Genomic DNA, 72089 nt, shown 5'->3' on the forward strand with positions numbered 1-72089 from the left:
GAGCAGTGTAATTCTTATTGGATAGTTTTTTTTCAAAAGCTAGCCAAATCAAATCCTATTTTATTTGTCACATACACATGGTTAGCAGATGTTAATGCAAGTGTAGCGAAATGCTTGTACTTCTAGTTCCGACAATGCAGTAATAACCAACAAGTAATCTAACTAACAATTCCAAAAACTACTACTATAGACACAAGTGTAAGGGGATAAAGAATATGTACATACGATATATGAATGAGTGATGGTACAGAGCGGCATAGGCAAGATACAGTAGATGGTATTGAGTGTAGTATATACATATGAGATGAGTATGTAAACAAAGTGGCATAGTTAAAGTGGCTAGTGATACATGTATTACATAAGGATGCAGTAGATTATATAGAGTACAGTATATACGTATACATATGAGATGAATAATGTAGGGTATGTAAACATTATATTAGGTAGCATTGTTTAATGTGGCTAGTGATATCTTTTACATAATTTCCCATCAATTCCCATTATTAAAGTGGCTGGAGTTGAGTCAGTGTGTTGGCAGCAGCCACTCAATGTTAGTGGTGGCTGTTTAACAGTCTGATGGCCTCGAGATAGAAGCTGTTTTTCAGTCTCTCGGTCCCAGCTTTGATGCACCTGTACTGACCTCGCCTTCTGGATGATAGCGGGGTGAACAGGCAGTGGCTCGGGTGGTTGTTGTCCTTGATGATCTTTATGGCCTTCCTGTGACATCGGGTGGTGTAGGTGTCCTCGAGGGCAGGTAGTTTGCCCCCGGTGATGCGTTGTACAGACCTCACTACCCTCTGGAGAGCCTTACGGTTGTGGGCGGAGCAGTTGCCGTACCAGGCGGTGATACAGCCCGACAGGATGCTCTCGATTGTGCATCTGTAGAAGTTTGTGAGTGCTTTTGGTGACAAGCCGAATTTCTTCAGCCTCCTGAGGTTGAAGAGGCGCTGCTGCTCCTTCTTCACGATGCTGTCTGTGTGGGTGGACCAATTCAGTTTGTCTGTGATGTGTACGCCGAGGAACTTAAAACTTACTACCCTCTCTACTACTGTTCCATCGATGTGGATAGGGGGGTGTTCCCTCTGCTGTTTTCTGAAGTCCACAATCATCTCTTTAGTTTTGTTGACGTTGAGTGTGAGGTTATTTTCCTGACACCACACTCCGAGGGCCCTCACCTCCTCCCTGTAGGCCGTATCGTCGTTGTTGGTAATCAAGCCTACCACTGTTGCGTCGTCCGCAAACTTGATGATTGAGTTGGATGCGTGCGTGGCCACGCAGTCGTGGGTGAACAGGGAGTACAGGGGAGGGCTCAGAACGCACCCTTGTGGGGCCCCAGTGTTGAGGTTCAGCGGGGTGGAGATGTTGTTGCCTAACCATGCTCCCTTCCTCCTGCAGTACATGTTTCGAAAAGAAAACAGCATCAGTAAATATCCCATATATCCCATATGAGTGATGACTGCTTACCTCCAAAGCTTGGAAGAGCACTTTGGGACCTACTTGACTGTGATTCTGGCTCAGTTAACATGCCGTTAAGGGAAATCTAACAGCTGATTGAGCTGCAGACAACACATTCACGGGTCACTAAGGATGCGTCATGCGGTCCAAACACTTAAAATACACACCCTATCCCCTCAGCCTTCAAATTAAGTGGAAACTTCTGATGACGTTTCATGACGTCGGACATGAATACACTTGCAGGGCGAGAGAGTAAGGAATTTTTAAATGGACCACCCGAAAATCTCCCCCTTCTAATCTCCCCCTTCTAATTTCCTCCTTCTAATTTCCTTCATTTTGTGGCTAGAGTCAAATACTTTCTGTGACACACAGAGTCAAATACTTTCTATAGAACAAACTTCACATAGGCAACCGAAACTAATAATGAATGTATGTGTGTTATATTAAACATAGAGGGAATAAAATTATGGCAAGCAATAAACATTTCAGAACAACTATGGCTGAATTATTATCCTTACATTTTCAAAAACACTAGTCGAATAAGACATGGGGGAGATGACGAATTTTGACAAAGAGATGTATTTATAGACGAATACAAAATCAGTAACGGATTTAGGTACCGGCGACAAGGGCAGCCCTGCCGGGTGCAGGCGCTGAAGGGGGGGGTTCGCCTAGGGCGCTATACCAGCTAGAACCGCCACATGCACTTGAAACAAATAGCCAAACCGAAAACTGTAGATAGAAATGCTTTTTGCTACTAAGATCAGTGACATGTAGGCTAAACTAACAACGGGGTGAAGATCAGAAATGTCAACGAGCAAGCAAGTCGCAGCAATGAAGAACGCAAAATTCTGGCAGGGGGGAGATTTTCCGCACAACACCGGAAATTCGTCACTAGTTCATCCAGCAATGATTGATGTTTTCAGCCACCGGTAGCTTGTGGGTGCTTTATATGCGCTACAGTCAATTACGAGCGCATATCTACTTATATTACATCTATAAGTATTAATATACGTCTACTGTATGATAGCTAGCACATGTATTAGCTAACTAACGTTAGCCTGCCTAGCTGGAACTTCTGAAGAATGACATTTTTTTTATTTCTACAATTTCCAAAAAAATAGCCCCCAAAAAGCATATTTACTTTTTACGATACGTGTTTGTGCCGTAATGTGCATTAGTAGCACAATTTTCAAATTATTTGCATTCATTTTTACTTTCCCATTGTATATTGACTTCTCCATTGGTGTTGTTTAGAAAGTTTTCGCGGATTTTTCTTAGCGGATGTACAATCGTCGCGAATTGAATTATGGGGAGCTCAGGCCCCGGAGTGACCATCATTGTACATTCGCAAATCCGACTAAAAACGAGGGCTGAGGGGCTTCCGTTGCCAACATCCCTTGCTTGGCTGATCATTTGGACCGCCAGCCAAGATGGCAACGGGGATTCCCCCAGGGGCATAAGGCGAGGGTAAGTGGACGAGGGTGTGTCTTTTAACCGTGACTCGGTTCATGACTCGGAAGGGAATAAATACCCTGTCGTCTCCCTCTGAGCATTAATGCAGCGTTCAGAACAACTAGGAACTGGGAAATCTCCGACTCCAGTGCGTTCAAGACAACTGGGAATTCGGAAAAAACGAGCTCCAACTAGGAGAAATCAATTTGAACGGTCATCCAACTCGGAATTCCAACTATATTGTGCAAAATCTTTAGGTGCCCCTTTCTTAATAGAAATAAAAAGAAATGAAGATACAAAGCATTTTGCCATGAAATGTCTGATAGTTCTAAATTCCAAAAGGGTTTCCCTCTTATGTGTGATCTTTCTTTTGCTAGAAAAAAATATTATATTTTGTGTTTATTTGTACACTTGGGACTTTTGAGTTCAATACCATTAATCAATAGACTAGGTTCTATTATATGTGTATCTTGAGACATATGACTTTTCACATATATATTATACACATATGACTTTTCATTAGCTGGGAAATAGCTGAGGGCATATCATTAACCACAGAGTGATATTCTTTGTATGTAACAGGAAAGGCTTTGACTCTTAAAAACATAACATTTGGCCACCACTATCAAACATGTCACCTAAAAAGATGATATTTAAAAAATAAATATGAAAAAGTAATTGAAAAATAATTTCCATGCCATAAAGGCTTGCTGATTACATTTTGATAACATTAGTGGCAGTTTGGTTATGTTGTAATTTCAAGACAACCAAATTGTGAACCCCCAATTTTCTTACAAATATAGTGAGGAATAATGAACCAAAGATTCTGGAGATTCTATGCATTTTACAAACACTTAATCTTAAAGATATTATTCACATCGACAAAATCACATAACTCCAAACCTCCTTTTTCCCTAGTTGCCCTAATAATTTCTGTCATAGATTAACAAAATATGATTGAACTATATGTCTGTACAACAAATGAAGGATTGTAACTCTGAGATAATCTGAGAGTAAAGGCACTTGCGAGAATAGAACAAACTCTGAACAAAACGAGGTACCACATATAGACCAAAAGTTAACCATGTAACAAAATGGTCATTATCAATGTGAATCTTGCCTGTCTGCGCCTTTTCGGGCACCCTGGGTTGGTTGGATCTATTGCTGAGGTCGCCAAATTATCACGTTCTTCCCAACGATTATAGGCGTATCCAGCCCTTTTCCCTTCCTTACGTAGCCTAGTGGTTAGAGCGTTGGACTAGTAACCGGAAGGTTGCGAGTTCAAACCCCCGAGCTGACAAGGTACAAATCTGTCGTTCTGCCCCTGAACAGGCAGTTAACCCACTGTTCCCAGGCCGTCATTGAAAATAAGAATATGTTCTTAACTGACTTGCCTGGTTAAATAAAGGTAAAAAATAAAATTGACCAGTGGCCATAGTTTGTGCCTTAGCTGCCTCTCAAGATCTCAGGACTTCTGCGTCACGGAATGCTCTCCATATCTTGTTTCTGAATGTGCTCATGGTGTATTGCATGATAACTGGTCGGGTTGTCTTGTCGTTTTGGGGGTATCCGACTCTGTGCACCGTGTCCACCAGGAATCCATGTTTTCCCTGTCTTTGGAGCGATCTTGGCCAAAACATTGAACAAGTCTTTCCTCACATCTTCATTGCGGGTCTCAGGAAGGCTGTAGAGCCGTGAATTCCACCTCCTACTGTACCTTTCAGCCTCCTCACTGACCTTACTAGAATCCCTCTTTGGCATCATCACTCGCAAAGCCAACGTTAACTAAACAAATAGCTAACGTTAGCTAAACAAATAGTTTTTTTTTATAGTACAGGCAGTAATTTAGCTATCTAGTTAGCTATCTATCTAACCAGACTGGCTAGCCAACATGCACAGAGAAAGTTTGCTTTTGGGTCTCAACCAGCACTTAAATCTTATTGATTTTGGTTCAAAAGTCACATTGTTAAATTCCTTTCATAATGTAAATATGTTTGTGGTTCAATAAATCAATGAAACACGTGGTACTCCATAACTGTCTGAGTTCACAGGGATGCTGCTGCTCTCGTCGCCATTTTGTGCGCCCTCCTGCTTCTAGAGCTTCACCTTTCCGACCAGTAGATCACTGAAATCATGATTTGACTTCGTATTTTTCTGAGTTCCCATTTGTCTTGAAAGCACCCTCAAAACTCATGGTACCCTTCACCAGCTCATATCTGTGTGAAGCTGGATTCAGTGCTCTCATCTGCATTAACACCAGATATCAATCCAGGTTGGATGTGACAGCAGAGATGAGGTGCACACTCTTGACCACGCCCCCTGACTTTGAGAATCTCCGAGGCCACATACATCAAGCACACCCATCCCATTAGTGGTGGTGAGAAAATATACATTATGTCAGACTCATTTACAATTGACTGTTATAGCCCCACATTAAAATGATGTTTGAATACTGTTTGAATGTTTTTCAATTGACTGTCATAGCCCCAAATATAATTATCTTTTTACATTCCACATGGTTGGGGTTGAGAAAATGTTCAGATATCAAAATGGGGTCTTGGGACAAAAAAGTTTGGGAACCCCTGCTATAAACTCAGGAGGTACTTCTATGCACGCAATGGCGCGAGTTCACACAACATTAGGCCTACCGGACTGAGAAGCCAGAAAAATAAAAACATTTACAGATGCTATCACAGGTGCAGTGAAATGCTTGTGTTTCTGACTCCAACAGTGCAGTAATAATAGCCTACCTAGCAATACAATTTTTTTTTAAATAAATAAATAGGCTATCATGCACACATGAAGCACTCCAAACCAAAGACAATAAAGAAATGGACAGAAAACTGGTAAATATAATTAAATAAAACTTATCTCCTTTCACACACGTGTAGCACAGTTTGTGAGCTATTCAAATAACGTGTCCACTTAAATAAATAAAGCCGTAGGCTAAATGAATGTAATACTGTGAACTATGGGAAATGACTGGACATTGCAAGGATTAACGGGATATTGGATAAACATTAATAAACAAAGGGAAAACAATTCACACCATGGAATAATTCATTCGCACGGATTGGCGGGAGATAGTGAGCGCATTTGTGGAGAAAGAGGCACATACTGTTTCTTCGCCACAATGCCCTTTCTAGTATTACAATTCACTAATGCCTTGAAAGTACCAATAAAACTAGTTTGGCAGTTTGGCCCTGTCTGAGACATCCTTTGAGGCCAAAGCATCAGTAGAGGGCGCAAAAGCGTTGGTCTCGCATTGAGCAGTATGTGGGGTGGATTTGTGACGCTGTCATGAAAGGAGAAATGGAAGAGGCTGTCCTAGACAGACCATGAAGCTTTATACTAAAATCCTTTATACACAGAGTTCCGTTGACACAGCACAGAACACGTGTTTCTGTGTCAGCATCGTGTCTTTGCACTTCAAGAGCGACAGACAGGATCATAAACATTCAATTGGAGAAGAAAGAAAAAAGGGAGAGACACAGACACCAAGCAAAAAGCCGTGTCCCCACAGGAGCGAGCAATGTCAAGTTTAAAGAAAAGATATTCGAATTCGTCAGCCGAACGGGATGTGGAAGACAAGGAGGTTACGGAGAAGATGCTCTCTCCAGTCGGAGGAGAGAATGGAAACTCAAGCCGGATGGGAAGCCCGGATAAGGTACCCGGGGAAGAGAAGGTTGTCCTAGAAAGAACCATTACCCTGGTGAATGGCGTAGCTATCATAGTGGGTACCATTATCGGCTCGGGTATCTTTGTGACCCCGACTGGAGTGGTGAAGGAAGCCGGGTCCGTCGGACTGTCCCTTGTCGTTTGGGCAGTGTGTGGGGTGTTCTCAACCATAGGTGCACTGTGTTATGCTGAGCTGGGCACCACTATTTCCAAATCAGGTGGTGACTATGCTTACATCCTTGAAGTGTATGGTTCCCTGCCGGCTTTCCTGAAACTGTGGATCGAGTTGCTCATCATCCGCCCGTCATCGCAGTACATTGTCGCGTACGTCTTCGCTACCTACCTTCTCAAGCCAATCTTCCCTGACTGCCCTGTACCCGAGAATGGGGCGAAGCTAATCGCCTGTCTTTGCATCTGTAAGTAGCCATTCTGATTCAATTTACTATTCTCAAACTCAGTGCTACTATATCAGGTGGTAGTTACACACGTTGCATCCTCATTTACGCATGGCGCACGTCAGGATTTCGTAGTATGCAAATGTATCTTCCAACAGACACTGTTTTATAAAAATATGTTTAATGAAACTTCATTTTGTAATTTCCTGGACTATGTTGATATATGGTGCCAAAATCTTGAAAACACGTAGCCTAGGCTTACTCACTGCGACACTGTTCTCTTGGCAGTGCGCTCGCCACTCACCCAAACGGAAACTGTAGGCTAGGTCTACTGTAGTTGAAAGAAACTGTTGAAAAAATAGCGCGTTATTTCATCATCCTTGGTTGGTAGAGGCCGGCTTTTTGGCAGCATTACCCAGGCGCCATATGGTCTGATCACACTCACATGGACATTTTATTTCTCTCCAGATAATTAATAATTCAAATTTAAATAAGGAAAATAATGTAAATACAATACAAATATAAAACATAATCTACAATAAATTATTGTTTCCCCATAATATGCTAATAACATTAATTCAGTTACACATCTTGCGCACATTATTCTCATAGACCCTTATTGTCCGGGGTATAAACGACAGTAATAATAAAATAAAAGGAAGGCGTGTGATGTGACTTACTATGTTCAATATCAATATGATGAAGGGATGTATTAAGTTTTGACACTGTCCTTTATTACTTTGTTGATATCATATGCTTTGGCCTATACATTCAGTAAGAGTTGTTCTATAAATGTTTTTGTGAGTCAGGTGGCACTGTGAAGTTCAACACGTAGATGTTAGCTAGTCTGTAACAGACATGCCTGTTGTGTTGTGCTGAACGATTATTATTTTTCGTTTTTTAAACAATAAATTGACCTAAATCGGTACAATTATTTGAAATTTGTTCAGTTTTTTTTCTGTGAGCTCAATGCACACATTGCACAGTTTTTCTAGAGATAAATCAGACCCAGCCTGAACTGTATAATGTTGTAGTTTCCAACAGGCCAATATTCTACATAGTTTAGCGCATAAAACGCATTTGTAGTCTGTGTTTATTTTATGCCTGCTACGGAAGAGGCAGAAGAATGCACGACCATGAGGGGATATAGAGGGCAGCCGTTGCTTCGCAAGTTACAGTATCTCTACCAGAAAATACATGATCTAAGTGATTAATAGTTGGTATTCAGCCGTCATAAAAGCATGCCTTATTTACTTTGGAGTACTACAAAATAGTGATTTTTGTCAAACCGCATATGCAGCAGCTCTATAGGGATGAGATGATGACTTGGAATGAAATAAGAAAGTCATCAAATAAAACAAATGTCACAATATACACAACTGAAATATTTGATTAAAGTAATGTGAATAAATGATGGTTAATAAGTGATAAGCAGTGGTGAGCAGTCACTACCATCATGGGACTTTGTTGTGTTGTTGCATTCTGTGTTACAGCATTCAACACATAATAGAAACCGAATTAGAAAACCTTTTTTTTTAAATGAATCGAAACCGAACAGACCTCAAAAAGTACTTATCGCTCAGCACTACTGTTGTGCAGTGTTGGATAGTAGTTAGCCAGTTGGGATTATGGGTGGATTAGTTTGAGCTCTGCATTAATTAGCCAACAAATCAAAAACATTCTCACATTGTGGAGATTGCTAGTTATCTCAAGCAGACTTTCCAATTCCATCTCTCTGTTACAGACTTTTGCCCCTTTTGGACCCATCTCTCTTGTAGCATACATTTCTCTGTTGGGGGTATGAATCAGTGGAGGCTGCTGAGGGGAGGACGGCTCATAATGAAAGCTGGAATGGAGTGAATGGAATGGAATGGAGTGAATGGTATCGAACGCATGAAAACCATGTGGTTGATACCACTCCGTTGACTCCATTCCAGCCATTATTATGAGCCTTTCTCCCCTCAGTAGCCTCCACTGGTATGAATGCCTGATTAAGGTGCAGGAATGTGTGTGTGAACGTCATATGGTATAGTGCCTGCGCTAGTCTCTAATCCCTTTTCTGAGCGTGTAATCCCCAACAGTGACCACATGATAGAGACTGAGATAGAGGGGCAGCCAAGCCAGGGCACATATATAGATTAGAGATAGGGTTGAAGCCAAGATGTTGTTGGTCTAGACTCTATAGAGTTGACATGGTCAGTCAGGATAGCTAAGCTTCTATTATCCACAATACTGTTCCATGCAGTTTTGCTAATCCATTGAGTTGTGCTAGGCTAGGATGTTTGTCTGACCGTCTGTGTTATTGTTCCAGTGATTGATTTGTTGTTTAATAGTTATTCGGTCGCCGTGCTTTAGTTTAATGTATAATTCCACAGTGGTGAGGTTTAACACAGTGGCCCCCTGGCTGGTTGTGGGTTGAAACCTCAGGTTCAGTCCATGTCATTTGTTTAGGAGGCTGAGACTGAAGCCTTTTTGCCTTGGTAGTCCCTTTACTCTGATCCCAGTGGCAGCAGGTCTGCTCTCTCATTCTCACTCTCAGTGTGAGTGTGTTTTCGTGTGTGTGTGTGTGTGTGTGTCATTCCTCCCAATCTATACTGTACTCCCACACAGGCCCTCTTTGTTCTGTTTGGTTCCCCATTGTTGCCCAGGCTGATTTTATTTATGGTTCTTTGAACTGTTCGTTAGTTAATCTTTTTTAATGGGGAGTCAGAGGGACAAGGGGAGGGCCTTGATTTTATTCCAACAAGAATCTGTTTACTGGGTCTCTGAACTATTCCACCCTCTGTGCCACATGACACACCTCACAGCGGTCCAGCGCACTAATCATTTACATTTGAGTTATTTAGCAGATGCTCTTATACAGAGCGACTTACAGGAGCAATTAGGGTCAAGTGCCTTGCTCTAAGGCACCTCAACATATTTTTCATCTAGTCGGCACTGGGGGTTCGAACCAGTGACCTTTTGGTTTACTGGCCCAACACTCTTAAACGCTAGGCTACCTGCCGCCCGATCACATATATAATGTGGGCTGGGTGCTGGGATTTCCCAACCCTAGCCTCAGGGTCCCACTGTGCGTGCTGAGTGGATGCTACGCGAACAATTAGTACCTTCAGAAGGATTTATTGAGCTTACTGAGCTTATAAAAGGTGGGAGAATTTGTAAAGATTTTTTTTAGGTCATTCATGAAGACAGTAATAAAAAGGCATAACTCTCACACACGGTCTCTTTCTCTGTCTTTCCCCAGTACTATTGACTGCTATAAACTGCTACAGTGTGAAGGCAGCCACGCGGGTCCAGGATGCCTTTGCAGCTGCCAAGCTCTTTGCCTTGGGCCTCATCATTATTATTGGTTTTGTGAAGATTGGCAAAGGTAAGATACAGCCACACAAAATCACTAACACACTCATCATAATGCACTTTACAGGAGGAGGTACACAGTGAAAACTAAACAGACAAGCCATAAAGTGCCATGCGACGGGAAAGGAAGTGGTCATTTGTAGCTCAGTTGGTAGAGCATGGCACTTGTAATGAAAGGGTAATGGGTCCGATTCCTGCTTCAGATAAAAGTGTCTGCTAAATGGAGTATATTGTTATATATTATAAGTCAGGCCCAATAACGATGTGTCAGGTGATCGAGTGCAGGAAGTTGGCGTGGCCTTCATTGCCAATAAGGTATTTCCCCATAGATGGAGGGTGTCCCTAAGAGAGTGAAGTAACTATCTGTCTTAGCCCAGCGCCCAGTTTTTCTCAAGTTATCTATCCGGATTTCAGCTATCAGATTGGATGTATAGAAATAGAATGTAAAGAACATGAGTCCCCATTCAAGTCAATGATTAATCCGTTCTATTCATTCTATTGTTATGCATTTAATCCTATCTGATAGGTAACTGTGCGCTTGCGAATAGAAGTCTTCTTCCTCTTGACTAGCAGGATCAAGCATTATCATGATTGATTTTATTTCAGTTTCATATGATCTTATAAAACACTATCTTGAAGAATCATGTGCACAAAAAAACGAAACAAAATTGACAATACAATTGACATGCATGCAAAATAATCATAGCAAGTACAGCTACCACTTTGTAAGTTACAAAATGATAGCTGTACTTGCTATGATTATTTTATTACTTGCTATGTAAAAAAAAATTATGAGCAGTATCAAATACGCCCTATCATTTCTAGATGCACAAAGGCAGCTTCATATCTCAGCAGCTTGAGTCAGTCTTTGAGAGCACAGGAAGCTGCTGCTATCATAGAACCAGGAAAAACACCTCATGTTGCACAATGTAAGAACAGAATGGATAAAAGAAATGGAAAACAAATAATCAATATTATACCCATCCTGTTCCCAACTCAAGGGTTCCAACTGGGGTCCTAAGGAAAGATTATGATCATCAACATTAAGTGATATAAGTCCAACAGACATCACCATTCAATCCACTAGTGTTTTGGTCCAATTAAGATGTTCAGCCCAAATGAGAGGCATAAAAAACAACGTTATCATGTTCCAACAGTAAAACACTACTCCATTGTCCTGCGGGAGGAAGGAGAGCTGAGGGCCAGTCAGTACTGATTGAGAGATCAGTGTGGACTGATTCAGTGCCCAGACTGGGCTTATATGGGCCACCTTAAAGGAAAACAAACAAGTCTTCCAGTCAGACTGATTTAATATTATGTAAAAGTAATTATGTTAGAATAAAAGGTACTGTTGAAGTGCAAGGAATTGCACTTTTTAAAACCTTTGTCCTGGAGATGCCTGAGATTTTGTAACCTGATGTTTTACTGTAGCAAGTTAGCAAATGAGAATTCCTTTACAGAAGTGTGTGGTTAGTGCATGGGAGCAAATGAGTGATTCAAGCTTAACTAAACAGCTTACAGAGAGGTGCCACCGTATTTACCAGAGGCATGCCCCCCCCCTCCTTCAGTGTACCAAGACTGCAATGTCTAAGGTGCATACATTTGCAATGCTGCTCAGGGAACCGTTTCTGAGACTGCTAACCTTTCCCAGGTAACCCTGTGCCCTTAGGGGCCAGATACCCTCTGTTGGGTGACTATGTGTAGTCATGGCCAGCTGTGCAACCATGGCTGGTCCTGTTCTTCCCTGTTGGCCTCCTTGTTATCACATCTTTTTCCCCTCTCCTGGTTGTATATTTGGATGCACATGAGTTAAGGGTGAAGTGTATGAGAGAGAATTTCTTTGCAGGCCAGAGCACTGGGCAAAAACTGGTTTAATCAACGTTGTTTCCATGTAATTTCAACCAAAGAAATCATTGTGATGACGTTAAATCAACGATGAAAACTCATTGGATTTGTAAAAACTCATCAATGTAAGGGCATTTTTCTTTTTTTTTTTTCACCCAACTTTGAACCTAAATCCAATGGCATTGTGAAATGTTTTGTTGATTTTGCATTGAATTCACATTAGTTGACATCTCAACCGAATGTAAATCAAAACTAGATGTTGAACTGACATCTTTGTCCAGTGGGGAAGCTCTTGCTTAAAGCACCAGACTAGATTGAATCAATCGTAACATTGGTGGTGGACTTTTAGCTATTTTTGTCAGACACTATAATACGGCTAGGTAGAGTTAATACTATCAATCATTCAGAGTTAAATATGGTTTCCCGGCTCTCTATCTTCTGTCTTCAACAGCAGCCACACTCCCCCTCCATCTGCATGGTCCTGTCTGACTCTGCCAGTGGTCACAGACAGATGAATGGCAGGCTTTAAGGGGGAAAATATATTTAAATAAAGAAGAGCTATGGGGGTCAATATGTTAGTGCTGGTTGGGAGTGGAAGTTGGTGAGGGGCTTATGTCAGATGGGCATTTTCTCACAATGGATTTGTAAACAAATGTCTTGTAGGCCCCAATGGTCATTGGTTACTGTCTGCTTTTCACAAAAAACAGCAACTTTAAACACTTATTTGTTTCTTGTTCATTCTTACACGGACTGATCTTTCTAATAGAGGACATTTTTGATTAAGGCTTTACTTGCAATGATCATGGTAGTGGTTGTCTTTACTTGAATGAACTTGTTGTAAGTCCCTATGTGTCAGAGCATCTGCTAAATTACTTAAGTGTGTCTATATCTGTATTTCTTTGTCTGTCAGGATGTGTGTGTGTGTTATAGTTCTATTGCCCCGTGATAAACTCAGTGTTGTGAAATAGCTTGTATCAAATTACCATGGTCCTCCTGCTGCCAGCTCATGGCTGTGGTATGGAGGAGGATCTTCCAGAGCTGGACTGCTCTGGTCTGGTCTTGTCTTATCTGGGTGGGACGCCACTGGGTTGGAGAGATACATCTAATGACAGAGGTCGAATGAACGTTCCTCTTGTCCTTTTTCTCTTTTCCTGACTGAGAGACATGCTCACTTCGGTGCATTTTAAACCACTTGTTGTCTATACTGGGCAGTCACCTAGGGTAAATGGATTAAGTATAAGATTCTGGGTCATTCCTTCATTTGGCAATAGGGTCAAGCAGGTTAATGGCAACATGATTGTTAAAAACTAATCTGATTAGGCTACTGCAATAGTCCAGTTCCTTTTCAATCAAAAGTGTTTTTGTTTGTCTTTTGGAGCCAGTCGGGAGGCTCTGTAGGGACATTCCTTGTCTGGGTGTCTTTAATGTGTGTTTTTCATGTGTACATCTCTGTCTCAGTACATCTCCCCTTGGCTGATTATGAAATAGGCAGCCCTGCAAAAAATTTGCCATCACATTTCTTTCTGCTGGCTCAGTTGAAGGAACGGTAGTCAGTATTGTAACAGGATCTCTTAATGGTTTTATTTACAACCTGACCTAGCTGCTCATTGTGCTGCTGTGACCAACTTTAACCCTCCCCAAATACAACACACATACGCCCACTTCCTGGTGGGAAGGAGCGATGGGCCAGTAACCGAAAGATTGCAGGATCGAATCCCCGAGTTGACAAGGTAAAAATAGGTTGTTCTGTCCCTGAGCAAGGCAGTTAACCAACCCACTGTTCACCACGCGCCGAGGGGTTGGGTTAAATGCAGAAGACACATTTCAGTTGAATGCATTCAGTTGTACGATTGACTAGGTATTAAATCAAAATCAAATTCCCACATAGTCTCCCTCTGGCTAATCACGTAACTGCCAATCGTACCTGTCAAGCCACTCCGACATTGCTCGTCCTAATATTTATATATTTCTTAATTCCATTATTTGACTTTTAGATTTGTGTGTACTGTTGTGAATTGTTAGATACTACTGCACTGTTAGGAACACAAGCATTTCGCTACACCCGCAATAACATCTGCTAAATAAATTCAGTAAAAAAAATAAACTTCCCTGTTTCAGGACACTGTCTTTCAAAGATAAAACATCCAAATAACTTCACAGATCTTCATTGTAAAGGGTTTAAATACTGTTTTCCATGCTTGTTCAATGAACCATAAACAATTCATGAACATGCACCTGTGGAACGGTCATTAAGACTCTAACAGCTTACAGAAGGTAGGCAATTAAGGTCACAGTTATGAAAACTTAGGAAACAAAAGAGGCCTTTCTTCTGACTGAAAAACACTAAACGAACGATGCCTGGGTCCCTGCTCATCTGCGTGAACGTGCCTTAGGTATGCTGCAAGGAGGCATGAGGACTGCAGATGTGGCCAGGGCAATAAATTGCAATGTCCGTACTGTGAGACGCCTGAGACAGCGCTACAGGGAGACGGAACGGACAGCTGATTGTCCTTGCAGTGGCAGACCACGTGTAGCAACACCTGCACATGATCGGTACATCCGAACATCACACCTGTGGGACTATTACAGGATGGCAACAACAACTGCCCGAGTTACACCAGGAACGCACAATCCCTCCATCAGTGTTCAGACTGTCCGCAATAGGCTGAGAGAGGCTGGACTGAGGGCTTGTAGGCCTGTTGTAAGGCAGGTCCTCCCTCACCAGACATCACTGGCAACAACATCGCCTATGGGCACAAACCTACTATTGCTAGACCAGACTGGACTGGCAAAAAGTGCTCTTCACTGACGAGTCGCGGTTTTGTCTCACGGATTCGCGTTTATCATCGAAGGAATGAGCGTTACACCGAGGCGGTGTGTCACAGCATCATCGGACTGAGCTTGTTGTCATTGCAGGCAATCTCAATGCGGAGCGTTACAGGGTAGACATCCTCCTCCCTCAACGTGGTACCCTTCCTGCAGGCTCATCCTGACATGACCCTCCAGCATGACAATGCCACCAGCCATACTGTTCGTTCTATGCGTAATTTGTTATGCACTTGAGTGAGGACCCAAAAGCGGTTTAACAAAAACAGAGTCCTTTAATGTAAAAACACAGGGAAGACATAGATCCTCTTCAGATGTATATAATGGCAAAATAGACAACCCGCAGAGAGGGCGACAAATGAAACAAAAAGTCCTTCTGATAATTACAGAAGAGTCCCCCTTCTTAGCAGCAGAGGAGAATAGCTGGGTTAGCGGCGACAGACTGCTGGTCTCTCTGGGTAGGCGCGGGTCGTACAGGACAGAGGTACCTGATCACACGTAGCATCAGATGAACAGGCAGATTCCGACAGGACGGGGCAAGGGTGAAGCAAACGAGACGATAGTTTGGTTCTGGCATGAGAAACTCAAACGAGAATCTGACAAAGAAAGAAGCAGGAACAGAGAGAGAAATAGAGACCTAATCAGAGGGAAAAAAGGGAACAGGTGGGAAAAGGGTGAACGAGGTAGTTAGAGAAGATGAGGAACAGCTGGGGGGAGGAGAGAAAGAGAAGGTAACCTAATACGACCAGCAGAGGGAGACGGAGTGAAGAGAAAGAACAGGAACAAGACATAATATGACAATACATGACAAATTTCCTGCAAGACAGGAATGTCAGTGTTCTGCCATGGCCAGCGAAGAGCCCGGATCTCAATCCCATTGAGCACGTCTGGGACCTGTTGAATCGGAGTGTGAGGGCTAGGGCCTCCCCCCCCCAGAAATGTCTGGGAACTTGCAGGTGCCTTGGTGGAAGAGTGGGGTAACATCTCACACCAAAAACTGGCAAATCTGGTGCAGTCCTTGAGGAGGAGATGCACTGCAGTACTTAATGCAGCTGGTGGCCACACCAGATACTGACTGTTACTTTTGATTTTGACCCTCCCTTTTTCAGGGACATATTATTCCATTTCTGTTATTCACATGTCTGTGGAACTTGTTCAGTTTATGTCTCAGTTTTTGAATTTTGCTATGTTCATACAAATATTTACACATGTCAAGTTTGCTGAAAATAAACGCAGTTGACAGTGAAGTGACGTTTCTTTTTTTTGCTGAGTTTGTGTATGTGACCAATAAAAAGTTGCTGTTATCTATCCACTGATATTGTATTAAGAAGTTTTAAACTACTAGGCCACTGTTTTATCTTGACCAAATAATACAGCTGGCTCCAAACTAGGAGAACCTAGTGCTGTGGGCCAAGCCAGTATCTATCTTGACAAAGAAAACAAAAAGGATTCCAAGGTTAGCCTTATCTGAGTTGGGTTTGTAGATGTACCTTTTCTAGTGATAAAGATGGGTGTAAATAGTGAAAAACCATTTGGCAGTACGTCCAAACGGAATCACAACCGCAGACCACACGTAACCACACCAGCCCCCAAGACCACATCCAGCTTCTTCACCTTTGGGATCGTCCGAGACTGTGGGTTTGCACAACCAAATAATTTCTACATAAATTGTCAGAAACCAGGGACCTGACCTGACTGCAGTTCTGCATCATAAACGACTTCAGTGGGAAAATGCTCATCTTCGATGGCCGCTGGCACCCTGGAGAACCGTGCTCTTCACGTATGAATCGCGGTTTCAACTGTACCAGGCAGTTGGCATGTATTGCGTCGTGTGGCGAGTGGTTTGCTGATGTCAACGTTGTGAACAGAGTGCCCCATGGTGGGGGTATGGGCAGGCAGGCATAAGCTACGGACAACAAACTCAATTGTGAAGTTTGGTGCCATCCTTGACGATGCCTACTTCCTGCAGTGGAGAGATGAACACCATGGGCATAAGGATTGTACCAAACTTCGCTAACCTGCAACTCGGGACACCTGCATTTCACTATGGAACAAGACGAGGGAGGTCTGGACTTCCTGGATGTACACGTCCACCAAACAGATGGAGACATTGACCACAGTACCCCTCACCCTGAGGACCAACCTGAATAGTCTACCACACTCTCTTTCATTTGCACCACCAGCTGAATAGCGTTTTCTTCCTAATTGTCTTCCCCATGCCCTTTATGAACTTGTCCATTCCCTTGTTCTGATTATTCTGCTGAAGGCCATTGAAGGCCGAAGAGTTTATTTTAACCTTGCTTAAATAAAACAATGAATTCTTAATGCTGAGCGAGCGTTGAGCATTTTCCTTTTCAATTATGATTACATACTTTGTTTGCACCTTGACTCATGCTGGTAAGAAGTGGAGGGCGCGCAACCAATATATTTGTGTCATAAGAGTTTCAGTGAACTAGCTGATATTACAGAACTTTGGGAAGACCCTTACCATGTTGGAACGTCATGCAGGCTTTAGGCTTAGAGTTGGGGGACAATAAAGGTGGAAGGTTATGGTCCTACATGAAGAGGGACATGGGGGTTCTCACGGCCCAGTGTTTGTCCTGTTTAATCATGGGCCCCTGTCTGAAACAACACTCTGGGAATTGTTTGTTCAGAGAATGTCTGGCTCTTTGGGCCAGCTGGTACTGTTGGAATGTCCATCCCTGGTGTGTTCCCTCAGGCATACGCTTCACATTTGGCTTGCTTTTATTTTTTTTATTTTTTAACAGGTAGCCCCTGAGTTGTGGAATCAGTGAAATCCCCATTACTGTTGATGGTAGGGGATTAAAGTAGAGGTCGACCGATATTGGAGGACAAAAAAAGCCGATACCGATTAATCAGACGATTTTTATATTTATATTTGTAATAATGAGAATTACAACAATACCGAATGAACACTTTATTTAACTTAACATAATACGTAAAAATCAATTTATTGTCAAATAAATAATGAAACATGTTCAATTTGGTTTAAATAATACAAAAACACAGTGTTGGAGAAGAAAGTAAAAGTGCAATATGTGCCATGTAAAAAAGCTAACGTTTAAGTTCCTTGCTCAGAACATGAGAACACATGAAAGCTGGTGGTTCCTTTTAACATGAGTCTTCAATATTCCCAGTTAAGAAGTTTTAGGTTGAAGTTATTATAGGAATTAAAGGACTATTTCTCTCTATACCATTTGTATTTCATACATCTTTGACTATTGGATGTTCTCATTGGCACTATAGTATTGCCAGCCTAATCTCGGAAATTGATAGGCTTGAAGTCATGTGCTTCAAGCATTGCGAAGAGCTGCTGGCAAATGCAGGAAAGTGCTGTCTGAATGAATGCTTACGAGCCTGCTTGCTGCCTACCACCGCTCAGTCAGACTGCTCTATCATATATTAAATCATAGACGTAATTATAATATAATAACACACAGAAATACGAGCCTTTGATCATGAATATGGTCAAATCCGGAAACGATCATTTTGAAAACAAAACGTTTATTCTTTCAGTGAAATACGGAATCGTTCCGTATTTTATCGAACGGGCGGCAACCCTAAGTCTAAATATTGCTGTTACATTGCACAACCTTCAATGTTATGTCATAATTATTTAAGATTCTGGCAAATTAATAATGGTCTTTGTTAGGAAGAAATGGTCTTCACACAGTTCGCAATGAGCCAGGCGGCCCAAACTGCTGCATATACCCTGACTCTGCTTGCACTGAACGCAAGAGAAGTGACACAATTTCCCTAGTTAATATTGCCTGCTAACATTAATTTATTTTAACTAAATATGCAGGTTTAAAAATATATACTTGTGTATTGATTTTAAGAAAGGCATTGGTGTTTATGTTTAGGTACATATTGGTGTAACGATTGTGCTTTTTCCGCGAATGCTCTTGTTAAATCATCACCCGTTTGGCGAAGTAGGCTGTGATTCGATGATAAATTAATAGGCACCACATTGATTATATGCAACGCAGGACAAGCTAGTTAAATTAGTGATATCATCAACCATGTGTAGTTTAACTAGTGATTATGTTAAGATTGATTGTTTTTTATATACGTTTAATGCTAGCTAGCAACTTACTTTGGCTCCTTGCTGCACTCATGTGTCTCCTCGTGGAATGCAATGTAATCGGCCATAATCGGCATCCAAAAATGCAGATTACGATTGTTATGAAAACTTGAAATCGGCCCTAACTAATCGGCCATGCTGATCGGTCAACCTCTAGATTAAAGTTTAAACCACGGATGCTCACAGCCTTTTGAACAAGCTCTAAATTATATTTGTGATATTTTGCCTGGGTACATTTGTACTCTGCACTATTTCAACGGTTTCAAGTTGATCAAGGTGCATTTGTTATCTAGTGTTGTATCATTCCAGAACCCTGCTCTGACACAATACATAGGGATACTGATTCTGTCCACTTTGTGTTCAATGAGTCAGTCAACTGGACTTACCTTTCCAACTCCCTTTCTCTCCTTCTTCCAGGTGACACAGTCAACCTCTTACCAGAAAATTCTTTCAAGAATTCAAACTACGACTTTGGGAACATTGGTCTGGCCCTGTACAGTGGTCTGTTTGCGTATGGGGGCTGGTAAGTACAGAGAACTAGAACTTGACTGACATCCAGAACTATTGAACACTAGGCCAGCATTTTGTCCTCCATTCTAATCCCATTGTAAACCCCCTCTTAGGAGGACTGACTAATTAAGAACTCTACTAAGTGAATTGAAAAGTCTGTTCAGACTAATCCTCCCCATGCCTGGTGTTCACTCCCTCTTTCTCCGTCCCTCTCCCGCTTTCTCCTCACTAGCTAGGCCTCCATCCAATTGGCAACATTTGCATGCAAATATTCTAAAATCTGCATAAATGAAATGTGCAAATTTTCCACAAGTGGTGTGTTTCCACCAAACTTGAATCTAATGTTCAACGTGTTTCCATTTGTATTTTCAACTCTACTGATAGTTTTAAATACAAAATGCACCTACTCTGGTCTTGGCACACAGCTCCAGTCTACATGATGAATTTATTTTTATTTAACTTGGCAAGTCAGTTAAGAACAAATTATTATTTACAATGACGGCCTAGGAACAGCGGGTTAACTGCCTTGTTCAGGTGCGGAACAACAGATTTTTACCTTGTCAGCTCTGGGATTCTAGCAACCTTTTGTGTACTGGCCCAATGCTCTAACCACTAGGCTACCTGCCGCCCCTGTAGCCTGATGATGGATTTGAGCGAGAATGTTTTTATTTATCAAAATGGCAGTCAAGCATTGATCATCATGTCACCAGAATAAGACCCTTGATATGTTATTGGAAAGGAGCATCAAGCTCATATCTTGCACTTTCACCACCCTGTAAAGGTCATAACTTGCTTATTCCGCATCCTATTTTAAATTGCATGGTTTCCCAAGTCTTAGTGGGAGGAACACACACCAGTATGGTTTCAAGTTGACTTCGATATGGTGGTGTTTACATCAATATTTGCGCATAAAGGCATTTCCACCGCCATTCCTCGCATAATTAATTTTACTGACACAAAAGATCCCACTATGTCAAATGAACAAATTATCTGCCGGCATTTACCAAATTGTACCAAAACTTCCTGTTTCCATCACAGCTGTCATATTTTCTTTAAATATGATGACTTTACTTGCATAAAAACTGTGGATGAAAACTTGGTTACAGTCTCACTCTTTCCTCTCCCGTCTGGTCCTTCTGTAGCTCAGTTGGTAGAGCATGGCGCTTGTAACGCCAGGGTAGTGGGTTCGATTCCCGGGACCACCCATACGTAGAATGTATGCACACATGACTGTAAGTCGCTTTGGATAAAAGCGTCTGCTAAATGGCATGTATTATTATTTTTACCACTGTGTGTTGTGTTTTGTTCATCTATGGTATATGAAAGCTATGATTACAATAGATTTGCACGAAGTGTTCTGCTCTGATTGTCTCTCTTTGTATCTAAACAATGTCTTCTTTATCTTGCAGGAATTACTTGAACTTTGTTACAGAAGAAATGATTGAACCTTACAAGTGAGTGTCCAAACTAGTCCATGGCTACGGTCCAAACACTTAAAAGACACACCCTCGTCCACTTACCCTCGCCTTATGCCTTTGGGGGAATCCCCGTTGCCATCTTGGCTGGTCAGCCAAGCAAGGGAAGTTTGCAACGTAAGACCCAGCCCTCGTTTTTAGTCGGCTTTGCGAGTGTACAATTATTTTCACTCCGGGGCCTGAAACTCCCCATAATTCAAACCACAACGATTGTACATCTGCTAAGAAAAGTCTGTGAAAACTTAAAAACAACAATGGAGAAGTCAACTTGCAAGTGTAAGTAAAAACGAATGCAAATAAGTTAGACATTTTGCTACTCTGTAAAAAGTACATATGTTTTGGAAATTGTAGAAATAAAAAATGTTCCTTCTTCAGAAGTTCCAGCTAGGCAGGCTAATGTTAGTTAGCTAATTAATTTGATAGCTATCATACAGTAGGCGTATATAAATAATAATATATTTAATATATGTAGACATACACTCATAATTGACTAGCGCATATAAAGCACCCGCAAGCTACCAGTGGCTGAAAACACAATCAGTGCAGGATGATTGTGTGGTCCACTTAAAAATAATTCCTTCCTCCCTCGCCCCTTGCCCTGCAAGTGTAAACTCGTCAGACGTCATGATACATCATCAGAAGTGTCAACTTCATTTGAGGGCTGAGGGGATAGGGTGTGTCTTTTAAGTGTTTGGACCGCAGCCCATGTTCCTTGTAACATACTATAGGTCAAGAATGACTACCTATGCATTTTGAAAATAATTACTGGTACATGCATGTTTTATGTTAACACGATTCCTGTGTCAGTCCGTTTCAAAGTTATAATTACTTCAGATTTTCTACCGACGTAGGTAAACAAAGGAACTATTATGTCAGAGGTGGCGTGTTAAACTCTATAACTCACTGCCCCCCCCCACACCCATAGGAACCTGCCTCGTGCTATCATCATCTCCTTGCCCATCGTCACTGTGGTGTACGTACTGACTAACCTGGCCTACTTCACCACTCTGAGTCCAGAAGAGATGCTGAGCTCTGAGGCTGTGGCGGTGGTAAGTTCTCACCCATACTGAACCAGCCTGTACTAGACTCTCGTGACAGACTTATGGTGTTGAGATTAGCCTGTACATACAGTACAGAACTGTCTCTCTCCACTGGTACACACTCAATATCAGGTTACGTACATCACTGTATGTCTTAGTACACACAGCCCAGTGACAGGTAGACAGACTTTGTTTGCTGATATTGTTTGTGTTTCTGTCCTTCAGGACTTTGGAAACTACCACCTGGGTCCCATGGCTTGGATCATCCCTGTGTTTGTGGGACTGTCCTGTTTCGGCTCTGTTAATGGCTCTCTCTTTACATCATCCAGGTATCTCACAAACACACACACACTTACACCAGTGGAGTCTGGTCGGAGGAGCTGTAGGAGGATGGGCTCAGTGTAATGTCTGGAATGGAATTAATGGAACGGTATAAAACGTATAAAGCCATGTTTGACTCTATTCCAGACATTACGATGAGCCCGTCCTCCTATAGCTCCTCCCACCATAGTCCTCTGACTTACACTTATTAATTCACACACAAACTCCAAAGCTATATACAAGTATGCTCTTTTGGTTTGTGTGTATGTATAAATACTATAACCCCTGTTCTCTTTGTCAGGTTGTTCTTTGTGGGCTCAAGAGAAGGCCACCTCCCCAGTCTGCTGTCCATGATCCACCCCGACCTGCTGACCCCTCTGCCGTCACTCATCTTCACAGTACGTAACCTCTCTCTGACCAGGTGCTTCACAAAACTGCTCCACCATCGAGGGCTCTTATCATTCAATATGCAAAGTAAAATATAATATTGGAACTTGTAGTCAAACATTGAGCCTGAGGATTGAGGCTCAGTATTATGGTCATTATTAGCAATTTTTCATGCCTGTCTACAATAGTCACTGCTGTGTGCTACGTTCACATCTCTCTCTCATACTTCCCTCACAGTGCCTCATGACGCTGCTGTATGCCTTCTCCAACGACATCTTCTCTGTCATCAACTTCTTCAGTTTCTTCAACTGGCTCTGTATTGCCATGGCGATAATCGGCATGATGTGGCTGCGCTACAAGAAACCTGAGCTGGAACGACCAATTAAGGTGAGAATATGTGTAATGTCTCTAACCTGTTTTCAACTGATCAGGCACCAGAGAGAGAGAGCTCTTTGTTTGCGGCTGATGCACGTTCATTTTTAATTTAGTCATGTAGAAACTGTCACACTGGAATTTTCCACTCCTAATACCAGGTTCAGCAGTTTACTTGTCTAACATCGGCTCACTTGCGCTGAGGTGGGAGGGGTGGCAATATTTGAAGTAGGTCCTTAAAAACACGTGCAAAAGTGACAATTTCATGCAGCACTAATTGGAAGTTTTAAGACCCACAAAATGCAGGTCTTAACGGTAACTCAGTTGATAATGGCATGGATGGTGAGAGCGGAACAGAGGCCTATCCAGACATGACACACAGTGCCCATGGAAGAGAGATGTGCATTTTGTGCCTGTGAATCTTGTATTTAGAAACATAAAAAACTGTCGGTTTCCTCTCATTTTGTTTAATATGATTAAAAAACAAGAATGCCTACCCTCCCCTTAATCAAGGCTGGTTTAGCAGCATCGCATAGGTCTTTTAGGTCTAATGCTGGCCATTAACCAGGTAGCCTATGCATAAAGGGCTTTTAAATGGTCTACTGAGAGTGCTTTGAAATATTTATTTATTTATTTTCCTCGTGTTTTCATTATTCATAAGCGCGCCACTTGTTCGATTACCAAAGACACGCCCGCTCCTCCAAACTATTCAATCTTCCTATAATGCTAATATATCAATTGCAATTCCATTTTTTTTATCTGCCTTGAACATAGGCAACGGTACAATTGACAGGAGCCTAGTATTTTGTATAGATATGCGAATGATATGCGCAAAGACATTTACGCCTTTGTGTGCACAGTGCCATGGAACGAGATAAGCGATTTGTGATATCATGCATCTGACCCGATCCTATTTCAAAATATTGTTGTTGGTTTACATTTATTTTATTTTATTTAAACTAATTTATTAGAAAGATTCACCGTCCATGGGTTTTTGGTGAGTATATACTTGGCTCGAATACAATGCAATTTCGTCTGCTATTTCTGGAGAAGTGCAAATATGGTAACTTCGTGCTGAATCTTTATCCAGCTTCTTTGAAATTGCCTTACCTTATCTCTAAGTTGCCCCTGTATCCCACGGCGAGCAATTATGGTGCCTGTAACTGTATTTAGACACAGCTTATTTAAAACCGGTTTTTCATTTTTTATAGAATTTGAATAGAATTATTCATATCTTATCAATAGACTAGTGAATTTAATCTGATTATTGACTATGTTTTGCCTGTCCATGTCTGCAATTTACAGTAGGTCTAGTCCCTATATACACACAATGCCTTCGGGGGTACGCCAAATTTTTTAAAATCGCATTTGCAAACAGTCCATTTATATTTTCCAACGGGGCTATACATTTGGGTGAGTTTTTTTTCTCGCCTTAATAGCCTCGTTTCACTATCCAAAATAAAATTAAACCATCTAGTGTTCAGCGAAATAACAACACAATGTCAAATACAGGTAACCTAGTCAAATAATTAACATCCAATCACATTAACCGTTACTCTCTCGCGGGAATTCCAGTGACGGTCTGAATGTAGCAAAACGTAGCTGCTGCTCATTCCGTTTGCTCGAAAATAGATTAATGGTTCAAAAAAGTAAGGCCCGCGCCCATAGAGACACATACCAGCTCTACTGGTAGTTCTGCTACTACCAGCAGTACTACACCTGCACCTGTCAACGACACAAGTTGTTCTGCTTCTACGAGCACATCCTTTGCCAGCATCAGTAATTCTACATTTGTTGTTAGCCCAGCTAGCATGGACACTGACAGTTGTGAATCTGATGCAGCCGAAGAGCTACTGCCCCCTTACCCGGGAAAGCACCGAACAACAGACAGGGACGTTGTACCTTTGAAGAGGTGCAAATATGATGAACTACATTGATTTGGGGTTCACTTATATTGGGAGTAGTGCCTTTCCACAGCCACAGTGTATTATATGTGCAAAAATACTATCTCACAACTCGATGAATCCTTCACTCTTGTGCAGACATTTTGAAATATGCCAATTTGAAAAATAAGCCAGAATTAAGACAACTTTCGAGTAGTAAGACGTATAAAAGCAACAGATACCATTAATAAAAAGGGTCTAGAAGCTTCTTATATGGTGAGCTAACGAGTGGCTAGGACAGGCAAGCCCCATGCTATTGTGTAGGACTTTATTCTTCCTGCTGCCCCAGATATGGCTGGGACAATGCTGGGGGGAAAGGCACAAAAAACTGTACAGACAATGCCTTCATCAAACAACACGGTTTCACAATGCATCAGTGACACGTCAGGAGATGTTTTGAAACCATTACTGCTTCGCATACAAGCCAGTGAGTTCTCTGCATTACAGCTGGATGAGTCAACAGACGTGAAGGGCCTGGCTCAGCTCCTGGTATATGTCCGTACATTTATGGGGGGTCAATTAAGGAAGACATCCTCTTCTGCAAACCACTGGAAACCCGGACAACAGGAGAGGATATTTTTAAAGTACTTTGAGATGTGTTGGTATCTGTACTGATGGCGCAAAAGCCATGACAGGGAGACATAGTGGAGTGGTAATGTGCGTGCAAGCAGTTGCTCCCGACGCCACTTGGGTACACTGCAGCATCCACCGAGAGGCTCTTGCTGCCAAGGGAATGCCTGACAGCTTGAAAGACGTTTTGGACACTACAGTGAAAATGGCTAAATTTGTTAAAGCATGCAATGATATAGGCAGTGACCATGTAACACTTTTACAACATACCGAAGTGCGGTGGTTATCAAGGGGCAAATTATTGACACGTTTTTTTTAATTAAGAGACGAGCTTCAAGTTTTCTTTACTGATCATAATTTTCATTTGTCTGACCGCTTGTATGATGACAGGTTTCTCACACGACTGACCTGTCTGGGTGATATTTTTTCTCACCTGAATGATCTGAGTCTAGGATGACAGGGACTCTCCGCAACTATATTCAATGTGCGGGACAAAATTGAGGCTGTGATTAAGAAGTCTGCATTAACAAGGACAACACACAGGTCTTTCCATCATTGTATGATTTTTTTGTGTGGAAATGAACTCAAGCTTACGGACAATGTCAAATGTGATACAGCGAAGCACCTGTGTGAGTTGGGTGCGCAATTACGCAGGTACTTCCCGAGTAAGGCCACTGCACCAGAGCGGCGGAAGATGGTAGTGCAGGAAGTACGCCATCAGGAGGAGGCTGCAAGGTGGACCAAGGCAGTTTCTCTTGCCAAACAGGGACAGTGGACTCGATGGGACAGTGTGGAGAAGAGGAAGATCAGCTGGAAGGATCTGTGGGCCATGGAAGCGAGGCGGTTGAGCTTTTCCATCAGAGCAACATATGACGTCCTTCCAACACCAGTTAATCTTCACCAATGGTATGGTGAAGATCCGGACTGTGCCCTCTGTTCCATGCCAGCCAACCTCAGGCACATTCTCACAGGGTGTAAAACAAGCCTCACCCAAGGACGCTACACTTGGCGTCACAACCAAGTCCTTAAAAACCTTGCGTCCGCCCTGGAGGACAAGCGAGCTGCCACCAACTCCCTACCACCCACAGCAGCATCACACTCCTTACGGACAAAGTTTGTCCGCGAAGGGGCTAAACCACCGAAGAGCGGCTCTACACCATTAGAGCGAGACCAGCTGCGCTTGGCCCGCGACTGAAAAATGCTAGCTGACATTGGCCGGCAACTTGTGTTTCCTCCGGAGATCGCAACCACCACCCTGACCTGACATGGTGCTCTGGTCCCGTTCACTCAATAAGGTCTTCATCATTGAGCTCACAGTACCCTGGGAAAACTCAGTAGATGAGGCTTATGAGCGAAAACATCTGCGCTATGCTGATCTAGCTGCCGAAGCACGGCATCATGGCTGGAACACAGAAGTCCGACCAGTGGAGGTGGGCTGCAGAGGTTTTGTGGCAACATCTACAACCAGACTGCTTAGAGACCTGGGAATTAAGGGCCAGAGCCAGTGTTCGGCAATCAAAGCTGTATCAGAGGCGGCAGAAGGCAGCAGTCAGTGGCTCTGGATGAAGAGGAAAGATCCCAGCTGGGCCCCGAAGTGAGAGGGCCAGGAGGTATGCGGTCAACAATGCTTGACTCAGGGAGGAGGACGCCCCTGCCATGCATAGTCCCATGGGATGTTGGCTATCAACAACAAGGCAACTCCTATGACTAATTGGGAATGGGACGCAAGCGTAGGATTGATCACCCTGTCGCTGGCCGCCTTTGGGGAGGGTGTATAGTGTGAAAGGCCGAAACACCCTAGGAACCAAAGGTACACTACTGACGATGCGCTCCCCAAATTTCACCATGCTCACTGTTCATTAACTCTTGGAAGTGCTTGCACAAAGGATAGTAACATCTCATCCTGTGTTCTTGGAATCCGAAACGGATGACACAAACAAATGGATTTGTTATCCCTTTCATGCCCTGCCTCCAGTCCACTTACCTTTATCTGAACAAGAGAGCCTCTGCCAGATTCCTGGATTGGGCTGCGCTCCGAGTATCCTGCCTTGGCAAATCGTGCTGTTAAGACACCGATGCCCTTTGCAACCACGTAGCTATGTGATAGTGGATTATCGGCCTTCAATAGCATGAAAACTAAATACAGGCACAGACTGTGTGTGGAAAAAGACTGATACTCTCACCAATACAACCCAAAATTGCAGAGTTATGTGCATCCTTTCAAGCACACCCTTCTCGTTAACTTGTGGTGAGTTATTCACAATGTTTGATGAACGAATAAGGTTTTATATGTAAGGTGGTTAAATAAAGAGCAAAACTATTGATTATTATTACATTATTTGTTCCCTGGTCCTATAAGAGCTCTTTGTCACTTCCCACAAGCTGGGTTGTGAAACAAACTCACACTCATTCTTATGTTTAATAAATGTATCGTATAGTGTGTGTGTGGCAGGCTTACAATGATGGCAAAAACAACATTTCAGAGTGCGCTGACCCTGGTGCTAGAGGGGGTACGCAGCTGGAGGTTGAATGTTTGTAGGGGTACGGGACTATAATACGTTTGGGAACCACTGCTCTAGCCTATGTTTAACTATGTATTTCCAAATTCCAAATTAGAAAAATGTAGACTGCAAAAATGTTCAACATATTTAGCAAATATGGGGCAGGCTATTTAACGGACTATGCTATAGCAGAATAATATTCGTAAATACACTACTTGAAGCAGCCACATATTTAGCCATGGAGCACGCTTCGATTGGCCAGTGAGGGGCCAAGCGTCGACACACCCACAACTTGTTTATTCATCAAAACCTACAGCGCTACTGCCAACAGTAAGATTTACCATTGCAAGGGAAGGGGGATGCCTATTCAGTTGCACATCTGAATTCATTCAACCAAAATGTGTCTTCCGCATTTAACCCAATCCCTCTGAATCAGAGCAGTGCGGGGGGCTGCCTTAATCGATGTCCATGTCATCGTCGCCCAATAGAGCCCAGAGAGAGAGAGAGGGAGGACGATAGAAAAAGAAGAAAGAAAAGAAGGAGCTTGAACTGGTTACTTGGCGGCGTAGACCGCAGTGTGACCTGCTATTGGCATGAGCTGCTGGCTATAGAAGGTAGAGCAGCATGTGCACTGAGACAGTCACCCTAGGACTGTTGGACACACAGAGACCCTTTGTGTGACTGTGGGTCCTCTGCCTGCCCCCAAAATGGACCTATAATGGCCTGAACCCATCTGTCTGGTTGACATGGCGATGTGTTAATGAGGGGAGTGGCCGAGAGAGGCAGTGAAGTGAAAGAGGCCAGCGCTGCACAGTTCAGATCTCTATCTATCACAGATAAATCTGTCCTGTGTGTTTGTGTTGGGACTGGGTTTGGGACAGATGACCTTACAGTGGCTCTGTGCCACAATAAAGGAGGGGTTGGAGGGGTTCTTCAACATTGACCATTCAACTCTCTGCCTTTGAATATCTCGCTCTCGTATACCCGCTTGCTGGTACTCATTTAGTTAGTGTGGATCAACATCAGACTGCATTTGGCAGCCTCTGAAAAGGTGAGTTATTGGTCCGATGGTCCAGATTCAGCTGGATGTTAGTCAGTGTTCTGATCAGAGTTTGACGAAAGTGCACAAACACTCCCCTTTCCTCTCCACTCAGCATTTCACATCTAACCCTCAGAGTTTTAACCTTAAGCATTTACCTCAGTAAGACTGATGAGAGAGGCCCATTTGCTATGTATTATCTTCTACTTTTAAAATATTGTATTTTAAATATTCTATTTAGTAGATGAATATGCTTTGTGAATTACTGTCATACAATTTCACAATATTTTCCTATTTTAATTCCCTCAAGATGGGTTTAGTTTGAATCCAGTCATTCTCTGTGTGTTTTGTTAACGGTAGTGTCAGTGTGTTTGTCTGTCCTGGTTTATTTATTCAGTGTCACATTTAAATGTTTCCCCCAGGTGAATATCCTGCTGCCTATCAGCTTCGTCCTGGCTTGTATGTTCCTCATCGTGGTGTCCATCTGGAAAACACCTGTGGAGTGTGCCATTGGCTTTGGCATCATTGCCACTGGAGTGCCAGTCTACTACATTGGCGTTTGGTGGCAAAACAAGCCCAAATGGCTCCTTCAGTTTATCTGTAAGTTTCCGTTATGAATTGCTTCAATGCTCTCTCTGGACCTATCTGCATGATTGTAGTCTGTTTCTGATTGTACAGTGATTGTGACTTACGGTGTGTTTCTCTCTCCAGTCTCTTCCACGGCGCTTTGCCAGAAGCTGATTGGGGTGGTACCACAGGAATCCTGAAGAGGAGCTAAAGCGACGAAGCCCCTCGACATACAACCCCAGTGACCACTTATCTACCCCCTCACCCCTGGAGGCACCTGCTCTCAGTCTACACCCTCACTCAGCCCCCATCAAAGTTTTTTAGGTCTAATCATTCCTTCTGATCTCCTAGTGTTCTAGTGCAGGAGAGCCATGCTGCTAGACTGCTGTGCCCACCACGGTCCCCCTCTACCCTGCACATACTGTAGCTGTTGGGATACCTTCAGACAGGTTTTCACTGCAAACGTTGTTTCAGTCTTCAAGATTTTGTTGATTTAGAATGTCTTTGTACCGAACCACGGCTCACAAGTGTTGTATTTATGAGGATTATGTTACTTCTGTTTACAGAAAAATGCCATCTCGTTCAAACTATTCTTTCACTGAAGGTTTGGCATCCCTGTGTTCATATAGTTGCAATCTGTGCTTTCAGTCAATTGTGATGTGTGGCCTGGCTTGGTGCTAATTCCTGGTAGGCCAAAGCTAGAATTGTTGTTCAGATTCACTGACTCACTGTTTCACAGTAGTTCTACCATTACCCAGTTAGTGAGTCAACTGCTTCCCAGAAGGGCATCGTGTCTGTTTGTTGCCATGGCTTCTATTTCAGCAGCTTACAGGCTGTTGAACGCAGACATTATGTGTTGTAGTCTGGGTATTTGTTTTTCTGTATGCTTTTGTTTTCAGCTTTTTTTGGGGAAAGGTTTAATGTATCTGTAAAGGATAGCGAAATATCAATTTGATTATACTAGTGCCTCTGATAAAGCCAAGGCTATTCAGTTCCCTGACTACAGACACACTTGAACTCATCTGACCCCTGAGAAGCTGAAAACTGAGGGTAGACAGGGAAATGGACGTGTAACTGATTGGAGCGTAAGTGTTATAATTCTTATATGATAGCACCCCTCCCCATCTACGGCAGATCAGACTGGCTCACTGCACCTTGTGCACCATGTTGTAAATCCCTGCTTTGGCTGTTATTTTTTAAATCTTTGTAGATATGAATTTCTACTTTCATGAGGTAGATGCAGTGGAGCTTTTTTTTAATGCTGTCAATGAACTTTGTTGTATATCCAAGGACGTCTTAGTTTCCCGTGAGATTTCTGGTTCACAAATAGACCATGCATGGGACATAATTATTATAATTATAGTTATTTTTACAACTATTCCGAGTATACAAATTACAGAGACCCTTTTGCTTGTCTGTAGATTTGTCATTAAATCACCAGTAGCCTTCCGACTGTACCATGTCTTACCTCAGTGGACCTACAGTATCACAGGAATATAATATAGCTGGTTGTAAATCTTACAAATATAACATCATGTTTTTTTTTATGCTGATGTAATACAAACTTGTGAACATAATAGTTGCCTGCTTGAGCTCAATCCAGACTACATACATTACGAGCAAGGATTTAATTTGTTCTTAGATCACAATGATCTTGTGGGTATCATCAGATGCACATGGGTATTGTTGCTATTAACTACTGTTATGTCGAAGAGTTTTAAAACAGGACAGGTTGTAACCAAGGCCCCCAATAGGAACACTGTCACAGTGACTACTTTTTACCTGTGACAAGGCTGGCTAATAACCTCATGATTTTGGGTTAGAATGGGCTATTGTGGGTGTGTATGTGAGTGTGTATATGTCTTAGAATAGGGTCACAGCTGTAAAGATGATTTCATTGCTTTAGTGTGTCTGTTTCTGTGCTTGCATGTGTCTACTGTACGTTGTCACTACTGTCAGCAACTATCAACTTCATAAAAGGATTTCTACATTTAAGTGTGATGATGAGATTTGTGCGGTAAAGGTTTAATGAGGTATGGACCATGGTTGTTGGAAATGTGTGGTTTCCCCGTCAAAAAGTGGGTAGGCGGGCAGGGCAAAGGTTAAAACCACAGTCTTTGGATACAGATGCCTCAGAGGGTGGGACAGGGGAGACACAGGACTGGAGGTGGATGGTTGACAAGATTATTAATTCATTGTTATTTTTTTGCTGAAAAAAAATGTTCAGCGTACTATATTAACAAAAATCATCCCGCAGAAGCTTGTCCAGACCTGTTTATTTGAATGTGTTCCTCCACATTGTGGCACTGGAAAGCTTTGTAAAGCCAATGACATGTGTTGTGCTATAGACCACATGGTCACTGTGGTAACCATATAGCTCATGAGTCTGACTTACCATTGGTTTCCTGGAGGATGTGTCATTGTATGTAGAACAGCAGAATAGCTTGCTAACACTCCAGCCATCAGAAGATGTCAACTAATTTAAATAGTACTGTAGAAGGTTTTATTTATTTATTGTAGGATCTGTTAGTCCCCACATTTTTTTACAGGGCATTTGTTAAAGTGCTTTATGAATAAATCTTGTTTTTTTTCCATACATGTATGTATTGTCAAATTTGTCTCCTTTATCCTGTGTTCTTATCATGTTAATAAAATATGTTTCAATGCAATCCTCTTTGTAACTGATTTTTAAATACACTACAGGACGTACTTCACATTGACTACTTGTCTGGACAAACCCACTGGGCACAAACATCCATTCAACATCTAGTTTTGTAGAGTTGTCAACTAACGTGACTTCAACTTCAAATCAACAAAAATATAAACCATGTCATTGGATTTAAGTTTAAAGTTGGGTAAAAAACGTTGATTCAATGTCGTCACATTGCATTTTTTTGTTAAAGTGACATGGAAACAGCATTGTTTAAAATCATATTTAAAATTGTATTTGTCACATGCGCCAAATACAACAGGTGAAACACTTACAGTGGGGCAAAAACGTATTTAGTCAGCCACCAAGTGTGCAAGTTCTCCCACTTAAAAAGATGAGAGAGGCCAGAAAATCACATTGTAGGATTTTTAATGAATTTATTTGCAAATTATGGTGGAAAATAAGTATTTGGTCACCTACAAACAAGCAAGATTTCTGGCTCTCACAGACCTTCTATAAGAGGCTCCTCTGTCCTCCACTCATTACCTGTATTAATGGCACCTGTTTGAACTTGTTATCAGTATAAAAGACACCTCTCCACAACCTCAAATAGTCACACTCCAAACTCCACTATGGCCAGGACCAAAGAGCTGTCAAAGGACACCAGAAACAAAATTGTAGACCTGCACCAGGCTGGGAAGACTGAATCTGCAATAGGTAAGCAGCTTGGTTTGAAGAAATCAACTGTGGGAGCAATTATTAGGAAATGGAAGACATACAAGACCGCTGATAATCTCCCTCGATCTGGGGCTCCACGCAAGATCTCACCCCGTGGGGTCAAAATGATCACAAGAACGGTGAGCAAAAATCCCAGAACTACACGGGGGGACCAAGTGAATGACTTGCAGAGAGCTGGGACCAAAGTAACAAACACTCAAATCCTGCAGTGCCAGACGTGTCCCCCTGCTTAAGCCAGTACATGTCCAGGCCCGTCTGAAGTTTGCTAGAGCATTTGGATGATCCAGAAGAAGATTGGGAGAATGTAATATGGTCAGATGAAACCAAAATATAACTTTTTGGTAAAAACTCAACTCGTCGTGTTTGGAGGACAAAGAATGCTGAGTTGCATCCAAAGAACACCATACCTACTGTGAAGCATGGGGGTGGAAACATCATGCTTTGGGGCTGTTTTTCTGCAATGGGACCAGGATGACTGATCCATGTAAAGGAAAGAATGAATGGGGTCATGTATCGTGAGATTTTGAGTGAAAACCTCCTTCGATCACTAAGGTCATTGAAGATGAAACGTGGCTGAGTCTTTCAACATGACAATGATCCCAAACACACCGCCCGGGCAACGAAGGAGTGGCTTCGTAAGAAGCATTTCAAGGTCCTGGAGTGGCCTAGCCAGTGTCCAGATCTCAACCCCATAGAAAATATTTGGAGGGAGTTAAAAGTCTGTGTTGCCCAGCAGCAGCCCCAAAACATCACTGCTCTAGAGGAGATCTGCACGGAGGAATGGGCCAAAATACCAGCAACAGTGTGTGAAAGCCTTGTGAAGACTTACAGAAAACGTTTGACTTCTGTCATTGCCAACAAAGGGTATATAACAAAGTATTGAGAAACTTTTGTTATTGACCAAATACTTATTTTCCACCATAATTTGCAAATAAAATCATAAAAAATCCTACAATGTGATTTTCTGGATTTTTTTTCTCATTTTGTCTGTCATAGTTGAAGTGGTACCTATGATGAAAATTACAGTTCTCTCTCATCTTTAAGTGGGAGAACTTGCACAATTGGTGGCTGACTAAATACTTTTTTTGCCCCACTGTACTTACAAGTCCTTAACCAACAATGCAGTTTTAAGAAAATAGAGTTAAGAAAATATTTACTAAACAAACTAAATAAAAAATGTAAAGTAACACAAAATAACAATGAGGCTATATACAGGGGGTACCAGTACCGAGTCTGTGTGGGGGTACAGGTTATTCGAAGTAATTTGTACATGTAGGTAAGGGTAAAGTTACTATGCATAGATAAACAGCGAGTAGCAGCAGGGTAAAAACAAGGGGTATGGGTGTCAATGCAAATAGTCTGGGTAGCCATGTGATTAATTGTTCAGCAGTCTTATGGCTTGGGGGTCGAAGCTTTAAGGAGCCTTTTGAACCTAGACTTGGTGCTCCAGTACCACTTGCCGTGCAGTAGCAGAGAGAACAGTCTATGACTTGGGTGACTGGAGTCGTTTACATTTTTTGGGGGCCTTCCTCTGACACCATCTAGTATATAGGTCCTTGATGGCAGGAAGCTTGGCACTTTGATGTACTACCCTGTGTAGCACCTTACGGGTCGGATGCCGAGCAGTTGCCATACCATGCGGTGATGCAACTGTTCTGGATGCTCCCGATGGTGCAGCTGTAGAACTTTTTGAGGATCTGGGGACCCGTGCCAAATATTTTCAGTCTCTCTTCACAACTTTCTTGGTGTGTTTGGACCATGATAGTTTGTTGGTGATGTGGACACCAAGGAACTTGAAACTCTCGACCCGCTCCACTACAGCCCCGTTGATGTGAATCTGGGCGTGTTCGTCCCTCCTTTTCCTGTAGTCCACGATCATCTACTTTGTCTTGCTCACGTTGAGGGAGAGGTTGTTGTCCTGGCACCACACGGCGAGGACTCTGACCTCCTCCCTATAGGCTGTCTCATCATCGTCGGTGATCAGGCCTACCACCGTTGTGTCATCAGCAAAAAAGCAGAGTCAGGCGCAGAACACAGTTCTGAGTAATGATTCCAAAATTTACTCCAAAATAGGTAAGATTCCAACAAGGAACAAACACAATAATCCATAGCACGAACAACGAGAACCAACATGACAAACAATAACACACAAAACAGAGAGGGAAATCAGAGGGTTAAATAAGGAACATAATCAATGGAATGGAAATCAGGTGTATATGATTAAGACAAAACAAAACGAAAATGAAACATGGATCGGTGGTGTCTAGAAAGCCAGTGACGCGACCGCCAAACGCCGGGATTTCTGTGTTCGGCCAAGTATGGTTCTCAATCAGAGCTGTCAATCGCTGTCAATCGTTGACCCTGATTGAGAATCATACTTAGGTAGCCTGGTTTCACTTTTGAGTTGTGGGTGTTTTTTTTCTGTGTTTGTGTTTGAGCCACACAGGACTGTTTCGTTTGTTTCACGTTGTTATTTTGTATTTTGTAGTGTTCAGTTTTTCTTATTAAATTATGGACACTTACCACGCTGCAAATTGGTCCGATCTATCTTACTCCTCATCAGAGGAAGACGACGAACATTACACCTAAGTTTAATAGAAAGGATATTTTTTCCATTCAGTAGCGATTGCGCATATGAAGTGGCTATGTTGAGCATTAAAGTGACCATTTTAAACAGGTTCTATTATACTAGATTTAGTGTTATTTGGCAAGATATTGTGTAGTTTAAGGTAATTTGCCAGCCTATTCATTATGAAAATATAAAATATCAATAACTCACCACCGTGCTTTTCCATCTCCTCTCTCTTTCATTCCTTTCTCAAGAGTGCAGAGAGAGGGGCTGTCAACAGTTTAAGGAAATATGTTTCGCTGTGAAAACAACTTGCTATCGATGTCGCCAAACAGATTAAAAATCCAATGCAAATTCATTCACAGTAGGTTGGTGACAGGCTGATGGTAATGGCTGTGGTAGAATAGGTGGAATATCAAATACCATTCCATTTGCTCCGTTCCAGCCATTATTATGAGCCATCCTCTCCTCAGCAGCCTCCACTGATATTATAATTGTAAGCTAACTCTGTAAGGCACCTGCTTTCTTTTCCACAAAGCTCAGTCCAGCATAGTGAGGGACCGGAGTTGTTAGCTGTGGTAAAAGCTCTGAAGGTGTGGAGACACTGGCTTGAGGGGGCTAAACACTCTTTCCTCATCTAGACTGACCACCGTAATCTGGAGTATATCCGGGCAGCGAGGAGTCTGAATCGTCAGGCAAGGTGGGCCATGTTTTTTTAACCAGATTTAGGTTCACCATCTCCTATAGACCAGGTTCCCTTAACACTAAGGTCGACGCGCTGTCCCGTCTCTATGACACCGAAGAGCGGTTCATCGACCCTACTCCCATCCTTCCAGCTTCGTGTCTGGTGGCACCGGTGGTATGGGAGGTGGACGTGGACTTCGAGTGGGCGTTACGGTTGGAACCTGCTCCCCCACAGTGTCCAGCGAGTCTTCAGTACGTGCCGCTTGGTGTTTGTGACCAATTGATTCGGTGGGCCCATACGCTACCCTCTTCAGGTCATCCAGGTATTAAGAGGACAGTGCGGGGTCTTAGGGGGAAGTACTGGTGGCCCACCTTGGCTAAGGATGTGAGGTTTTATGTTTCCTCCTGTTCGGTGTGTGTTATGCTTCTAGACACCTGCCTAGAGGGAAGTTACAGCTCCACAACGGCCGTGGTCTCATCGCTTGTAACGCCAGGGTAGTGGGTTCGATTCCCGGGACCACCCATACGTAGAATGTATGCACACATGACTGTAAGTCGCTTTGGATAAAAGCGTCTGCTAAATGGCATATATTATTATTATTATGTATTATCTGTCGGTGGATTTTCACACTGACCTTCTCCCGTCTCAGGGGAACACTACGATCCTGGTCATTGTGGATCGGTTTTCTAAGTCCTGCCGTATCCTCCCGTTGCCCGGTCTCCCTACGGCCCTACAGACTGCGGAGGCCCTGTTTACCTACGTCTTCCGGCACTACGGGGTGCTTGAGGACATCGTTTCTGATCGGGGTCCCCAGTTCACGTCCCGAGTTTGGAGGGCGTATATGGAGCGTCTGGGGGTCTCGGTCAGCCTGACCTCGGGTTTCCACGCCGAGTGTAATGGGCAGGTGGAGAGAGGGAACCAGGATGTGGGTAGGTTTCTGCGGTCATATTGCCAGGACCGGCCAGGAGAATGGGTGAGGTAAATCCCATGGGCGGAGTTGGCTCAGAACTCACTCCGCCACTCATCCACAAACATGTCACCTTTCCAGTGCGTGTTGGGCAACCAGCCGGTCCTGGCACCGTGGCATCAGAGCCAGACCGAAGCTCCTGCGGTGGAGGAGTGGGTGCAGCGCTCACAGGAGATCTGGAGAGCCGTCCAGGAATCTCTCAAACAAGCTGGTGGTCGGCAGAAGAGGAGCGCTGACCACCAAAGCAGTGAGGCCCCCGTGTTCGCACCGGGGGATCGGGTCTGGCTCTCGACCCGAAACCTGCCCCTCCGCCTGCTCTGCCGGAAGCTGGGGCCGCAGTGTATGGGGCCATTTAAAGTCCTGAGGAGGATAAACAAGGTGTGTTATAGGTTACAGCTCCCTTCTAACTACCGTATTAACCCCTCGTTTCATGTGTCTCTCCTCAGGCCAGTGGTAGCTGGTCCCCTGCAGGAAGGTGAGGTGCCGGAGGTCCCTCCACCCCCTCTGGACATCGAGGGGTCCCCGGCGTACACAGTACATACCATTCTGTACTCTAGACGACCGGTGAGGGGCCTACAGTACATCGTGGACTGGGAGGGGTTTACGTTCCGGAGGAGAGGAGCTGGGTACCAGTGGAAGACATCTTGAATCCATCACTGCTGAGGGATTTCCATCGCCTCCAACCGGATCGCCCTGCGCCTCGTCCCCTGGGTCGCCCTCGAGGCCGGCAGAGGCGCGCTGCAGGAGCCGCGCGTCGGAGGTGGGGGGTGGTACTCTTCCTGTTCGTGCGGCGTTCGCCGGTCGTCGTCACCGGTCTACTAGCTGCCACCGATTCCCTTTTCCTTTTCTGTTGTGTATGTCTTTATTGGTTTCACCTGTTTCTTGTTTGGGGTTTTTGTTCAGGGCTATTTAAGCCGTCTATGCCCGCTTGCTTTTGTGCGGGCTTATTTGCTGTTCTGTTTGTGGATGGTTACATTTGTTTATTTGTTGGACTGTTTTGGTGTCCTGTTTTGGGTAGGTCAGTATTTGTCGCCTATTGTTGTTGACCTGACCTTGTTCGGTCCGGAATAAATTACGGAAACCCAAAACCCTCTACTCTCTGCGCCTGACTCCGCAGCCACCACTCCTAGCTACGTGACAGTAAGACTCCAACCCTCTGCTTACTGACTGCATTTGGGTCTTGTCTTGTGCATTGATAGTACGAACTGGCAATGACAGACCCAGCGGACTTGGACCAGCTTCGCAATACTGTCTCTCTGCCGGGAAACACCATTGGGAGTTGCTACAGGGCCTTTTGGAAGGGCTCGGTTCCTTGGTTACAGGCTATTATGGAGCAAATCAGGGAGTTAGCTCAGACTGTCTGCCACCTCTGAAAAACATCAATCACCCAGTAATGTTTTTCCTTATCTGTGGTGAGTTGGTACAGCCTATCCCGACTCCCTGTGAACCCTGCTTACCTCCAGAGCAATATTCAAATCAAATCAAATCAAATTTGAAATTTTAGGGAATCCTGGTGCCTGCCCGGGTTTTCTTTCCCAGTCCTCGCTTATTTTTGAGCTACAGCCATTTTTGTTTACTTCAGACCCATCGAAGATGGCGTATATAATTACGCTAATGTCAGGCTACGGCAGTTTGGGAACAACAATCTGCCATTTGCGGGCATTTGGAGGAATTCATGGCAGAGGTGAGACGTTTTTGAGTATCTGTTAGAAAGGCGGCCAGCAAACTGCTTGACTTACGTCACCTCCTGTAGTGTGGCAGACTACGCAGTGGACTCTCGCATGTTGGCCGCCGAGAGTGCCTGGAATCCGGAGTCTCTTTTCGATACTTTTCTGCACGGATTATCTGAGGAGGTTAAGGATGAGCTCGCTGTTCGCGAACTGCAGGTGGACCTCGACTCCCTTATCGCCTTAACCATTAAAATTGATGGACACCTAAGGGAACATAAGAGTTAGAGGTTTGGTCTAGAGCACACTCGTGCATCCGAAATGGAGCGTTCACCTCCTATGGAATCTGGAAGTTTCCGAAGGTAGCTCTTCCGAGAGGAGTCGAAGCCACCCGAGCTCTCGTAAATCTACTACGGGTGAGTTGGATACTCCTGAGCCTATGCAGTTGGGAAGAACTAGGCTATCAATTTGAGAGCGCTCATGGAGGATGAATAATAACTGTTGTCTGTACTGTGGAGGGATATGACATTTTATAGCTACCTGCCCTATTAGGAAACCCTTGCCTCTAGTGGGTACCAGTACTATGGCGAGTCAGACTGGGAGTTCCCTAATTCCCATCACCTGCACACCACTTTTTGCTCTTGTACTGTGGAGAGACCAATCTAAATATCTTTGAGTGCTCATTGACTCTGGGGCTGATACAAATCTTATGGATGCCACGATAGCTTCGGAGTTTGGTATTCCCTCTCAGCCTCTCTCTGTGCCCATGGATACTAGGGCACTGGACGGCCACTCTATAGGGGAAGTCACCCATAGTACTGTGCCCATTCAATTACAGGGTTTCTGGTAATCACAGTGAGACAATACAGTTCCTCCTCATTACCTCTCCCCATGTTCCAGTGGTTTTGGGATTTTCCTGGCTTCAAAAACACAATCTGATTGATTGGTCCACAAGTTCCATCCTGGGTTGGAACCCATTTTGTCATTCCCACTGCCTTCAAGCAGCACAGCCTTCCTCAAGTCATCTTCTCAGGATGTTAGCAAGACTGGATGTCTCTGCTATCCCCACAGAATACCATGACCTCCTGGAAGTGTTCAGTAATACAGGTGCTACTTCCCTTCCCCCGCACCGTCCTTATGATGGTCCCATTGCTCTTCTCCCAGGCACTACACCACCTCGGGGTCGATTGTATTCTCTGTCTGGACCAGAGACCAAAGCTATGGAGGGGTCTCTGGGGCCATCCGTCCGTCTGCATCGCCTGCCGGCACAGGGTTTTTCTTTGTGGAGAAGGATAAGACCCTGCGTCCGTGCCTTGACTACCGGGGACTTAATGACATTACTGTTAAGAATCGTTACCTCCCCCCTAACTCTCCTCGGTGTTTGAACCTCTCCAGGGGGCCACCATATTTTCCAAGTTGGACCTTAAATGCCTACCACCATGTTCGGATACGTGAGGGGGATGAGTGGAAGCCAGCCTTCAACACAGCCAGTGGACATTATGAGTACCAGGTCATGCTATTTGGACTCACCAACGCCCCCACTGTTTTCCAGGCTTTGGTCAATGATGTTCTTCAGGACATGCTAAACCGGTTCGTGTACCTTGACGGCATCTTGTTTTTCCCCCCCGATCTGCACAAGAACATGTACTTCATGTCAGAGAGGTCCTTCAGCACTTCCTGGAGAAGCAATTATTTGTGAAATCCGAGAAGTAAGTTTCCCCGCTCTGTCACCTTTCTGGGATATGTCATTGCTGAGGGCAATGTTCAGATGGATCCTGGAAGGTGAAAGCAGTGGTGGATTGGCCTCAACCAAAGTCCAGGGTGCAGTTGCAACGGATTCTTGGTTTTGCAAACTTCTACCGCCATTTTAATTCAGGACTACAGCACACTGGCGACCCCCGCTCTTGGCACTCACCTCTCCCAAGGTACCGTTCAAATGGTCTCCGGCTGTCAACAAAGCTTTTGTGGACCTGAAGCATCGGTTCACAACAGCACCCATCCTCATCCAGCCGGACGTCCTGTCAATTTGTGGTGGAAGTGGATGCTTTGGATGTTGGAGTGAGGGCCATCCTGTCCCAGCGATCTGCCCAGGACCAGAAGCTTCATCCCTGTGCCTTCCTGTCCCATCGTCTCAATCCTGCTGAGCGGAACTACGATGTTGGCAACCGAGGACTCCTGGCGGTGAAGATGGATCTGCAAGAGTGGAGGCACTGGGTGGAAAGAGCAGAACAGCCATTCTTGGTCTGGACCGACCATAACCTGAAATCTCCGTACAGCCAAGCGCCTCAACTCCAGGCAGGCCCGGTGGGCCCTCCTGTTCACCATATTTAACTTCACCATCTCCTTCCGCTCCAGGTTCAAAGAATGTGAAGCCTGACGCCCTCTCCCGCCTATACAGTTCCTCTGCCTCGACCTCTGAAACCATTCTCCCTACCTCATACCTTGCTGCCACTGCGGATTGGGGTATTGAGAACCTGGCACACCGCTCCCAGCCTGGACCTGAAGGGGGCCCGGCTAACCGGCTTTTTGTCCCTAATCCAGTCCTGGAATGGGCTCATTCCTCCAGGCTGACTTGTCATCCAGGGTCCCGTCGTACACTAGCCTTCCTTCCGCAACATTTCTGGTGGCCCACAATGGTCCCTGACATCTCTGCCTTCCTCACTGCATGCACTGTGTGTGCTCAAAACAAGATTCCACGGCAAGCTCCTTCTGGCCTCCTGCAGCCACTACTCCCTCCGTATGATGGCAACACTGTCATTTTGACGGTAGTCAACTGGTTCTCCAAGGCCGCCCATTTCATCCCTCTCCCCAAACTGCCTCTCTCTGTGCCAGTTCATCTTGTATGTTTCCAAGTCAACCAGCATTTTTCTCGTTATCCTGCTTTTTGCATTCTCCTTTTTCTAGTCCTCCTGGTTTTGACCCTTGCCTGTTTCTGGACTCTGTATCCGCCTGCCTGAGCTCTGCCTGCCTTGACCACGAGCCTGTCTGGCACTCTGTACCTCCTGGACCTCATGATCTGGTTTTGACCTTTTTGCCTGTCCACGACCACCTCTTGTCTACCCCTTTGGAATAAAAACATTGTAAGACTCCAACCCTCTGCTTACTGTGTCTGCATTTGGGTCTTGCCTTGTGCCTTGATAGGAACTGTGCTGCCAGGCTTACAAGGACAGACCAGATACAATTTAAATTAGCACTGAGGTGTGAAGTAAAAGGTGACAAGGCTTTTGGGCCCCGTATTACTGTTGACGATATCTGGAAATGTGCATGTACACCCTGGCCCATCTACTGTTGCTAGCCCCAATTCGGACTTGTGCACAGATATACTCTTCACTGATTTCTGCTCTCGTAAAAGCCTGGGTTTTCTGCACGTTAACATTAGAAGCTTATTACCTAAAATTGATAAATTGTAAGTGTAGGTTCGCAGCTCCAATCCAGATGTGTTGGTCATTACTGAGACGTGGTTAAGAAAGAGTGTTTTGAACACTGATGTTAACCTTTCTGGTTATGACCTTTTTCAGCAATGTTACCCTTACAAATAATCCTGATGGGCATCAGTCTGGCGTTTTCTGTAATTACCTTAGTGATCACTGTTTTACAGCCTGTGTTTGTAATGGCTGCTCAGAGAAACAACCTTTCCTGATTTGTCATAAGCTTGCTAAAAAAATGTAATGAGCACGCCTTCATGAACTGGCCTCTGTAAAATTGTAAAGAATCAGCTTGATCACTTCTGTCGGACACTTGCACTTCTTAAAGATATTTTCAGTGGTATTGTTAAACACGCCCCCATAAATAAAATGAGACCTAAAAACGGGTTCAAGCCCTGGTTCAACTGTACTCTTGCAGAGTTACTCCACCTAAAGAATTCCCTTTGGCAAAAGGCTCGGCCTAGTGGTTAGAGTGTTAGACTAGTAACCAAAAGGTTGCAAGTTCGAATCCCTGAGCTGACAAGGTATAAATCTGTCGTTCTCCCCTGAACAGGCAGTTAACCCACTGTTCCTAGGCCGTCATTGAAAATAAGAATTTGTTCTTAACTGACTTGCCTAGTAAAATAAAGGTTAAAAAAAGGGCCTAATTCATGTATTTCATTTGACTGATTTCCTTAGGAACTGTTTAACTCAGTAACATTTTTGAAATTGTTGCATGTTGCGTTTATATTTTTGTTCAGTGTATTTAACCCAGATCTGACACACACACATGATCATGCCTAAGAGCAGATCCAGATATCCCCAGGCCAGGGACCAATGTTTTCTTCCTCCCACTGTAGCCTCTGTTCTTCTGTTTTCCCTCCCTTTCTCTTACCGTAATTTGTTCAAATCAAATTTGTATTGTTCACATACACATATTTAGCATATGTTATTGCGGGTATAGTGGAATGTTTGTGCTGAAGTATCTAACAATACACAAATCTAAAAGTAAAAGAATGGAGTTAACTTCTTGCGTCGAGCCATCCCGGATCCGGGATCGTGACTACAGCCTCAAGACTATTACCATAACGCAACGTTAACTATTCATGAAAATCGCAAATGAAATGAAATCAATATGCTAGCTCTCAAGCTTAGCCTTTTGTTAACAACACTGTCATCTCAGATTTTCTAAATATGCTTCTCAACCATAGCAAAATAAGCATTTGTGTAACAGTATTGATAGCTAGCGTAGCATTTAGCATAGCATTTAGCGTTAGCATTCAGCAGGCAACATTTTCACAAAAACCAGAAAAGCATTCAAATAAAATCATTTACCTTTGAAGAACTTCGGATGTTTTCAATGAGGGGACTCAGTTAGATAGCAAATGTTCAGTTTTTCCTGAAAGATTATTTGTTTAGGACAAATCGCTCCGTTTTCTGGGTCACGTTTAGCTATGAAAAAAACCTGTATCCAGAATTGTGTAAATCTATCAGCAAGCTCATTAGCATAACGCAACGTTAACTATTCATGAAAATCGCAAATGAAATGAAATCAATCTATTTGCTCTCAAGCTTAGCCTTTTGTTAACAACACTGTCATCTCAGAATTTCAAAATATGCTTTTGAACCATAGCTAAACAAGCATTTGTGTAACAGTATTGATAGCCTAGCATAGGATTATGCCTGGCATTCAGCATGCAACATTTTCACAAAAACCAGAAAAGCATTCAAATAAAATCTTTTACCTTTGAAGAACTTCAGATGTTTTCAATGAGGAGACTCTCAGTTAGATAGCAAATGTTCAGTTTTTACAAAAAGATGATTTGTGTTGACAAATCGCTCCGTTTTCTTCATCACGTTTGGGTAAGAAAAAAAAAAGAAAAAAAAAAGAAAATAATTAAGTCATTAAGACGCAAACTTTTTTCCAAATTAACTCCATAATATCGACAGAAACATGGCAAACGATGTTTAGACTCAATCCTCAAGGTGTTTTTCCACATATCTATCGATGATAAATCCTTTGTGGCAGTTGACTTTCTGTTCTGAAGAAATGGAACGCGCATGGACCTAGAGATTACGCAATAATTTCGACACAGGACACCGGGCGGACACCTGGTAAATGTAGTCTCTTCTGGTCAATCTTCCAATGATATGCCTACAAATACGTCACAATGCTGCAGACACCTTGGAGAAACGACAGAAAGGGCAGGCTCATTCCTGGCGCATTCACAGCCATATAAGGAGACATTGGAACACAGCGCCTTCAGAATCTGGGGCATTTCCTGTATGAAACTTCATCTTGGTTTCGCCTGTAGCATTAGTTCTGGGGCACTCACAGATAATATCTTTGCAGTTTTGGAAACGTCAGAGTTCTTCTTTCCAAAGCTGTCAATTACATGCATAGTCGAGCATCTTTTCATGACAAAATATCTTGTTTAAAACGGGAACGTTTTTTATCCAAAAATTAAAAGAGCTCCCCCTATCTCGATGAAGTTATATAAATAGTAGGACAAGCAATGTCCGAGTGTCATTGACTAAAATACAGTAGAATATAATACAGTATATACATATGAGATGAGTAAAGCAGTATGTAAACATTATTCATTAGGGCTTGGCCCCTTTTTTCTCCACTTCCTGTCTGAATGACGTGCCCAAAGTAAACTGCCTGTTGCTCAGGCCCTGAACCCAGGATATGTATATAATTGGTACCATTGGAAAGAGAACACTTTGAAGATGGTAGAAATGTTAAAATAATGTAGGAGAATATAACACTTGATATGGTAGGAGAAAATCCAAAGAAAAACCAACCAGAACTTTTTCTTTTTGAGAGACCATCCTCTTAGAAATTCAAGAGAAGGGTCATATTGAAAATTAGCTCCCTGGATGCAATTCCCATGGCTTCCACAGGGTGTCAGCAGTCTATGTTCAGGCTTGTAACTTCAAAAACTAATAAGAAATAACTGTTTAAGTAGAGGGACACAGTCTTGGAAATTTGTGTTTGCGCACACCATGACGACATTACGCACCTGCTAAAATCGGTTTCCTATTGAACAATACTTCTTTCCGTAATAAATATTATAGTTTGATTGCATTTTAGGGTATCTGAGGAGTAGATAGAAACATATTTTTCCTGAAGAGCGGTTATTTTCCTGGCACCACCCTGCCAGGGCCCTCATCTCCTCCATGTAGGCTGTCTCGTCATTGTTGGTAATCAGGTATATTACTGTTGTGTCGTCTGCAAACTTGATGATTGAGTTGGAGGCGTGCATGGTCAGGGAGTGAACAGGGAGTACACAAGGGGGCTGAGCACGCACCCTTGTGGAGCCCCTGTGTTGAGGATCAGCGAAGTGGAGGTTTTGTTTCCTACCTTCACCACCTGGGGGCGGCCCGTCAGGAAGTCCAGGACCCAGTTGCACAGGGCGGCGTTCAGACCCAGGGCCCCGAGCTTAATGATGAGTTTGGAGGGTACTATGGTGTTGAATGCTGAGCTATAGTCAATGAACAGCATTCTGACATCGTTATTCCTCTTGTCCAGATTGGATAGGGCAGTGTGCAGTGCGATGGCGATTGCATCGTCTGTGGATCTATTGGACTGGTAGGCAAATTGAAGTGGGTCTAGGGTGTCAGGTAAGGTAGAGGTGATATGATCCTTAAATTGACTCTCAAAGCACTTCATGATGACAGATGTGAGTGCTACAGGGCGATAGTAATTTATTTCAGTTACCTTTGCTTTCTTGGGTACAGGAACAATGGTGGATATATTGAAGTGGGGACAGCAGACTGGGATAGAGAGAGATTGAATAAGTCCGTAAACACTCCAGCCAGCTAATCTGCGTCTGGGCCGGCAGCCCTGCGAGGGTTAACAAGTTTAAAATGTCTTTCTCACGTCGACCACAGAGAAGGACAGCCCACAGTCCTTGGTAGCGGGCCGCGTCGGTGGCACTGTGTTATCCTCAAAGCAGGCGAAAATAGGTTTTCAGCTTATCCGGTAGCAAGACATTGGTGTCCTCAACGTGGCTGGTTTTAGTTTGTAATCCGGCATTGTCTGTAGACCCTGACACATACGTCTCGTGTCTGAGCCGTTGAATTGCCACTCCACTTTATCTTTGTACTGAAATTTTGCCTGTTTGATTGCATTACGGAGGGAATAACTGATTCGCTAGTTTAGTTTTGCTCGAGTGCTGCCATCTGTCCACGGTTTCTGGTTTGGGTAGGTTTTAATAGTCACCATGGAAACAACATTCCCTATACTCTTCCTGATTAACTCAATCACCGTGTTTGTGCAATTTTATTCTCAGAGGCTACCCGGAATATATCCCAGTCTGCTGGATCATAACAATCTTGAAGCATGGCTTCCGATTGGTCAGAGCAGCGTTGAATAGACCTTAGCACGGGTACTTCCTGTTTGAAAAATGGAGTCGTGATCTGATTTGTCCGAAGGGAGGGAGTCGGAGGGCCTTTGTAGGCATCTCGAAAAGGTGAGTAGCAGTGGTGTAGTGTTTTTCCTAAGCTTTGACCTACAGTCAGTGTTGATAGAACTTTGGCAGCGTTTTCCTCAAATTTGCTCTCTGTTGTGAGTTTTCTTTGTTTGCCTTTGACATACTTCCTTTAGGAAAGATCATTCTTCATTTATAATTAGCTAACACAATGTGCACTTGGTGAACTGCGCTTGTTGGGAATGGCACAGTAGAGTTATGCAGGCATCATGCCGAGCCATGTATTACTAACCTTGTACTTGAAGTTGTGTTCATGTGGTGCATGAAACTACTTGGTAATCTAAAACATGGCTTTGGGTGTTGCCTCCACATTTCGCATGCAGGCCCTAACTGACCAAGGGCTGTCTTTCTGCTTTAACATAGGGTGTCGGAGTCTCCTGAAGACAGCTCACACATTTTCCATCATTGTCACCCATTGAAGTGACGATGAACATGATGCTAAGTCTGTAAGAGAAGAGGTAGGTAAAAATAGGAGGTTGTGCATGTGTATTGCATTCAAGGAATTGTGGCCTAGGTGTGCAGATAATCTTGCTAAGCATTCACGTGACATCAGAGCAATGTGTTTACATTCCTAATAGTTAGAGAAAATTTGGTGAACTGCATTAAATATGTTCCATACAATTATGACATGCCAATGCCAGTCACACGGGTCAATTAGAGAAAAGAAGACTGGGCAAAAGGTATTAACATTGAAGTATTGAGTGAATTCACTGAAGTGCAGTGGGGGGTATTTCATGTATGGGCACTGATAATCTCTCTTTAATTGATTGTTATAACTCCCTTTCTCAGGGCTGCATAGTGAGTGGGCAGGTGTTCATTTCTAACCATCCATCAGTTGATTGGACTGTCTTCTCCATAACCTAATAACATAAAGACATTTGGAAGGGAAGAAACAAATGTTCGATCAAGCTATTTGCCACACTTGTGAGCTTGCTGATGAAATGTTGCCTGCTGCACGTGAGGGGGGATTTAAATAGGGTTCAACAACAGCCACCCAATGTGGATTTCTCCAGATCAGGGACTGTTTTTTTTATCTCCCACTGTAGCCTCTGTTCTTCTGTTTCCCTCCTTTTCTCCTGCCATGATACTTTGTGCAAAGCTCTTTGTTGTGAGTTTTCTTTATTACTTGGAGTGCTTAAGTCTCTGTAAAGCTCTTGTGCATTCTACCTTAGTCTGTAGTCTGCACATTCAGTACTGAGCTCTCTCTGAGAGTAAAGAAAAGTATTCTGCATTACAGAGCTTACTACTGTGTGGACTGTCTCTTTTGTTTGGGTGACAATATAAGCAAGCAATATATGTAGGGCGTAACAATCACTCACTAACTTGTGAGCCTCTGTAATATGTTGCTTGTTGATATTGTCACCCAAACAAAGAGACAGTCCACACTGTAATCTATGTAATGCACAGGGTCACGCTTTACATGAAGTTGCCCTATGTGTATGTGCTTCTTAACACAGCGCATATCCAACCCGGAAGCCAGCCGCACCAATGTGTTAGAGGAAACACCATGCACCTGGCAACCTTGGTTAGCGCACACTGCGCCACAGGAGTCGCTGGTGCACGATGAGACAATGATATCCCTACCAGCCAAACACTCCCTAACCCAGACGACGCTAGGCCAATTGTGCATCGCCCCACAGACATCCTGTTCAGTTATGACAGAGCTTGGGCGCGAACCCAGAGTCTCTGGTGGCACAGCTGACGCTGCAGTACAGCGCCCTTAACCACTGCACCACCCGGGAGGCCCTAGTCGAGGTAATTGAGGTAATATGTACATGTAGGTAGGGGTAAAGTGACTATGATTAAATAATAATCAGGAAACTTAAAACTAAAAAAATTTGGCATGTGTCCTGAGATCCTCAAAAGGTTCTACAGCTGCAACATCGAGAGCATCCTGACCGGTTGCATCACTGCCTGGTAAGGCAATTGCTCGGCCTCCGACCGCAAGGCACTTCAGAGGGTAGTGCGTATGGCCCAGTACATCACTGGGGCAAAGCTGCCTGCCATCCAGGACCTCTACACCAGGCGGTGTCAGAGGAAGGCCCTAAAAATTGTCAAAGATCCCAGCCACCCCAGTCATAGACTGTTCTCTCTACTACCACATGGCAAGCGGTACCAGAGTGCCAAGTCTAGGACAAAAAGGCTTCTGAACAGTTTTTACCCCCAAGCCATAAGACTCCAGAACAGGTAACCAAATGGTTACCCGGACAATTTGCATTGTGTGGCCACCCCCCAAACCCCCCACTAACCCTCTTTTTACGCTGCTGCTACTCTCTGTTTATCATATATGCATAGTCACTTTAACTATACATTCATGTACATACTACCTCAATTGGCCCAACCAACCAGTGCTCCCGCACATTGGCTAACCGGGCTATCTGCATCGTGTCCCACCACCCACCAACCCCTCTTTTTACGCTACTGCTACCCTCTGTTCATCATACATGCATAGTCACTTTAACCATACCTACATGTACATACTACCTCAATAAGCCTGACTAACCGGTGTCTGTATATAGCCTTGCTACTGATATTTTCAAATGTCTTTTTACTGTTGTTTTATTTCTTTACTTACAAACACACACACACACACACTTGTTGTCGGTGATCAGGCCTACCACCGCTGTGTCGACGGCAAACTTAATGATGGTGTTGTAGACTTGGCCACACAGTCATGGGTGAACAGGGAGTATAGGAGGGGATTAAGCATGTGCCCCTGAGGTCTTACGGCTGAAATCCCGTTAACGGGATCGATATGACAACAGTCAGTGAAAGTGCAGGGCACCAAATTCAAAGAACACAAATCTCATAATTACAATTCCTCAAACATACAAGTATTAAACACCATTTTAAAGATACAATTCTTGTTAATCCCAGCACAGTGTCCGATTTCAAAAAGGCTTTATGACGAAAGCATACCATGCGATTATGTTTGGTCAGCACCTAGTCACAGAAAAACACTGCCATTTTTCCAGCCAAAGAGAGGAGTCACAAAAAGCAGAAAAACAAACAAACTGCATTTTATCCCCCAGAGCACTTCTCCTGGTGTGTTGAAGAGATGGCTTCTGCCTTTGTACTGAACCTTCATCCGAGCAGGGTGGATGAGGTAGCCAGTGATGTTCTTCTCATTCAGTGCTTTGGCGGCAGGTCTGAACTGCTTGCGACGTCTGGCGAGATCCACGCTCATATCCGGGAAAAGGCTGACCCTCTTTCCATCGATGGTGATGTCCCCTTTGGCTCTTGCGAGTTGCAATATCTCCTCTGTCTTACAACGGAGGAACCTGATCAGGACGGCCTGTGGGGGCTCATCTGGCCGGGGTTTTGGCGCTGATGTTCTGTGGGCGCGTTCGATTTCCAGCGGCTTGGTGAAGTTGATTATGCCTAGGACCTCCGGGATCCATTGAGTGAAGAAACGGACTGGGTCACGGCCTTCGCTGTCCTCCTTCAATCCCACCACACGGATATTACTACGTCTACTCTGGTTCTCCATCTGATCTACTTTGTTTTTGAGGTAGGCATTGTCCTTCTGCAGTTGTATCAAGACCTGGTCATGTCGAGCGATGGTATCTTCAACTGTGCTAATGCGCAACTCTGCCTCAGTCGTTCTCAAAAGGAGATAATTCATGGAGGATTTCAGGTCGTCAATGGAAGAATGGAGTTCAGCCGACTTCTTATCAAATTTCATAGAAAGACCTTTGTTTACCGTCCTGAATTTCCCGGAGGAGAGTAGCCAGCATGTCGGCAGGCTCGCAAGAGGCTGCTGAGAGCAACAGTCTGGAACTGTCGTCTGAGTTATGAGGGCTAATGCTAATCGTGCTAGCTGTAGCGTTATCGTGAACCTGGGTATCAACTACGTTTTGGTCGTCCTTCTTGCCTCTCGGTCGGAGGTCCATGGCTCTTTGGGAAGGTAAGTACTTGACAATTTATCAGCCGATGTTAGAATATTGTTTCAACTTTGTTATTTAGGTAAAAATAGAATAACTTTGAAGAGCTCGGTTTGTCAACGTCTGCTCAGCTCCGTGGCATCACGTGCTCCTCATCAAACGCCATTTTGATAATCAGTTCATAAACCATGTGTTAATCGGTACATCGCAAATCTCTTCCCTACTATTCTGCACAGCTGTCTGGCACAGCTGTCTGGCACAGCTGTCCATTTTTTGGTCATTAAATGAAACTGGTATACTCTATATTTGTCACAAGTTCCTTACTTTCTCCCCCTTCCACTTGTCATGCTACAATTAGTTTGTTGTAATCTTGAGTAGAGCAGACATTTCCATATATTGTGATAGCCACATGTGTGACATAACTTCACCAGTCCTATTTATGATATAATTTACAAAGTTAATACCTTTAAAAAATATATTTTGAGTTTAACTATATTTATTGTAATATATGTTTTGTATTTTCTGGTGAATTAAACTGAAATTGCAACCAACTTTCCATGGCTTGTTTTAAAAATAGAGATATTTTCGAGATTATTTTATTTTAAAATAACAGAAAGAGAGAGGTTGTAATCTGAATAAAGGGAAAAATAGAAGCAACTTAATATTGTTACCCATGCTGGTATTTTAAAAAATCTAATAAAGATAATAAACCATTATGTAGTTCTCTTAAAAGACAAGAGATGTGTTGTAAATGGAGCGTTGTGCATTAAAAAAGTTGTTTCGTGCTCTGGAATCTTTGGAAATTCAGTAGAGGGGATTCTATGTTCTTGCAATTAACCTGTAACAGATTAAACATGGGTGGTGTATACTGCCCTACAAAGCAAAATAGCAGTAACTGCACATTTGGTTAAAAAAAGGTGTTATTGACATTTTTGCTCATTTAAATACATGCTTTATCATGTCACTGCCTTCCTGAAGACAAACAATGTATACGGAACGCTTCAGTCTGGTTTTAGACCCCATCATAGCACTGAGACTCCACTTGTGAAGGTGATAAGTGACCTTTTGATGGTGTCAGACCGAGGCTCTGCATCTGTACTTGTGCTCCTAGACATTACATGGGCTTGCTCCTACCTATCTTTCCGATTTGGTCCTGGTACCTACCTACAGGTACGCTATGGTCACAAGACGCAGGCCTCCTAATTGTCCCTAGAATTCTAAGCAAGGAGGCAGGGCTTATCAATAGTTATCTTATCATAAACATATCAAGACTGTTTCAAGAACACATTTTTTCCATCTACGTAACTACGAGACTTTCTGTCCAAAAATTATGCAGAAAAATGTATCCATGCTTTTGTAACTTCTAGGTTAGACTACTGCAATGCTCTACTTTACGGCTACCCGGATAAAGCACTAAATAAACTTCAGTTAGTGCTAAACACGACTGCTAGAATCTTGACTAGAATCCCAAAATTGTATAATATTACTCCAGCGTTAGCATCTCTACACTTGCTTCCTGTTAAGGCAAGGGCTGATTTCAAGGTTTTACTGCTAACCTACAAAGCATTACATGGGCGTGCTCCTACCTATCTTTCCAATTTGGTCCTGCCGTACATACCTACATGTACGCTATGGTCACAAGATGCAGGCCTCCTTACTGTCCCTAGAATTTCTAAGCAAACAGCTGGAGGCAGGGCTTTCTCCTATAGAGCTACATTTTTATGGAATCGTCTGCCTACCCATGTGAGAAATGCAGACTCGGTCTCAACCTTTAAGTCTTTATTGAAGACTCATCTCTTCATTAGGTCCTGTGATTGAGTGTAGTCTGGCCCTGAGAAGGTGAACGAAAGGCACTGGAGCAACAAACCACCCATGCTGTCTCTGCCTGGCCGATTCCCCTCTTTCTCTGCCTCTAACCCTATTACGGGTGCTGAGTCACTGGCTTACTGGTGCTCTTCCATGCCGTCCCTAAGAGGGGTGCGTCACTTGAGTGGGTTGAGTCACTGACGTGATCTTCCTGTCTGGGTTGGCGCCCCCCCTTGGGTTGTGCCATGGTGGAGATCTTTGTAGGCTATGCTCGGCCTTGACACAGGATGGTAATTTGGTGGTTGAAGATATCCCTCTAGTGGTGTGGGGGCTGTGCTTTGGCAAAGTGGGTGGGGTTATATCCTGCCTGTTTGGCCCTGTCCGTGGGTATCGCGGACGGGGCCACAGTGTCTCCCGACCCCTCCTGTCTCAGCCTCCAGTATTTATACTGCAGTAGTTTGTGTCGAGGGGTTAGGGTCAGTCTGTTATATCTGGAGTATTTCTCCTGTCTTATCCGGTGTCCTGTGTGAATTTAAGTATGCTCTCTCTAATTCTCTTTCTCTCTCTCTCACTTTCCCACACTGTGAGCTTGCTGGTGAAACGTTGCCTGCTGCACGCAAGGGGGAAATGAGATAGGGTTTAACAATAGCCACCCAATATTGACTCTGCAGGGAGGGGATTTTCACAGGTGTGAGGGGCAGAAAGAGTTGCTCTGATTTTCACTTCCCTGTGTCAACACAAACAGAGGGTGCTCTGGGGATCAAACATTGTCTGTTTAACTAGGATTTGTTACAGTCTGTTGTTGAGCTCTGTTGTTGGGCTGGTTTGAAGGGGAGACAGAGGAGGAGGCCAGTCTCTGTTCCAGTCCCAGTGCACCAGGAGTCTTCCTGAGATCTGGGGTTGAACTGGAACTGACTGAACTGAGAGGTGTTTCATATTTTTGTTATTTCCCTCCTTCTCTCCTGTATGTAAACTCCAGCACAACATTTCCTCTGAGGAACACCCAGTGGGCAGAATTGGCAGGTGCCACAGTCTGGTATCTCCACCATGGATAGGCCTTCCCTTCATATCCTCCTCATATCCAACCACCTACTCTCATAATTTAATTTAACCTGCCTTGCTCATCACACAAGGACAAGGCAATCTTTCTGGACGCAATTAATTAACACCATTAGACTTGAACGGGGTTGCTGTCATCATAAGATGTGTGTGTGTGTAATTGAAGCAAATTGAAGTGTTTTCTTTCCAGGTGTAATACAAGGCATTTTGGTTGGGATATGAGGTAACAACAGGGCCTATGTTAAAAGTGTTTAAAAGATTAAAAGTATTTGTTAGGTGTTTAGTCTGTTAAAATATTAAATTATTAAAAGACAAAAAGCAATTGTGAATATGTTAAATTGTGTTTGGGAAATAAAGATAGACTTGATTTTTAAAAGGTATTGGCAATATTTAATTAAATATAGAAATGTGTAGGTGTCTTAACTTAACCTGTCCAGTGGCTCAACTTACCACGTAAGTTATGCCAAGAGACCACTTTTTTTCAAAACTGTAATGTTTGCATGAATTATTATTATTTTCAAGATTACACACCAATATATGTAGATATCTTTGTTAGAGAGAATACTATAGTTTCCCTTGATGGAGTGATGCTGAATGTAAAAATCGGCTCAGATTACCCCTCTCTCCCCTACTTGCAAGTTGAAACGTTTTTATTTCAATAAACTGGACTCATTGCTTACTGTCCTTCCAGTGGTATGCAGAGATACCTTTTCCAGATGGATATCCCTTTAATTAAGCCTAACAATATTATTTCCCATATTCCCAGAACTTTAAAACTTGCTTATTGGTACTTTACCTTTATTTAACCAGGTAGGCCATTTGAGAACAAGTTCTCACTTACAACTGCGACCTGGCCAAGATAAAACAAAGCAGTGCGACAAAAACAACAACACAGAGTTACACATGAGATAAACAAAAGTACAGTCAATAACACAATAGAAAAATCTATGTACAGTGTGTGCAAATGGAGTAAGATTAGGGAGGTAAGGCAATAAATAGGCCACATAGGTTAAATAATTATAATTTAGCATTAACACTGGAGTAATAGATGTGCAGATGATGATGTGCAAGTAGAGATACTGGGGTGCAAAAGAGAAAATAAAATAAGTAAATAACAATATGGGGGTAAGGTGTGCTATTTACAGATTGGCTATGTACAGTGATCGGTGAGCTGCTCTGACAGCTGATGCTTAAAGTTAGAGAGGGAGATATAAGTCTCCAGCTTCAGTGATTTTTGCAATTTGTTCCAGTACTCTTAACCTACATTGTGTGCCTCTAGGTAACCCTGTCGCTTGTTCATGCTGCGTTCGTAACCAAGTATGAAGTGGGAGTTTACCACAAATGACTTGGAAAAATCCACTCAAATAGCCTTCCAACTGATAATTACTAGTGGGAAACTTGTCTATCATACCAGAGCTCCGACTTCTATATCGAATCTCCCATTCCTCTCAAATGGTTTTGAAAGAGCTGTTGCTCAGCAACTCACTGCCTTCTTGAAGCCAAATGTACACAAAACACTCCAGTTGGGTTTTAGACCCCATCATCGTACTGAAACTGCACTCGTAAATGTGGTAAATTACCTTTGAATGTCATCAGACCCAAGGCTCTGCGTCTGTCCTTGTGCTCCTAGACCTTAGTGCCGCTTTTGACATCGTGGATCAACACATTTTTTGGGAGAGATTGGAAACCCAAGTTATTGACTTGTTTAGATCTTATCTGTCAGAAAGTTAGCAATTTGGATGGTTTTTCCTCTGACAAATCCATGGTAAGTTTTGGTGTTCCTCACGGTTCTGTTTTGGGACCACTTACACTATATGCTACCTCTTGGTGATGTCAAATGGAAACACAATGTCAACTTTCAATGCTATGCAGACCACACACAGCTGTACATTTTGATAGAAAATGGTGAAGCCCCAAAATTGCCTATCTTGGTGTAACGGATGTGAAACGGCTAGCTTAGTTAGCGGTGTGCGCTAAATAGCGTTTCAATCGGTTACGTCACTTGCTCTGAGACCTTGAAGTAGTAATTCCCCTTGCTCTGCAAGGGCCGCGGCTTTCGTGGAGCGATGGGTAACGATGCTTCGAGGGTGACTGTTGTCGTTGTGTGCAGAAGGTCCCTGGTTCGCGCCCGGGTATGGGCGAGGAGATGGTTTAAAATTATACTGTTACATTGGAAGCCTGTGTTTCAGACATAAGGAAATGTATCTTTGAAACAGAGATGCTAGTTCTAGGTCCCAAGAAACAAAGAGATATTCTGTTTGATCAGACAATTAATCTCGATAGTTGTAGTCTTCTTAAATAAAACTGTGAAGGACCTTGGCGTTACTATGGACCCTGATGTCTCTTTTGATGAACATATAAAAAATATTTAAACAGCAGCTTTTTTCCATCTTCGTAACATTGCAAAAATCTGAAACAAGATGCAGGCCTCCTTATTGTTCCTAGAATTTCTAAGCAAACAGCTGGAAGCAGGGCTTTCTGTCCTATAGAGTAAATAGTAAATTGCGCCAAATATATTGATAAAAGTCACCTTGTCCCAGAGAGATTTACACGGTTATCAAAACGTCATGCCAGAGTAAACCTACACGAAACACATAATATTTTTTTTTTTTTTAAACCTATGAATGAATTGTCAAAAAACCATTGGAATCATTTCCCTTCTTGACCAATAGGTTTTATGGTTATTATGGGGTACTGTGGTACTCTATAGAGGGCCTGGATGACAGGGAGGTCAGCCCCAATGATGTACTACGCCTTGTGGTCGGATGCCAAGCAGTTGCCTTACCAATCGGTGACCCAGCCAGTCAACATGCTTTCAATGGTGCAGCTGTTGAACTGTTTGAGGATCTGAGGGCCCACTGAGCAGCCGTGCTTGGACTTTGCAGTCTCCCTCTTCAAGTCCCCTTTCCGAGACTGGCTGCCTGTTGAGATCAAGTGACAGGCAGAACCTCCCACCTACACAGCAACCACCTACTCTATATTCCACACACCAGAATTCAGTATTTTAGTCTATGATTGCCATGTGAGTGTACAAAGAATCTGTACAAATAAATGAATGACACAACTGTACCAAAAACGATCAAAGTTTATGTATTACAATGTTACATATTGCCAGGTTTCACAGCTGTTTCACAAGGTGTTCATTACTGTAAGTTGTAAGGTATCCTTTAATGGTATTTATTTGTTCTACATTATTCATTGTTGTATCCTAGGACCTACAATAGATATATACATTTTCAACCACAAGGGTATACTAATGAGCTATGCGAGATATAATTTATATTTTTTTATCATAATTATATTATTTCAGTGTAGATAAGGGAAGGGCAGGTTAAAATAAAAACATGACCACCAGATAAACCAGTGTATGAATCAAATGTATTGTAAACTGCATATGAATGGAGTGGAAATGATCTGACTTCATGATCTGTAAGGTAAGTAACTTTAATGTGTCAAGCAGATTACACATTTTCTTTGTTCCGAAACGTTGCAATGTTTAAGACATGGATTTCCTGTTGTAATGTTAACAATGTACCCAAAAGTAGTTTGAGTTACTGTTTTAATTTTATTAGTTAAACAAAACTTGTATATACAGCAAAACCAGCCTTGTTTGCATAGCGATGATGATAAGAACATCATTTAGGCTGTAGTGTGTGTGGACCATGATAATTCCTTAGTGTTGTGGACACAGAGGAACTTTAAGCTCTCAACCTGCTCAACTACAGCCCTGTCGATGTGGATGGTGGCGTGCCCTCTGTTTCCTGTACACCATGATCAGCTCCTTTGTTTTGCTGATGTTGAGGGAGTGGTTGTTTTCCTGGCATCACACTGACAGGTCTCTGACCTCTTTCCTGTCTCATCATCGTCGGTGATCAGGCCTATCACCGTTGTGTCGTCTGCAAACTTGATGATGGTGTTAAAGAGTCGTGTGCGGCCATAAAGTCGTGGGGGAACAGGGAGTATAAAATGGGACTAAGCATGCCAGTGGAGGCTGCTGAGGGGAGGACGGCTCATAATAATGTCTGGAACGGAGTGAATGGAATGGTAGAAACCATGTGTTTGATACCATTCCACTTATTCCACTCCAGCCATTACCATGAGCCTGTCCTCAACGATTAAGGTGCAGCCAACCGCCTGTGAAGCAGGCAACCCTGAGTGGCCCCCATGTTGAGGGACAGTGTGACGGATGTGTTGTTGCCTACAGTTACCACCTGGGGGCGGCCTGTCAGTAACTCCAGGATCCAGTTTTTTGTCTTTTTTAAATGTGTACCTTTATTTAACTAGGCAAGTCAGTTAAGAACAAATTCTTATTTACAATGACAGCCTACCCCAGCCAAACCCAGATGACGCTGGGCCCTATGGGATTCCCAATCTAGGCTGGATGTGATACAGCCTGGATTCGAACCAGGGACTGTAGTGATGCCTCTTTTTTAAAATGTATTTTTATTTCACCTTTATTTAACCAGGTAGGCTAGTTGAGAACAAGTTCTAATTTGCAACTGCGACCTGGCCAAGATAAAGCATAGCAGTGTGAACAGACAACACAGAGTTACACATGGAGTAAACAATTAACAAGTCAATAACACAGTAGGAAAAAAAGAGTCTATATACATTGTGTGCAAAAGGCATGAGAAGGTAGGCGAATAATTACAATTTTGCAGATTAACACTTGAGTGATAAATGATCAGATGGTCATGTACAGGTAGAGATATTGGTGTGCAAAAGAGCAGAAAAGTAAATAAATAAAAACAGTATGGGGATGAGATAGGTAAAATTGGGTGGGCTATTTACCGATAGACTATGTACTCTTAAAATCAAATCAAATTTTATTGGTCACATACACATGGTTAGCAGATGTTATTGCGTGTGTAGCGAAATGCTTGTACTTCTAGTTCCGACAGTGCAGCAATATCTAACATGTAATCTTACAATTCCACAACAACTACCTAATACACACAAATCTAAGTAAAGGAATGGATGCAGTGCCTTAGACCACTGCACCATTCAGGAGCCCAGTTGCAGAGGGAGGTGTTTTATCCTAGGTTCCTTTTTAATGATGAGCTTGGAGGGCACTATCACAGATAGAACAATGACACAGATATTTCACCGGATGTTTAATGTGAAACGCCTGGTTGGCGTTTCAACTCACTACCAAATATGGTGATGAGAGGAAGTCCAGTGGCCAGCAATGGGAGAAGATTTTGGCCAACATTCTGCTCATTTTCTCATAGAGGAAACATTTGATATCCATACAGTTTTCTGTTTCCAAAACTAGAATTTGTAACAAAGAGTGGACTGCGTTTTGTATGTGCTGCATACAGAAATGTTATTATTTATTTAACCTTGTTTTAAAAAACACATTTAATGCAAATGTCACTTAAAGCTGCAATATGCAACTTTTTGGGCCACCCTGACCAAATTCACATTGACAGATCTATAACTCACCTTTCTTTCTCATTGAAAGCAGTCTAAGAAGTGGTAGATATGTTCTACGTGCCCCATTTCCACAGATAGAACAATGATCTGTGGGTTAGTTTTAAAAAGCGTTGCTATTTCTAAGTTTCGTTTTTGTGTCTTTTACTTTAAATTTTGTACCACAACGTCAAACAGCTTGTTTTGTCAATTAAACTGACATTAGGTGAACTATTTGAATTTTTGTTTCGCCATAGTTTTTGATGCTATTCCATCTTGAACTCTCATGTTGTTTAGAGGTGTAACAAGACCTCACCTTCTTGGCCTATCCTTGCTTAATGCAGTTGACTCACCAATAGGAAAAATGTGTTTCTTCTTGTTCCCTCAGAACAACAGATCTATACATGCTTTATTTCAAAGGGATATTGTATCCATTCCTTATGTCACAACTTACTGGAATACATTTGTCAATAATATCTGTTGGGAAAAAAGTCTGGTTATTACCACACAAATACCTGGTAGTTTTAACAAGATCAAAGAGGTCTCTATCAGAATGATCCATACTGTAAGTATTACCCTGCGAATAATTACCTGAAGAAGCTAAAACATTAACTGTACTGTTTGTGTTGAGCATCCAGAAACAGTTTTGCATTTATTTTGGCATTGTCTACATGTAAAGAAATGATGGCAAGATATTTATAGTTTTATAATTGTTAATATTCTTGATGACTTCAGTTTGTTATGGGAGAATGTGCTGCTCGGTTTTCTTAACTATAACAAGGATAAAAACATTTTTTTTTAAATCTGAAATCTAATTGTGCAAATGGCAAAATGTCATATTCATGATTGTAAATTCACGAATAAAAAACACTATTCCATGTTTTCTATAAGGAATTTGAGCAGTACAGTAAGACCATTCTACATTATTCTAATAAGAAAGCTGATAAAACAATCAATATGTGTGCTTCCTTTAAAGTATTTGTATAATCTGTAATTTGTTGTAACCCCTAGTATATGTTATCATTGTCTGTTTGTATACTTACTGTATGTATACTGTTTTTTCTGCAATAAAAACATATACAGTTGAAGTCGGAAGTTTACATACACCTTAGCCAAATACATTTAAACTCAGTTTTAGACAACTCCTGACATTTAATCCTAGTAAACAGTCCCTGTCTTAGGTCTGTTAGGATCACCACTTTATTGTAAGAATGTGTAATGTCAGAATAATAGTAGAGAGTGATTTATTTCAGCTTTTATTTCTTTCATCACATTCCCAGTGGGTCAGAAGTTTAAATACACTCAATTAGTATTTGGTAGCATTACCTTTAAATTGTTTAACTTGGGTCATTTCAGGTAGCCTTCCACAGGCTTCCCACAATAAATTCCTCCTGACAGAGCTGGTGTAACTGAGTCAGGTTTGTAGGCCTTGCTCGCACATGCCTTTTCAGTTCTGCCCACAAATTGTCTATAGGATTGAGGTCAGGGCTTGGTTGAACAATGAGTTTTAATAACTCCAACCTAAGTGTGTGTAAACTTCCGACTTCATCTGTGCATATACACACACTACCGGTCAAACGTTTATGTAGACCTACTCATTCAAGGGTTTTTCTTCATTTTTACTATTTTCTACATTGTAGAATAATAGTGAAGACATCAAAACCATGAAATCATGTAGAAACCAACAAATCAAAATATATTTTATATTTGAGATTCTTTAAATAGCCACCATTTGCCTTGAAGACAGCTTAGCACACTCTTGGGATTCTCTCAGCCAACTTCACCTGGAATGCTTTTCTAACAGTCTTGATGGAGTTCCCACATATGCAGAGCACTTGTTGGCTGCTTTTCCTTCACTCTGCGGTCCGACTCATCCCAAACCATCACAATTTGGTTGAGGTCGGGGGATTATGGAGGCCAGGTCATCTGATGCAGCACTCCATCACTCTCCTTCTTGGTAAATTAACCCTTACACAGCCTGGAGGTGTGTTGAGTCATTGTCCTGTTGAAAAACAAATGATTAGCCCAGTAAGCCCAAGCCAGATGGGATGGTGTATCGCTGCAGAATGCTGTGGTAGCCATGCTGGTTAAGTGTGCCTTGACAGTGTCACCAGCAAAGCACCCCCACACCATAACCCCTCCTCCTCCATGCTTTACGGTGGGAAATACACATGCAGAGATAATCCGTTCACCCTCACCACATCTCACAAAGACACGGCGATTGGAACCAAAAATCTCCAATTTGGAGTCCAGACCAAAGGACAAATTTCCACCAGTCTAATGTCCATTGCTTGTGTTTCTTGGCCCAAGCACGTCTCTTCTTCTTATTGGTGTCCTTTTGTAGTGGTTTCTTTGCAGCAATTCAACCATGAATGCCTGATTCACACAGTCTCCTTTGAACAGTTGATGTTGAGATGTGTCTGTGACTTGAAATCTGTGAAGCATTTATTTGGGCTGCAATTTCTGAGGCCGATAACTCTAATAAACTTATCCTCTGCAGCAGAGGTAACTCTGGGTCTTCCATTCCTATGGCGCTCCTCATGAGAACCAGTTTCATCATAGCGCTTGATGGGTTTTGCAACTGCACTTGAGGAAACTTTCAAAGTTCTTGAAATGTTCTGAATTGACTGACCTTCATGTCTTAAACTATTATGGACTGTTGTTTCTCTTTGCTTATTTGACCTGTTCTTGCCAAGATATGGACTTGGTCTTTAACCAAACAGAACCTATCTTCTGTATACCCCCCTACCTTGTCACAACACAACTGATTGGCTCAAATGTGTTAAGAAGGAAAGAAATTCCACAAATGAACTTTTAAGAAGGCACACCTGTTAATTGAAATGCCTTCCAGGTGACTGCCTCATGAAGCTGGTTGAGAGAATGCCAAGAGTGTACAAATCTGTCATCAAGGCAAAGGGTGGCTACTTTAAAGAATATAAAATATATTTTGATTTGTTTTACACTTTTTGGTTACTACATGATTCCATGTGTGTTATTTCATAGTTTTGATGTCTTCACTACTTTTTTTACAATGTAGAAAATAGTCCAAATAAACCAAAAACCCTTGAATGAGTAGGTGTTCTAAAACGTTTTGTAAAACTAGTGCATATTTAAATATGAACAAATCTGAATAATTATTCGTGCTCATGCACTTTTCTAATTTGGAACGTTTCTAAAAATCCGTGACCCGGAAGGGATCTGACAAGACGCCAGTTGGCTTCACGCGGATGACAGTATCAGCAAGTTAGCAAAAATATGCTACCTAAAATAAATGTAGCTGCGACTTGTAGTTTTTATTCTAACGTTACCTGAATTAGTCGAAGGTCAAGATGGCTACAATTTACAATATGTTCCAGTCAGAAACAACATCGATTATGGCCTTCGTCGTCGAGACGGCAATGACAGAAATATACAAATTTTTGCCAAACTCTGACGCTAACAACGACGTTAATCCGGGGAGAGAGGTGAGTAATTCTAAAATATTTCTGGCATTGAGCAGTATGATAACGGGCGCCTAGTGACTACAACCAGCTACGTTAGCTAACGAACAAAAGTTATCAGAATAAATTTGTTTAGCTACCTAGATCGTTAACTACCGTCTGTAACCTCAATTAACCTGAACGTGGCCCCGATTCTGATTTTTCAGGTTAAAGGAAGCTAGGTTGACGATACCGTATCCCTGAAAACCGGATGTTTTTTGTTTTCAACCATCGCGCTGAGGGTGCCGACTACCTGGCGAACGTTAATGTTTTATTTTGTTTTATTTAACCTTCATTTAATTAGGCAAGTCAATTAAGAACAAATGCGTATTTGCAATGACAGAATACACCGGCCAAACCCGGACGACGCTGGGCCAATTGTGCGCCGCCCTATTGGACTCCCAACCACGGCCGGTTGTTAAACAGCCTGGTACAACGTTACTTAACTAGTACTACTAGCTAGCCCTCAGCTAGGTTGCAAGCCAACGTTACTGGTTTCACATCCTCTGCTTAAGCTGGCTGTATACAGTAACTAACTAGTTCACTTGTTTCTATTGCTCTACACAGCTCTGCACCATTATGAATTTGTTGATGGGGGAGGGTATTCGTAAAGTCTGCCAACTATTTCTTGTGGCCTCCTCACGTTTGCAAAATGAAAACGAGAAACTGAAGACCAAAGTGGAGCAGATGGATGAATATATGCAGGAAATTACTGAGAAGGCTGAACATTATAGAACGTCTCTGGCTAAAGTGGAGGCTGAACCGAAAGTACAGACGCCAACCCATGTTCTGCACAACGGAATGATCTTTGCAATAAAACCAGTTGGTGAGTGTTGTAGACCTCCAGTCATTAGGTTCCTGCCTATAATAAGGTAGCTAAGTAGGTCTGTTGTAGGTGTACTGATTGTTTTGTTTCCCATCTTTGATAGTTTTGTTTATATTAACTTCCCACACATCATTTTGTTTAAAGGACAAAGTGAGAGTTTTGAACATGTTTCAATCTAACTGTTCTTGTTGTTCTTTAGATCTCCCATTGTTGCCTGGAATGACAGCGGCTTCAGCATTTCCAGGGAATGTCAGTCAAGCAAACACAGTCACTAATGCAACATCCGTCTGTGCAGGTAACATCCTCAGTGGTGTTATATTTGAATAATCGTTGCCAAACCAGGTGTGTGTTCAGTTCAATGTTTGCTGTGATAGTTTGTACTGAACTAAATGTTTCCCTCAAACAGTCCACACCATTGGCTTACTAAACATATTTTTTTCCGAATAGCACCGTTACCTTTGAATCTCATGTTATAAAGTTGTGTTCTGCTGAACGTGGTCCAGGGTCATATTCAGTAAGAACCAAACAAAAGAAAATGGAGAGTAACTACCTGAACGCCAATAAGAAACGCCTGTTTGTTTTCTGTTGCATAACGTTTTTCTGTGGTGTGCGCTAATGAATATGACCCAGTTGTTCGAAAACAATACATAGACTGTTAAAAAGCATGTTTATTTTAAGGAAAAATATTGATATAGCCAAATATTTGTTGATTTATTTGTCTAACTAAATACATTTAGTATAACCTAATAATTTTGTTAAATTCTCTTAACTTAGGCTATAGTTTTACTATGTGTATGCTCACATTCCTTTTATGTTTAGGTCCTGCCAAAGTTTGCAGTAAACCTACAGAGACGACTTCATTGGAGTATGACTCATCTCTGGGAGACACACATGGACTGAATACAGAGCCCTCACCAAGAGATACTGAATCCAACATTGAGCATATGAGAGCTGCTCTTCCAGAGGGCACTGACAACGGTGGAGACAGCCATGAAAGACATAAAAACAGTAATATTACTAATGGGACAGGATCCACAGAAAACAAACGCTTCAAGTGTGATATTTGTGAGAAGACATTCAGCAAGAAAGAGTTGCTGAGAGTTCACAAGCTAATCCACACAAAACCTTTCAAGTGTGACATTTGTGAGAAGACCTTCAGCAGGAAAGGGTTACTGGAAGGTCATAAGCTAATTCACACAAGACCCTTCACCTGTGATGTTTGTGACAAGACCTTCAGCCTGAACCGCATGCTGTTACGTCACAAGCTAATTCACACAGGAGAGAGGCCATTTGCTTGTGGTCAATGTGGCAAAACATTCAGAATGTCCAAGCAGCTTGAACGTCACATGTTGCATCACAAAGAAAACAATTTCAGTTGCAAAGTCTGTGGAAATACATTCTCTACCAAGACAGATCTGACACAACATCGGCTAGTTCATGCAGTGGAGAGACCGTTCAAGTGCCTGACTTGTGGAAAGGGTTTCACAAAAAGGACCATACTTATGGGGCACGAGAGAATCCACACCGGTGAAAAACCATACAGCTGTGCTGAATGTGGGAAGAGTTACAGACAGTCTTATGACCTAAGAATTCATATGCGAAGACATACAGGTGCAGACATACGTCCACACTTATGCTCAGAGTGTGGTAAAAGCTTTAGGACAAAATCCGTCCTCGAAAAGCACAAGCGAATTCATACAGGGGAGAAGCCATTTAAATGTGAGACCTGTGGAACTGCTTTTGGCCATAAAGGAAACCTTGTGCGACACCAAGTGCTTCACACGGGGGAGAGACCATACAAATGTAAAGTGTGTGGGAAAAGCTACCCTCAGTCCACCGATTTAAAAGCTCACATGCACCGTCATGGGGCAACCAAACCTTTTATGTGTGACCTATGTGGAAAGACTTTTATTTACAATTACCAAATGAGACAACATAATCTACAATGGCACATGGCTGAAGGAGATAAGGTTCCTGGGAGAGAAGGAACATCAACAAAGCCATTCAGTTGCAAAATATGTTTGAACGGCTTCAGCTCCATGCTAACTCTGAAAAAGCATAAAGAAATTCACACAGGACAAAAGCAATATTCTTGTTCCATTTGCGGAAAGACCATTGCATATAAAAATGCTTTTGACTATCACATGAGAGTTCACAGTGGAGTGAAGCCCCATGAATGTAAATACTGTGGAAGGAAATTTATTCTGAAGCAAGCTCTTCAAGGACATGAGCGGACCCATACAGGTGAAAAACCCTTCAAATGCAGTTATTGTGACAAGACTTTTGCAGTCAACACCAATCTGAAAAGGCATGAGCGAATCCACACAGGAGAGAAGCCATTCAAATGTGATGTTTGCGGGAGAGGTTTTAGTCAAGCCAACAATGTTAAAGCCCACATGCAAGTCCACACTGGAGTTAGGCCTTACTATTGCAAGAGATGTGGAAAAGGCTTTTCTGACATAAGACACTACAAAAACCATAGCTGTGATGGTGTGGCTGTTACACGCACACACTGTGATGGTGATAATTATCGTAAATCTTCTGACGGCACTTTCAGAAGTAGAAAAGGAGGTAGACAGGAGTGCTTGCCATAATGCTGCTGTTGTGTAGACTCCGTGATATTATCTACAGACTAGACTACAGCGGCGCAACTTCCTGCTTACAGATGTCATGAACAATGGGGATTTATTCAGTAGTGTGAAATGTTCTCGGGTGAGTGTCTGGAAAGCCTGAAATGAGAGCGTGCTTTAGGAAATTAGATATGTGCTTGCTGTAGTGCTTGGAGATCTTGCTATAAATCAAAGGGTTAATGTTCATGAGCCCAAATTCTCATTTGTTCATATTGTCTAAATCAATAAACACATAATTCATGTGAAGTTAGAAACTGAGTGGGTCGAGCCCTGAATGCTGATTGGCTGAAAGCTGTCGTATACCACGGGTATGACGAAACATTTATTTTTACTGCTTTAATTCCATTGGTAACCAGTTTATAATAGCAATAAGGTACCTTGGGAGTTTGTTGTATAAGGCTAATATACCACAGCTAAGGACTGTCCAGTCACTCCACGATGCGTTGTGCCTAAGAACAGCCCGCAGCGGTGGTATATTGGCCATATACCACACTCCCTCGTGACTTATTGTTTAACTATAGACCCCTAAATCAAATCAAACTTTATTTGTCACATGCGCCGAATGCAAGTCTAGACTTTACTGTGAAATGCTTACTTACAAGCCCTTAACCAACATTTCAGTTCAAGAAGGGTTAAGAAAATATTTACCAAGTAGACTAAAATAAAAAAGTAACACAATAAGAATAATGATGCTATATACAGGGGGCACTGGTACTGAGTCAGTGTGCGGGGCACAGGTTAGTTGCGGTCATTTGTACATGTAGGTGGGGGATGAAGTGACTGCATAGATAATATACAGTGAGTAGCAGCAGTATACAAGAAGGGGGGGGGGTCGATGTAAATTGCCCGGTGGCGATTTTATTAATTGTTCAGCAATCTTATGGCTTGGGGGTAGAAGCTGTTGAGCCTTTTGGTCCTAGATTTGGCGTTCCGGTACCTCTTGCCGTGCAGTAGTAGAGAAAAGTCTAACTTAGGTGACTGGAGTCTCAGACAATTTTATAGGCTTTCCTCTGACACCGCCTATTGTATAGGTTCTGAATGGTAGGAAGCTTGGTCCCAGTGACATACTGGGCCGTTCGCACTACCCTCTGTAGCGCCTTATGGTCAGATGCTGAGCATTTGCCATACCAGGAGGTGATGCAACCGGCCAGGAAGCTCTCATTGGTGCAGCTGTAGAACCTTTTGAGGATCTGGGGACATGTAGGTATTACAGACTCTGTCAGGGAGAGGTTGAAAATGTCAGTGAAGACACTTGACAGTTGGTCTGCGCCTACTTTGAGTACACGTCCTGGTTATCGGTTTGGCTTTGTGAATGTTGACCTGTTTATAGGTTTTGTTCACATTGGCTACCGAGAGCGTGATCACACAGTCATCCAGAACCGCTGGTGCTCTCGTGCATGCTTCAGTGTTGCTTGCCTTGAAGCAAGCATAAAAGGCATTTAACTCGTCTGGTAGGCTCGCGTCACTGGGCAGCTCACGTCTGGTTTTCCCTTTGTAATCTGTAATAGTTTTCAAGCCCTGCCACATCCGATGAGCATCAGAGCCGGTGTAGTAGTATTCAAAATGAATCCTGCTTTGCTTGTTTGATGGTTAGTTTGAGGACATAGCAGGATTTCTTATAAGCATCCGGATTAGTCTCCCACTCCTTGAAAGCGGCAGCTTTAGCCTTTAGCTCGATGCGGATGTTGCCTGTAATCCATGGCTTCTGGTTGGGATATGTACGTACAGTCACTGTGGGGATGACGTCGTCGATGCACTTATTGATGAAGCCGATGACAGGTGGTGTACTCCTCAATGCCATTGGATGAATCCAGGAACATGTTTCAGTCTGTGCTCGCAAAACAGTCCTGTAGTGCAGCATCTGCATCATCTGACCACATCCGTATTGAGTGAGTCACTGGTACTTCCTGCTTTAGTGTTGCTTGTAAGCAGGAATCAGGATTATATAATTATGGTCAGATTTGCCAAATGGAGGGCAGGGGAGTGCTTTGTATGCATCTCTGTCTGTGGAGTAAAGGCGGTCTAGGAATTATTTTTCTCAGGTTGCACATGTGACATGCTGGTACAATTCGGTAAAACTGATTTAAGTTTGCCTGCATTAAAGTTCCCGGGCCACTAGGAGCGCCGCTTCTGGGGGAGCATTTTCTTCTTGGTTTATGACCTTATGGAGTTGGTTGAGAAGCAGTCTTAGTGCCAGCTTCGTTCTGTGGAGGTAAATAGACGGCTATGAATAATATAGATGAGAACTCTAGATGGTCTGGTCTAAGGTACTCTACCTCAGGTGAGCAATACCTCAAGATTTCTTTAATATTACACATCGCGCACCAGCTGTTATTTACAAATAGACACACACCCCCTCCCCTCGTCTTAACAGAGGTAGCGTCTCTGTTCTGCCGGTGCAAGAAAAATCCTGTTTGCTCTATAATGTCCGTATCGTCGTTCAGCACGTCTCGGTGAAACATAAGATGTTAGTTTTTCATGTCCTGTTGGTAGGATTATCTTAATCGTAGGTCATCAATTTTATTTTCCAATGATTGCACATTAGCAAGGAGAAGGAACGGATGGCAGTGGGATTTTACTCGCTCGCCTCCAGATTCTCAGAAGGCTGCCCGATTCTAGGTGAGTTATTCAGGTGACTGCAAAGGTAATGCCCGATTGGGCAAAAGTTGAATGAATTCTTGTTTTTAAAACAATTCTTATTTAAATTGACCTTATGTCTTTTTTTTGTGCTTGATTAAATGAAATTGGGCAGGCAGGTTATTGCCAACTGGGGAATGATGGCTAAACTTTTATTTAAAAAAAAAAATAATTATTGTTCCTTTCTGCTCAAACCTTGCATCAGTTCCACTTGCATTTCTAAATATTTACAATACCGAATATATTTAATTGTACTAGCACCACCTTATTGGCTTAGATGGTTACAATGTAGAAGAACTTATAATTTTAACATTGTTCAAAGCACCCCCCAGCAACGAATATGGGGTGGGGGAGCCCCCCCATCAACAAAAAGTAGATGCAATGCCACTTACCTGCCTATATGACATCTGTAGTGAAAGTGGACAATGGTGCAGCAATAGGACTTGACCATAAACTAGACTTATTGACTTAGCTGCACAGTTACATTAGTTACCTAGTAGCATGATATACACTGCTCAAAAAAATAAAGGGAACACTAAAATAACACATCCTAGATCTGAATGAATGAAATATTCTTATTAAATACTTTTTTCTTTACATAGTTGAATGTGCTGACTACAATCACACACAAATTATCAATGGAAATTTATCAACCCATGGAGGTCTGGATTTGGAGTCACACTCAAGATTAAAGTGGAAAACCACACTACAGGCTGATCCAACTTTGATAATAATGTCCTTAAAACAAGTCAAAATGAGGCTCAGTAGTGTGTGTGGCCTCCACGTGCCTGTATGACCTCCCTACAACGCCTGGGCATGCTCCTGATGAGGTGGCGGATGGTCTCCTGAGGGATCTCCTCCCAAGACCTGGACTAAAGCATCTGCCAACTCCTGGACAGTCTGGTGCAACGTGGTGTTGGTGGATGGAGCGAGACATGATTTCCCAGATGTGCTCAATTGGATTCAGGTCTGGGGAACGGGCGGGCCAGTCCATGGCATCAATGCCTTCCTTTTGCAGGAACTGCTGACACATTTCAGCCACATGAGGTCTAGCGTTGTCTTGCATAAGGAGGAACCCAGGGCCAACCGCACCAGCATATGGTCTCAAGGGGTCTGAGGATCTCATCTCTGTACCTAATGGCAGTCAGGCTACCTCTGGCGAGCACATGGAGGGCTGTGCGGCCCCCCCAAAGAAATGCCACCCCACACCATGACTGACCCACCGCCAAACCGGTCATGCTGGAGGATGTTGCAGGCAGCAGAACGTTCTCCATGGCATCTCCAGACTCTGTCACGTCTGTCACATGTGCTCAGTGTGAACCTGCTTTCATCTGTGAAGAGCACAGGGCGCCAGTGGCGAATTTGCCAATCTTTGTGTTCTCTGGCAAATGCCAAACGTCCTGCATGGTGTTGGGCTGTAAGCACAACCCCCACCTGTGGACGTCGGGCCCTCATATCCACCCTCATGGAATCTGTTTCTGACTGTTTGAGCAGACACATGCACATTTGTGGCCTGCTGGAGGTCATTTTGCAGGGCTCTGGCAGTGCTCCTCCTGCTCCCCCTTGCACAAAGCGGTCCTGCTGCTGGGTTGTTGCCCTCCTACGGCCTCCTCCACTTCTCCTGATGTACTGGCCTGTCTCCTGGTAGCGCCTCCATGCTCTGGACACTACGCTGACAGACACAGCAAACCTTCTTGCCACAGCTCGCATTGATGTGCCATCCTGGATGAGCTGCACTACCTGAGTCACTTGTGTGTGTTGTAGACTCCGTCTCATGCTACCACTAGAGTGAAAGAACCGCCAGCATTCAAATGTGACCAAAACATCAGCCAGGAATCATAGGAACTGAAAAGTGGTCTGTGGTCACCACCTGCAGAACCACTCCTTTATTGGGGGTGTCTTGCTAATTGGCTATAATTTCCACCTGCTGTCTATTCCATTTGCACAACAGCATGTGAAATTTATTGTCAATTAGTGTTGCTTCCGAAGTGGACAGTTTGATTTCACAGAAGTGTGATTGACTTGGAGTTACATTGTGTTGTTTAAGTGTTCCCTTTATTTTTTGGAGCAGTGTATATACTGAACAAAAATATTGACGCAACATTTTCATCGATTTTACTGAGTTACAGTTCATTTAAGGAAATCAGTCGATTTAAATATATTAAGTAGGCAATTATCTATGGATTTTACATGACTGGACAGGGGCGCAGCCATGGCTGGGCCTTGGAGGGCTTGCGCTCACCCACTGGGGAGTTTTTCCCCACAAAAGGGCTTTATTACAGACACAAATAATCCTCAGTTTCATCACCTGTCCGGTGGCTGGTGAAAGGGGCAGATGTGTGCAGGTGAAAAGGGCAGATGTGGAGGTCCTGTGCTGTCGTGGTTACTTGTGGTCTGCGGTTGTGAGGCCTGTTGGACTTGTTGCCAAATTCTCTAAAACGACATTGGAAGCCGGTGTATGGTAGAGAAATTAACATTAAATTATCTGGCAACGCTCGGGTGGATGTTACTGCAGTCAGCATTCCAATTGCACGCTCCCTCAACTTGAGACGTCATTGTGTTGTGAAAAAACAGCACATTTTGCAATGGCTTTTTATTGTCCCCAGCACAAGGTGCACCTGTGCAAAGATCACGCTGTTTAATCAGCTTCTTGATATGCCACACCTGTCAGGTGGATGGATTGTTTTTGCAAAGGAGAAATGCTCACTAACAGGGATGTAAACATTTGTGCACAACATGTTTGAGAAATTCTATTCTGTGATTATGAAACATTTCTGGGATCTTCTATTTCCGCTCATGAAACACAGGACCAACACTTTAAATGTTGTGTTTATATTTTTTGTTGAGTGTATTTTCTAAATACAAGAGGCAGTGGAAATGCGATTTTGGATGCTTCTGTGCTTTTTGCTGATAATGCCCATCTTTAGTGATGGAGTGTCACCACTAGGTGGAGAAGCAGCCCACTGAATAACTTGTATTTAATAAATCAATCATGGCTGGTTGTGATACAGCCTGGATTCGAACCAGGGTGTCTGTCATCACGCCTCTAGCACTGAGATGCAGTGCCTTAGAACACTGCACCACTCGGGAGCCCAAAAGGCCTAGATGGCAATGGTACATAGCATTTATTTTGTACAAAACATTAGTCTTTTATTAGTGTCAATACAATTTAATCAGTATTTTCAGTTTTATCTATCAGTTTGTGCCATATGTCCTCCTGATTAAGGTGAGTGTAATGTCTCCCAGATTTGGGGTCAATTTAATTAGACATTTGAATTCAGCCATGAAATGGAGAATATACTTTAAAATCTTCAAGTAATGGAATTTAATTGGTTATTA

At 42.9% G+C, this 72089-nt stretch overlaps 2 protein-coding genes and 1 long non-coding RNA gene across 3 annotated transcripts; all 3 read left to right on the forward strand.

Annotated features, from left to right (window-relative positions):
* The first annotated feature begins 6188 nt into the window (after positions 1-6188).
* LOC118401361 (large neutral amino acids transporter small subunit 1-like) lies at positions 6189-32510 on the forward strand. Its single transcript, XM_035798790.1, has 10 exons — positions 6189-7004; positions 10228-10353; positions 19534-19639; positions 21036-21080; positions 22027-22150; positions 22367-22470; positions 22764-22860; positions 23087-23236; positions 29697-29874; positions 29986-32510. Exons 1-10 carry the CDS (start codon positions 6443-6445, stop codon positions 30039-30041), a joined length of 1548 nt encoding a protein of 515 aa, XP_035654683.1. The 5' UTR covers positions 6189-6442; the 3' UTR covers positions 30042-32510.
* Positions 32511-46940: 14430 nt separating this feature from the next.
* LOC118400775 (uncharacterized) lies at positions 46941-48112 on the forward strand. Its single transcript, XR_008076282.1, has 3 exons — positions 46941-46999; positions 47381-47475; positions 47807-48112. It is a non-coding gene; the product is annotated as an uncharacterized LOC118400775 (long non-coding RNA).
* A 14238-nt stretch (positions 48113-62350) lies between these two features.
* Positions 62351-66371, forward strand: LOC118401362 (zinc finger protein 260-like). Its single transcript, XM_035798791.2, has 4 exons — positions 62351-62642; positions 63225-63483; positions 63683-63778; positions 64303-66371. The coding sequence occupies exons 1-4, from the start codon at positions 62508-62510 to the stop codon at positions 66075-66077; spliced, it is 2265 nt and encodes a 754-aa protein (XP_035654684.1). The 5' UTR covers positions 62351-62507; the 3' UTR covers positions 66078-66371.
* Positions 66372-72089: the final 5718 nt, after the last annotated feature.

Source organism: Oncorhynchus keta, chromosome 22 (genome assembly GCF_023373465.1).
Source record: "Oncorhynchus keta strain PuntledgeMale-10-30-2019 chromosome 22, Oket_V2, whole genome shotgun sequence".
Taxonomy (NCBI): domain Eukaryota; kingdom Metazoa; phylum Chordata; class Actinopteri; order Salmoniformes; family Salmonidae; genus Oncorhynchus; species Oncorhynchus keta.

Bases quoted from the DNA above. Each gene is read 5' to 3' on its own strand.
- LOC118401361 (XM_035798790.1), top strand. From the start codon at position 6,443: ATGTCAAGTTTAAAGAAAAGATATTCGAATTCGTCAGCCGAACGGGAT. The intron at 19,640-21,035 runs GTAAGTACAGAG...TTTATCTTGCAG, and splicing joins CTGTTTGCGTATGGGGGCTG to GAATTACTTGAACTTTGTTA. The intron at 23,237-29,696 runs GTGAGAATATGT...TGTTTCCCCCAG, and splicing joins AGCTGGAACGACCAATTAAG to GTGAATATCCTGCTGCCTAT.
- LOC118401362 (XM_035798791.2), top strand. From the start codon at position 62,508: ATGGCTACAATTTACAATATGTTCCAGTCAGAAACAACATCGATTATG. The intron at 63,484-63,682 runs GTGAGTGTTGTA...GTTGTTCTTTAG, and splicing joins CTTTGCAATAAAACCAGTTG to ATCTCCCATTGTTGCCTGGA. The intron at 63,779-64,302 runs GTAACATCCTCA...TTTTATGTTTAG, and splicing joins TGCAACATCCGTCTGTGCAG to GTCCTGCCAAAGTTTGCAGT.